The following is a 60,948-nucleotide window of genomic DNA, read 5'->3' as shown; positions in this document are numbered from 1 at the left end:
TTAGCTGCATTGCCCGGGATACCTTGCTGGGACAGTTGGTAGGAGAAGAAAGATCTTAAATTTCTCACTGAAACATGAAGCTAATTCCTTCATCACCTGCTGGAGGGTTTGACGATGATCCCACTCAGGGCATGTCTACACTGCAATTAAAAACCCACGGCTGGCCCATGCCAGCTGACTCGGGCTCATGGGCTTGGGTTGTGGGGCTGTTTAATTGCCGTGTAGACGTTCTGGCTTGGGCAGCAGCCCAAGCTCTGGGACTCTCCCCTCTTGCACGGTCCTAGAGCCCAGGCCCAGCCGAAGCCTGGATGTCTAAACTGCAATTAAAGAGCCCCACAGCCTGAGCCCTGGGAGCTCGAGTCAGCTGGCACGAGCCAGCCGCGGGGTTTTTAATTGCTATGTACGCATATGCTGAAACTGACACTGTGCTGCCTGGGAGCAAATGTCTCCACTGCCCACCTTGAGCAATGACCACCCTCCCCCGTCCTGTTATTCCAAAGGACATGGATATTAGTGCTTCCTCCTCCTCCTCTTCATTGTAGGTGTTGGGAGTAAATGGAAAACTTATGCTAAGTGCATCTCTCCCTATGGCTTGGAGTCTGGAGCTTGCCCCTTAGCAAGTGGAGCTTATGCCATGGATCCTAATGCTTGCATGGGACACTGGGCCCATGGGAACACAGAATATAGAGGAGTTGGTCTGGTCTGTTGAATACCAGCCCCATAGCTCTAGGGCATTGATCCTGCGCCTGTGAAGTCGATGGGAGCTTTGCCATTGACTTCAGTGGGTGCAGGATCAGGCTCTAGGGAGCAGAGCCGGGATTCCCCCAGCACTGGGTTGCTGCACCAGCCAATTCTGCTCAGCTGGGAGTGTTTTAGATTTGGACTAAAATTGACAACATGCCTCAGCAGCTGAAATGGAGGCATTTTTCCTGAGCGCAGCCTGTCCCACGGGTATCCTGTGAAACATTTCCCATATTTGAGAACTTGCTCCCCTATGAGCCAAGATCAAACAGAATATTAATGAATATCCATTTTGGTATCATTAATTCAAAGGTAACATTCATTTGCCGTGAAATCCTGCCCCTAGTGCAGCTAACAGGAATTTTGTCATCGGTTTCAGTGGAGCCAAGATTTCACCCAATATTGTTAAGACATTTGGGGGGGTTACAGCCCTGCAACAGGTGTAAACATAAGCTGCCACAAACAGGACCCGCCGACAGCAATTCCGGGCCTCAGGGCAGAACAGTCAGTGGGCCCCCACGCACGCACAAGCTGCACCCGCGCGGACATGGTCCACCTGACATTTGGGCTGTACTGCACCTGTGCTGGCTGGTGCCCAGTCAGCTGCCGGCTGCGCTGCTGGTGCCCAGCTGCTGGGCATGCTCTTCCAGAATGGCCAGGGCTTCCACATGCCCGCCTGGTAGGGTTGCCAACTGTCTAATCGCGCAAACCTGAAGATCCTTGCCCCGCCCCTTCCTTGCCCCTTCCCTGAGACCACGCTCCTTCTCCGAGGCCCCAGACCTGTATTCACTCCATCCCTCTCCCTCAGTCGCTCCCTCTCTCCCACCCTCACTGACTTTCACCAAGCAGGGGCAAAGGGTTGGGGTGCGGGAGGGAGTGAGGGGTGCAGGCTCTGGGAGGAAGTTTGGGTGCGGGGTTGGGTTCTGGGAGGGAGTTTGGGTGCGGGGTGCAGGCTCTGGGAGAGAGGTTGGGTGCGGGGTGCAGGCTCTGGGAGGGAGTTTGGGTGCGGGGTGCAGGCTCTGGGAGGGAGTTTGGGTGCAGGAGGCGGTGCGGGGTCGGGCTCTGGGAGGGAGTGCAGGCTGTAGGCTGGAGCAGGGGCTTGGGGTGCAGGAGGGGATCAGGGGGTCGGCGCTTACCTCAGGCGGCTCCCAAAAGCAACTGGCACACCTCTCTATCAGCGGCTCCTAGGTGGGGAGTCCAGGGGGTCTCCATGCGTTGCTGCACACAGGCACTGCTCCCCACAGCTCCCATTGGCCTCAGTTCCTGGCCAATGGGAGCTGCGGAGTCGGCATTCAGGGCAGGGGCAGTGCACAGAGATCCCCTCCCCAGGGGCTGCAGGGATGGGCTGGCTGCTTCTGCGAGCGGCATGGGGCAAGGGCGGGCAGGAAGCCTGACTTAGCCCCGCTGCGCTGTTGGCAGCGATGGCCAGGGGCCTCCGGGCCCTTTTAAATCATCCGGGCCCCTGGGCAATTGTCCCCTTTGCCCCCCCCATCAGTGGGCCTAGACACAAATCATCATCACAGAACCCCCCAGTGACCTAAATAAAGGGGATTGGCTATGGGAAGAGGGGCAAAAATGGGCTGGACATGGGAAGGGGGATGATAAAGAAGAAAAAACAGACAGTGTTGAAATTAAAAACACAGGTTGGACAAAGATGTCTGAAGGCATCTTTTAGGCACTGGGAGAGAGGAAAAGACACATTTCTGTGGGGAGAAACTTCTGACCGCCAGAGATTTCCACAGCAAATGCACAGTCTAACTGCTGATAGTGGGGTCCCTACATAGTAATGGAGTCTGAGCACTGAGATCAGGTGTTGTCCTCCTTTATTATTTCATGGCTCTGTGACAGGCTGGCCTTCCCCTTTAAGGGGTAGGAGGTCTTGGGCTAGTCAGCCCTATTAAATTAGCCTCTCACTGCTTAATACCATTGATCACCAAATACTCTGCCTGTGCTTAATTTGTGCCAGGGCTGAGCCCAAGCATCTCTATGCTTGGCAGCTCATAGCCCCGGCACCTCTGGGCTGGCTGTGGCAGTTATGAAAGTAAAACAATTGCTTTAGCCCAGCACCCCTTTCATTACAAGTTAAGTACTGACTCCTGCCCCACCTCCAAGAAGATGCAGGGGTGAAGGGCAATGCCCTGAAATGGCTCAGGTCCTTCTCAGACCCAGCCTAGAGGCTTGTCATGGGCAACTGTCTTCCACCTCCAAAGCCCTCATCTGCAGAGCTACAATCTTAAGAGTAAGGAAGCCCAGCAGTGAGGAGCCATAGGAGAGCAAAAGACGGGCAGAGGCCTGCGAAAGGCTCCGAGCAGAAAGGCCTTGGAATGGTTGCTTGGAACAGAGCAGGGAATAACCCAAAGGAGCCCCAGACAAGCTGAGGGGAGAGACGGAAAAGAGCCTGGGAAGGCAGTGAGTGGGAGAAGGGTGCTTGAAGTTGGAGGAGAGAAGACAGACCCCTTAGGAAGGAGGGGCTGGGCCCACTTTGGGACTGGCCTGGGACAGAGTTCATGTTTTGTTTGGTTTAGATTTGGATTCCCTTGAGAGGATGGACTTTTGGTAATAGTTTAGCTGGAGGGCCAAGTCACTGCAGCCAGTCACTGCAACATCTGGAGTAAGCTGAAGATTGTTGAGGGGAAACTGAGGCAGAGTGCTGCAATGCTGGGTCTTGCTATGAGGGAGTGCTCTGAGGTGGTGAGTCGTGTACAGGCACCCATCAGTATGCCAGGTGCTTCTCACATAAGACCAGTCCCTGCCCTAAAGAATGTACAGGATAAGGCCCCAGTCCTGCAAATTGCACAATACAGGGAGGAAGTCAGTGGGGCTCTGGAGAAGTCCACTGGTCTGCACTTACTGAACAACTTGCAGGATCAGGACTTAACTGGCAAACTTGACAGACAAGGGGAACATGGACTATCCCAGGAATGAGAGAAGCTGGGAGTGTCGTAGGCTATGGAAATATAGTTGTGTCTTCTTTCTCCCCTCTCCCACTCTCTGTGGGGCTCCCTCCATACTCTTTCTGAGCGATCTCATCTGCTCACACAACTTTACCAATCTTCTTTACACTCATGAATCAAAGATTTACCTTAATCCCCTGTCTCACCCTGCCTTTCTGACATCCTCTGGTTGCCTCATGGTCACCTCAGCTTAATGGGGCAAAACTGGGCTCCATGTCTTTCTGCCTAACCCCTTTCCCTTCCCTCTTTTCTTTGTCACTATGGATAGAGCACCACCATCCTCTCTGTAATCCAGGCCGGCAATGTGGGAGTCAGCTTCAGTTCCTCCCTGTCTCTTGCCCCATCCATCCAGGGTGTGTCCAAATCTTGACACGCCTTTCTTCAGAGCATCTCTAAGATGAGGCTTTCTCTCTGTGCAAACAACCCAAATCCTTGTCCAGGACCTCAGCATCTCCTGCCTTGATTATTGTAACCTCCTCTCCTGCCTTCCTGACACTCACATTGTCCCCACGTTAGTCCATTCAAAATGCAGCTGCTAAGCTCATCTTCCTTGCTGCCACTCTGACCTTTGTGCCACCTTTATTAATCCCTCCGCTGGCTCTCCCTTGCATCAGGTTTGAGCTTCTTCTCCTTACCTCCAAGGTCCTTCTCAACTTTGCCCCTCCCTCATTCCCTGATAGTCTCTTACTGCATATCCCCACCCCCTCCGATCTGCTAACTATGCCAGCTTTGACCATCTATTTTTCTGCCTCCTCCACAGCTGGCTTTGTGCTTTCTACCACATCAGATGCCTGCCATGAGGTGATAGATCACTACCTTCTCCTTCTTCCAGTTCACCTGCAGACCCACCTCTGCTGCGATGCCTACAATACACAGGCCTCCTCGCTGATCAGAATGGCAGTTGGGGATAGCGGACGTGTATCTGTTAAAAATGGTATGTGTTTTTCTTCCTTCCCCTCATATATCCCTCCTCTTTCTGAGTGTAGGCTCTTTGTGGCTCAGTATATCTGTGGATAGTGCCTAGCACAATGTGGGTGCTACCATATATAAATGAACACCAACTGTGCATCTTAGATTAGTCTTGGTGGCTCCACCTTTCTTTTTACTGTAAAGCACAGACTCAACTGCTTTTTGGTAGGCGCTGCGGCAGGAGTGCGTCTTTAGGAATGATCCGGATGAGGTGAGAGAGGAGGCTTGACAGGTATTTTTGGAAGAGGATTCCTGCAAGGAAAAGGCTGAAGGAGCAGGCCTTTAATATACCCATAGCCTGCACTGCTAAGCGCTTTAAGGGATGTCAGGGCTAGGATAGTCAATCCACTGCTTTATTGGCAGCTGACATGAAGATAATCTGATCAATGTAGCTCCAGCCAGCGAGTGAACAGGCTGCTGCTTTCTGAACGTGCTGCAAGGAGCGATGGAGAAGCCCTGCTGAGAGGGAGTGACAATAATTGAACCTCATGGCCAGGTGGGCACGTGTTGCTCTTGCAAGCTGATGACAAGATGCTGTAAATCAGGGCAAAGCCTGTGCAAACTGCACAACTGGGAAAACATAAAACACTTTGGTACCTTGCCCTCATGGTGCCTGGGGCTGACAGTGTCCTTGCAAACACCCAAAAAGCATGTCCAAAGCCTTGTGTGGTAAACGGTGCATTTCCCAGCTCCTGTCAATAATCAGGAGCCTGTGGAGCAGTTTGCACCCTCATATGCCTGCACCAGTGGGAGCAAACAGCATCTGTAGCTTTCTTTTGGAAAAATCCACAACATGGCAAATGATAAGGGAATCCTAGAGATTAGACCTGGAAAAGTCCTGTCCGATCACTTCCTAGTCTGTCCTCTGTGGCCAGTAGCAAGTCTCAAGGGTTGAGTCATTTTCCTCAGGGAAGCCCCTACCACATACTGGGGTACACTAAGTTCTGCAATCCTCACTGGCATCAGCAGGAACAGAGCAGAGGATCTTCGGCCCCAAAGACAGTCATTCCCCTGTTGCTGGAGCTAAAAGTGAATCCTCAGTAGCTTCTGTAGTAGTAGGGCTTATACCTTCCATGGGTCACAGTCAATAGAAGGCTATATGACTTCAGGCACTTGAGCAGGTTTAACATCCTGTCTAGTAAGGGTCCGTAGTGACCCAGGCAGACTAGCCAGTACATTACACACTCTCTTTGCATAAGAATGAGCTCTCCCCGGACATGCAGTGATGCACTGAGGGAAAAGACTTCAAGAGCAAATGTATTTGCACAGATATGCCTACTCTGCCTTGGAGCAGAGCATGATGGAGTTGCTTTGCCAAAATGACCAATTTGGGCTGGTTTTGGGTTATAAATCACTCTAGTATTTGAATGCAGGGGTAATGAAGTGTTGTTATCCTTATTTTATGAGCAAAGGTCAGCAGAACTATGCTTAGCATGCCCTGTTTGATGGGGTTACCCTAAACTGAACCTCACTTGCTAAGCAGGGGGAGGGGTGCCAAATCCCAATTAAGATGACAGTGGCTGGGTCAACTGTTTTTAGCTGGGGAGGTGGGGGGAGATGCTGTTGAAAGAGTTCTAGAGACCATTTGACCAGCTCCTTTCCAGTGTTTAAACGTTGAGCTAATTAGATTCAATTGAGAGTCTTTGTTTCTAGGTAGTGGCTCCTGGTGCTGTTCTCACTGCTGAGCAGGTCTAGAGGCTCAGTCTTAGACCTTGTGTGGGGATAATGTTTCAGCAAAAGAAAATACAGAAACTGCACTGACAGTGAGGTTCTCCACCGTCTGCTGATATCACTGAGAGCTGAAATCAGTCAGAGCTGAGTTAAGTGGTAGAACTTCAGAACGTGATCTTCAGTGAGTGGTGGTGGCCAGCAGTGGCAGAGAATGACAGCCAGAGCCATTCCTTGGGTACAGCGAATCGGGGCGACTGCCCCAGGCCCCGTGCTTTGGGGGCCCCCACGCTTTGATAAAATCGTGAGGAGGTAAGGCGAGTGGGGTGAGGAGGCAAATGGGGAGATGAGCAGCAGCGGGCAGGGAGGTGAGGAGGAGCCCCCTTCCAGAACCTCCCCCTCCCTCTCAGCGCCTTTTGCGGATTAGATGTTTTGGGGTGTCAGGGGGTGCTGGTGGGGAGGGGAGAGGAGCAAGGGCGCAGCGCTCTTGAGGGAAGGGGGTGGTACTGGGTGGGGAAGAGGTGGGGGCAGGAAGAGGCAAGGCGGGGCGGAGGTGGGGCATTGGGGGAAGGGGTGGAGTTGGGGGTGGGGTCTGGGCGGAGCTGGGGGGAGCGCCTCCCAGCACATTAGAAACTCAGCGCCTATGTCCCGGGCCCTGCACCTCCCTAGGGATGGCCCTGATGGCAGATGTCAGCAGAGAGACAGGGGCAGCTATGAGCCAGCTGCAGTGGTAGCAGCAGTAGAGGCATGGATCAACAACCCGTCGCCCCGCCCCCCGGGGTGGGAGATGAACTGCTGTGAACGAACCGCTGAACTCTGGGTCTTCACTAACCAAGGACAGCCAACTGTGAGCAGGGTGCAGCAGGGGGAGTGGGGTGTGGTGTGTTGAGGGACATTCGTTTGTCAGACTTTCACACCACAAGGTGAGAAACAGGCAAAGGACACTGCCCAACGCCCTGTGGGATGGGTGTTTGCCTGTGCTCACATGCTTTTAAATCACAGTTGTGGTGTTCTCCCAAATTAATGTTGGGTCCCCTTTTTAGCTTGTTAATAAAAGTTCTCTTTTGTTAAACACAGATTCAGTGCTTGCGAGTGAGGAAGTATTGCCTCTTAAAGATGCCCAGAGGTGGTGTTAAATTTTCCCAGATTACTGGGTGGGGCGGGGCCCGAGATGGTTCTATTTTGTATTGTAAAGAGGAACCCCTAGATATTGAACCCAGCCCTTGTTGCTGCCAACTCCACCTGGCAGAAGGGTTACATTTGTTTAGACAAAACTCATCCCTGAGCATACAGGAGTCACAGTTTAGACCAGCCATTGGGCACCAATTGTGACAATTCACAGAATTGCACAGTTGTCCTTTATCCTGCACGCCAGAGCTGCACCTCCCCAGTGGAGGCTCCTTGACTGGGATTTCTTTGACTTATTTTATAGCAAGCAGTGGCACTTTCTGCCTCCCTGTCTGCGGATGAATTTATCTGAGCAGCTACACTTGGGCAGCCTATAAACAACCCATGGACTGGCTTTGAGGGGAGGGGGACTCCTGTATTAAGATCCTCCAGGGTGAAGGAGTGGGTGACTTAATAAATAGGTCTGTTCCCTCTCTAGCCACTGTGATTCTGTGAACTCATTTCAGTAATGGGGCAGTGAGCAATTCTGCTTTACATTCTGGTACATTCCCAATAATTAAAGCCTGTTTATTCCTTATCTGAACTGATAATGAAGGTGAACATGACATTAGGCTGAATACTTCATCCTGGACCTCCTAGTATATTGCTTTGTCATCACTTTCCTTTTGAAGCTAAATTTTGTTGTCCCTTTAGGAAAGCTCTCCACCATGAGGAAAACAAATACATTTCCCACGTGTGTGCACAGATACTCACCTGGAATACTGGGTTCAGCTTTGGTCACCTTCTCTCAAAAAGGATACGGCAGAAATAAAAGGGGTTCAGATTAGAACAGAGGTACCCAAACAGTGGGATGCACCTCCTAGGGGAGGGCATGGAGGAATGTTCGGGGAGGCATGGCTGAGACCCAGGCCAGCTCCCATGGGAAAGCGGGTAGGGAGCGCCATCCAGCTCCACTCCCAGCCTCGGCCCTGGCTTCTGGCCCTGTGCCCAGGGTTCCACTCTCAGCCTCAACCCCATCCCCAGCTGTGGCCCCAGCCTCAGTGCCTGCTGGGAAGCAGGGGCTGAGTTGTGACTGGCTAAGCACTGACTCTTACTCTGGACAGATTGCAAGAGATCTGTCTCTCCCTAGATGCTTAAAATAAACTGAGGGCAGGTGTCATAAACATACAGCTAAGGGTAGCATAAAAATCCCTCCTTTACCTGTAAAGGGTTAATCAGTTCCATTAACGTAGTTGGCACCTGACCAGAAGAACCAATGGGGAAAGAAGATACTTTCAAATCTGGTGTGGGGAGGTTTGTGTGGTTTTTTGTGTGTGTGTGTTCTCTCTGGAGACAGAGAGAGAGAGACCAAGTAAATAATCTAGCTCCTACTGAATGATACATCTAAACTTACAGAAATAGTAAGTAATAGCAAGGAAATGCGTTAGAGTATCTTTTGTTTTAGCTTGTGAATTTTCCCTATGCTAAGAGGAAGGTTCATTCCTGGTTTTTTGTAACTTTAAAGTTTTTTGCCTAGAGGGGAATCCTCTATGTTTTAAATCTTATTACCCTGTAAAATTATCTTCCATCCTGATTTTACAGAAGTGTTTCTTTTACTTTTCCTTTATAATAAAAGTTCTGTTTTTAAGAATCTGATTGGGGTTTTTAGTGTCCTAAAAACCCAAGGGTCTGGTCTGTGCTCACCTTGTTTACTCTCAAGCCTCCCCAGGAAAGGGGGTAAAGGGCTTTGGGGGATATTTGGGGAAACAGGAACTCCAAGTGGTCCTTTTCCTAAATTTTTGTCTAACTCACTTGTGGTGGCAGCGATACCGTTCCAAGGACAAGGAAGAATTTGTGCCGTGGGAAAGTTTTTAACCTAAACTGGTAGAGATAAGCTTAGGGGGTCTTTCATGCGGGTCCCCACATCTGTACCCTAGAGTTCAGAATGGGGAGGGAAACTTGACAGCCGGTTAGGTGGTTTCAGGAGAAAAGTGATGCTGTTTGTAATGATGGATTTGATGCCTTGGTTGGCATTAGAAATGCATTCATGGGTTAAGGAGATCTAGATGGGATTATAAAGCATTTTTTACTTTTTTTTAAAAGTACTTTCCAGTTTGCATCTTCTCAGATGGCTCTAAAATAACCTCTTTGGTTGGTTGATTCTGGCAAAGTCCATCCAAACTATTATCTTTTGCCCTGCACACTTGAATTTTGGAGAACTGAAATACTTCCCTGTTTGCAAATGATTTTTATTCTGAGGTTGAGCCAGCTATTGATACAGCTACAATCCATAGCCACAAGAATGGGCTGAAAGTTCAAACAGCTCAGTAGACTTCATGCATTGCTTGCTGTTGCAGCTGAATATCTAAAGGAAAACAAACTCATTGGCTGACGCTCCTTAGAATAATCCCCCAACAATAGCCTCTGATTAGAAAAGAATTTCTGAGTTGGTCTGAAGGAAGCGTGGTACTACAGGGTCGCAGATGATATTATTGGCATCTGTCTAGCACTATTGTTATCCTGGGGGTTATAGAGAAACCTGAATCCATGTTGTGTCCTTATATGACCCTGGTTCCTTAGTGCGTCCTGTAGTGATTATATTTTTATCAGTTTGTCCCCGGGGGATCTTGCCTCCAGTCTTGTAAGAATCCTTCTGTTAATCCAACCCTCTCAAGGTATTCCAGTGGTTGAAGTGAGCAACAAGATTTCCGCTATGGATTTCACGGAGCACATCAGTGCTATTGGCAACAGTACTTGGTCCTTAGCCGGGAGAGGTGCTGTTCTCAATGTGCTACACTTACTGTAGAGATGGCACTTCCATTATAAGCCTCTGTTTCCAGTGGCTTATCTCTTTTGGAAAGATTACCCTTCGGGCTGCATTTTTCTCCTGCTTGTTCTCAGCCCAAAAGTGGTGTCTTGTGAAGTTGGATTAAAAATTGGCTTGGGTGGCTTTTGAGTTATTCAAAGAAGAGGAAAGTGTCTTCAGCACCACAGACGTTTTCCAGATGCTGCTTTTCCTCCCTGTCCTTGATACAGTAACTCCAGTGAGTTCCTTGCCAGCTCCATTTTCCTCACTGACGCTAAGTGCCTTAGTCCTGTTTGAAGCAATGTGGTTTAGAAATAACAGAATAATCTGACAGTAGCACCTGGAGCACGCTCACCATGTTACTGGCCTTTGCAAGGCACGAGCACCAGAGAATGCAGTGCTCTGAGCCTGTGAGAGCTGGGTGGGCTTGGTGAGTCTCCTGCCCCATGCTTGCGGGCGCTCAGTAGTGCTACGAGCACAGTCAGCACTGCTTCACTCTCCACAGGATCTTCCCCCGCATGACTCAGGGCCAGAGCCCCTCATGGGGGACTTAATGAAGAGCAGGACTGAGCCCTTAGTGTTGTTCCTTAAGTTCACAATGGCCTTGACAAGCCCTCGTGGAGCACTGCCTGGGGAGAGACTGCAGCCTTCTCTGTGCCCGTGAGTGTGACCTTGTGCCCTGACTGGTACCTTGTTTGTGGCTCCCTTTCCTGAGGGTGCCAAATAGCAACTCACTAAACAAGGCTCTAAGCCCAGTTGTCTTTGTTTGCAGTGAAGGAATGTACTAGTACCAGTGGTACAGAAATGGGGGGAAATGCTCAAGGACAGGTGAAATCACTCATCTCTTAGCCTACAGGAGTCCTCTGGACAGCACTGTTAGGCTGCCACAGAGTTTAGCTACTATTAACCTCCTATGAGGGGAAATAGTCATTTGTCCCTCAGCCTGAAACTGCATATCTGGCCCCCTGACATCTCAGCGTGTCCCAGTTATGTGTGCCAGAGAGTGGCTGAACCTCCTTCCACCCTTTTCCCTGGAATTCCCCCCCCCCCAAGCCTTTTCCCACAGTGGTTGTTGCCCAACAGTTATTCTCATGCCACTACTTTTCATCCCTCTTCTATCTAATCTGAGTGCTGAGTCCTTGGAGGGGGTTACTGGTCAGGGCATGTTGCTTCTGGAGCGCTGAGCTCTCTGCATTCCAGCCCCCTAACTGACAGAAAGCAACAGCAGAAAAAGCTGACTGAACTCAGTGGCCCTGATTTTGTCGCTCACACAGTAATTGCTGTGGCTCACATCCAGGCTAATGTACTGTACTTAGAATCACAGGGCTAGAAGGGTCCACAAGGGTTATCTAATCCAACCCCCTGCCAAGATGCAGGATTTGTTGTGTCTAAACCATCCAAGACAGGCTCCTTTTGAAAACCTAAAGGAATGAAGGAAAGTAGGAGACTAAATAAAATCCTACATACTTACCCATGTTCTAGACGGTGCGGTTGATCTAAGCAAAGGAGACAGATCTGGGTTGTTTAATCCTTGACTGAATCCTGGCACAGAGAGATGGTAGCCAGGCCTTGGGGTGGGGAAGAGTTAGGGAAGAGCTTGGTGAATGGTTTGAGAGGTGCAAGCTATGGGCTGCAGGGACTCAGTCTGTAACAGAGAAAATCAACGCTATCCCAGTGGGAAGGTACAAATCTACTCTTCTCCTCTCTCCCTGACTTTTTCCTCCTTTTATCCTGCCTTGTCCTCTCTTTTGCCTTCTGTTTTCTTTCTCTCTTCCCTTTCTCCCTTTCTGTCTATTTCTTCTGCTCTCCCAACCTCCTCCACAGGGAGAGAGCTCAGGATAACTTTGATTCACAGGATATCCACCAGGCTGAGCACAGTGGAACAGGTGTGGGGAAACCATGAAGGCCTGATGGGTCACAGGCCGCCAGAGTGAACATGAGACAGAGGCCATAGGCTTGAGGGTTGGGGAAGTTGGACTCTGGACATAGGCTTATTGTGATGGAACTGAGAGTATCTGAAGACTTGTAGGGGGAACTCTAAGTGGTTTACAATTTACCAAGTGTTGTGGTGGATTGTCCATCACTGACCATTTTTAAATCAAGATTGGATCTTTTTGAAAAGGTATGCTCTAGGAATCATTTTGGGGAAGTTCTCTGGACTGTGTTACATAGGAAGTCAGACTATATGGTTACAGTGGTCCCTTCTGGTCTTGGACTCTGTGGTGTTGGAGGGATTGTGGGTTCATTGGAAAGGAATCCAAGATCTTTCCATAGAGGATCAGGGATGGGGACTGCGATCTTGTCAGAAGAGATCGAGAATGGGATTGCAGAGTCCGGAAAACGGGTGTGGTTTGACACTTGTGGGTTGGGTGCTGGAAGAATGGCCTATCTATGGGTGTCTGGCCTCAGTTTATAGTTTTTGTCCCTCTAAAAGGCCCAGGATGCTCTGGGGAAGGCAGCCTCAGAGCCCATGTCATTTGAATTCACTGTCTGATCATCGTGGATTTGTGTGGCTCTTTTCTGCATTCCCTCCTGTCTGCCAATGATGATGATTATTGGTTGAGTGCTGCTGATGTGTTTGGTGCTGAACAGAACAGAGTTGAGATAGGTCTTGCCCCCAGGGACTTTGTCAAGCCAGGACCAAGATACCAACTTCCACTTATTCACAGGGTGCCAAAATTCTGTGCTGAATGGAAAACAATGAGCAGTACTTGTGCCATGAATCGTCCTCCAATGCTAATTGCTGTTACTTCAAACCCAAATACTGCCGGGATCGCTTGCCTCCCTGAGATGACTCATGTGGCTCAGACGTGACAGTTCAGCCTTTTCCTAGTTATTCAAGAGAATAATAATGCTTAAAATGTGTGGTGGGGGATGGGTTCCTATTCATGCTTGCTGAGCTGAATTTGCCTAAACTTTCCCCAAAACATTTCCCTGGGGTCTGACACCAGGCGTGAAATGTTTCCAGTTTTGAAAGTTAGAAGTCACTGGCTACGGGGGTTTGTGATGAGAACATGGTCTGAGTTTTACCTGTGGCAATGCTGGATGTCAAATTGAGGCTGAGAACTGGGCAGACACCGGACATGTGGGGTGACTATCTTGGGCATTTGCTCTCCTCCAGGGAATGATACTTTCAAAGCGAGAAGAAGAATGCACACTCTTCCTACCTAAAACACAAAGGGCTTTGTACAGAGGCCTGAAGGTGAAACATGCACCCCTTGTCAAGATGGGGACTTTGTGGGGCAGAATGCGGGCTCTGGGAGCACCCATGTAGCCCCCGTTGCCCTTGCTGTCAGCTGTGAAGTGATCAAGCTGAAGTGGGTAAGATCCCTGTGGAGCTCATGTAGCTGCCACTTGATAGCTTATTCCTCATCCTGCTGCTTGTCTTTCATCTCAGGCTTCACCAGTGTTGTAAAGCTTCATTTCCAGAGACTTGCCTCCTGCCAATAGCTGAGTTAGGAGCTCCCCAGGGCTCTGTCTCTCAGACTCTAAAGAAGATTTATTCAGCTATTAGACAGCGGGGGACCTGCTTTCAGGTAGGTGAGGGCAGATGCAGGTTGTCCCAGTCTCAGGTGGGATCAAACAAATTTGTGCACACAAGGAGCTGGACGGAGAGCACGTGCACAGGGGAGGGGAGTGCCTTTATCAGTGTGGAGAACTATCCCACTCAATAGTGCAGGTTAGGCCATGGTGTCCTGGGGCACCTCATGGCCAGGAAAATACCAACAAACTGGAGGGAATGCAGAAAAGAGCTGCACAAATTATTAAGGAATAGAGATACTGCAGAACAGATTACTTGAGGAATTGAAAGGATGCAGGTCACGAGTTCAAAGCCAGCTCAGGTAGACAGAAGCTTCCTCTTAGTCATCTTCTCTCCAAACACAGTAGTCTTTATGTTGCTAATTTCTTCATACTTTCCAGACCTCTAGGGGCCAGTCAGCACAAATCGAAGACTGCAGGGGTGCTGGATCAGGGCCCTCCATCACTTTCATTGCCCTTCTTGGGGCATCAGAAGTGAACAGGTTATTTCAGGTGAGGGCATACCATTGATTTATAGTCCCAGACAAAAATGACATTAAAATGGAGTGAAGGGGGAGAGTATCTATCTGTAATTTAGGGTCAAATATGTTAAAGGACTGTTGTAATTATCCCAACCCCAGACGTGTTAAACCCGGGAAATTCACAGTTAAGGTTAAACTTAAAAGAAATCCAAACATGTTAAGGTACAGAAATGCACAATGAGGACATCCAACCAATCTTGACTCTCCCTGCTATAGGCTCTTCCAGCTTCTCATATAGTTAAAGCTCACTGCAATCCTCTGCATGGGTACACGGAAATAATTTTTTTTATTTAATGGTCATTTTTTCCCTAGTTATTCTTCATCATTTAAGTTTCTCCTTCAGCAGAAATTTCAACTCTGCCCTGCAGAGATGTCCTGGAAATGCCACATGATTATGATTAAGGCATGTCAGTGTTTGTGGAGCCAGATTAGAACAAACTGATTATTTTTTTAAAATCATATTTGGGTTTAGTTTTGTTTTCCTGGTTTCCCCCCCTTCATGGAGTCACTACACTTCTGTTTTTTTCCTAATTATATATATATATTTTTTACATAAACACTAAATAAGAAACCCAAAGAGAATGTTGCCATGTAATATTTCTAACGATTTGAAGATATGAAGTACCAACCATGCACCATTTAATAAATGTTAACTTTATGGCCAGATTCACTTGTGCATTCTGGCTCCTTTACCCCACTTTGGAACAGCAGAAAGCAGCCAGAGAATGCAGGCCAGCTAGAATGGGTTTACTGCTGCTTCTGCTAGAGCAGTGCAAAACAGCCAGCATGTACACTGCGGGTTTCCCCTTCCCTCTTGTCGTCCAAATTCCCCTTGTCTGTTGCACTCCCTACGTTCACACGCCCACTCTGACATTCCCACTACTACTGGCACTTCCCTACACTTTCCTGTGTGCATATCTATGCGCACATATCCCGGAGTGTGCACACGCGCACACACAAACACCATTTTCCTCTTCCCTTCTGTACGTCCCCTATATTCCCCTTGTCAAGGATCCATAGGATTTGTCCTATGCCCCAGCTTTTAAACAGTCCCTTGGAGGAACCCCTTCAGTGTGCCAGGCTCCTAAGTGGTCCCACTCTCCTTAAGGGTAGGCTATGAGACCTCAACATCTCCAAGGCTGAGCCTCTGGGCTCCAGCACTCATGTTTCACACCATGAGTTCTATTCAGCGAGTCGAATTGAGACAGACTCCTGTTCAGAGACTTGCACCTCAGCAAGTATTTGCAATGATACCAGGCAGCCTTTTTAAAACCGAGTAAGGTATGTTAGTGAACCGGAATACAGCATCTGGAAGTCGTTGGTTAGCATAGAGAAGCAAAGGTGAAGACAGTTCAGACTGGCCAGTCTCCTGGCTCTACCCAGACAAGCTGCCATAGAATCAATTTTGGCTCTGTCTCTCTCTCTTAGTCCCAGGTGAGTGCTCTTGTGTCTCTCCCAAAGACCAGCTCTTCTCCCAGCACCTTTCACCTCTTGGTCCATTGTCTTCCTCCAGCAGACTTATGCCGAGTTCATATGTTCCGCCTGCCGGAGTTTCCCGTGAGTCAGTTGTTCAGTCTTTGGGATTCTGTCTGTCTTTCTGGATCCTCCATTGAGATGGGTAGGTTTCAGCCAATCCCCTCCTGTCTAGATGTGGTGCTATGGGTGGCCTTTGAAAGATATTTAAGATTGATGGTCTTTGTGTGCTGTTGTTGTTTTTCATAATTGAATATTTATCTGCCACAAAAACTTGCTCCTTTTCATCTCCCATTGTTCTTGATGGGACTGAAGCCACAGCAGCCCTCAGGAAGACAGTGGCCCCCTATGCTGTGTGGTAGCAGAGGCACTTCGTCTCATTGACAATGAGAGAGAGCCTTCTCAAAATGGCGGCTGTGGCTTCAGTCCCATAGAACAATGGGAGATAGGGGTGTGTTTTGAAAGGAGGCAGTTCTTTGTGGAATTCTCTGTAGGAAAACATTGTATCCTTCAGCCTCTGCAGGAGGAGACATTTTTCATTATGAAGAATAATTGGGTGAAATGACCATTAATCCCCAAAGAGAAATATTGAAAGGTAGCATATATACAAGATTTTAGTTAGTTTTAACTACAGTTAGTTTGAGCAGGCTATGTTGTTGAGAATATTGGTGGCAAAATAAATTCTGACACTGGGTACTACATGTCAACTCAACCCTCCTACCTACGGAATCATTGCTGATGCCTCCATAAGAATGGCAATGTAATATTTTTGCTGCTATTCTCTATCCCTTTCTCAGTACAACCTACCACCATGTATGCTCTTTTGGCCATTCCTGTGCATTAAACAGATTGGTTTCACTATGTTGTCCACAATGACACGCAGGTCTTTTTTCCCCTGAATGGTTACAGTTAATCTAGAATTCACTGGAGTATACAAATAGTTCAGATTATTCCTCCCAGTGTGCATCACCTTGCAATTGTCCATACTGAATTCCATCTCCCATCATACTGCTCAAATAACTGTAATTAGTTCCTCTGATGTTCCCTACAGTCTTCTCTGCACTTGACTAACCCGGTGATTTTTTTTTTTTAATCCGCTTCAAATATTGACTTCAACATTCCTCCACCCACTCCCCAATCTATAATAAATAGATACATAAAATCTGGCCACTTATTTTGATGCCTAAGTAGATGCTGAGCTCTTTAGCAAATCAGGCTCTTTCTGATGTGGTCTGGGCTCAGCTTAATACAGCTGCCTGAGTCTGGACTTTTAGAGATGTTTGTGCTTTTCCCAAAAGCATTTACATCCTCTTGAGTCTGATGTCATTCCTCTTCCTTTTATCTTTTTTCTTTCCTAGCCTAATCAGCTGCCTTGAGGACATCCTGTAGCAGAATCCTCATCTGAAAAACCCTCCAGTTATTCTGGACCCTTGTTTGGTGGGGGGTTTTTTTGTGTATTTTTTTTACTGGCACTAAACCCTTGATCTGAAATAACCACTTGTTACTGTTTGCTGAGAGTTCAGGTTTCTCATTTAACGTGATCAGGTTTTTGGCTGCCAGTAATGAAATGTTAACAGATTTGTCCTGGCATAGTTATTTGTTGCTTTGTCTGTTAGATGAAGAATGCAAAGCACAGGACGTAGTGGCAATGGTGCTTCTAACATCTGACGTACCATTTACCATCTCCTTCCAATGCAGAGTAACCCCAGAACAAAAGCATGACTTTTTATTCATGTAGTTCGTCCATAGTAAGTTTGTTTTTAAACAGAGGCATTGTTTGAGTGGTCTAATGGCTACACTGTGATATGTCCACTGGTATATAACAGTGGTTTTCAAACTACTACTTTTTTTTTTTCTGGCAACCCAGTTGAAGAAAATTGATGCCCACGACCCAGTGGAGCTGGGGATGAGGGGTTTGGGGGAAGGGGGCTCAGCGCTGGGGCAGATGGTTGGGGTGCCAGGGTGAAGGCTGCAGGGTGGGGCTGGGGGCGGGGTTAGGGTGCAGGAGTGGGCTTGGTTTGGTGGGGGGCTCAGGGCTGGGGCAGGGGGTTGGGGTGTGGAAGGGGATCAGGGCTCTGGGGTGGAACTGGGGATGCGGGGTTTGCGGTGCAGGAGGGGACTCTGGGTTTGGGGGAGCTCAGGGCTGGGGCAGAGGCTTGGGGTGCGGGAGGGGGTCAGGGCTCTGGGCTGGGGGTGAAGGCTCTGGAGTGGGACCTGGATGACTGGTTTGGGGTGCAGAAGGGGCTCCGGGTTTGGGGGGGCTCAGGGCTGGGTCAGGGAGTAGGGGTGCAAGGTTGAGGGGTGCAGGGTTGAGGGGGGCTTACCTCAGGGGGCTCCTGGTCAGCAGCGCAGCAGGGGTGTTAAGGCCGGCTTCCTGCCTGTCCTGGCACCCCAGACCGTGCGGCACCTTGGGAGCAGCCAGCAGCAGGTCCAGCTCCTGGGCCCAGAGGCCTGCCAACGGGAGTGCCGGTGCTTGGGGCAGGGGCAGCCCGCAGAGCCCCGTGGCGCCCCACCCCCACCAAGGAGCCGGACCTGCTGCTGGCCACTTCCAGGGGGCGCAGCACGGTGTCAGAACACATAGGGACTAGCCTGCCTTAGCCGGGCAGCCCCGCTAATGGGACTTTTAACGGCCCGGTCGGCGGTGCTGACCAGAGCTGCTGCGATTACTGGTTCTGTGGATGAAGGGAAAGCAGTGGATGTATTGTTTCTTGACTTTAGCAAAGCTTTTGACACGGTCTCCCACAGTATTCTTGTCAGCAAGTTAAGGAAGTATGGGCTGGATGAATGCACTATAAGGTGGGTAGAAAGTTGGCTAGATTGTCGGGCTGAACGGGTAGTGATCAATGGCTCCATGTCTAGTTGGCAGCCGGTGTCAAGTGGAGTGCCCCAGGGGTCGGTCCTGGGGCCGGTTCTGTTCAATATCTTCATAAATGATCTGGAGGATGGTGTGGATTGCACTCTCAGCAAATTTGCGGATGATACTAAACTGGGAGGAGTGGTAGATACGCTGGAGGGGAGGGATAGGATACAGAAGGACCTAGACAAATTGGAGGATTGGGCCAAAAGAAATCTGATGAGGTTCAATAAGGATAAGTGCAGGGTCCTGCACTTAGGACGGAAGAATCCAATGCACCGCTACAGACTAGGGACCGAATGGCTAGGCAGCAGTTCTGCGGAAAAGGACCTAGGGGTGACAGTGGACGACAAGCTGGATATGAGTCAGCAGTGTGCCCTTGTTGCCAAAAAGGCCAATGGCATTTTGGGATGTATAAGTAGGGGCATAGCGAGCAGATCGAGGGACGTGATCGTTCCCCTCTATTCGACATTGGTGAGGCCTCATCTGGAGTACTGTGTCCAGTTTTGGGCCCCACACTACAAGAAGGATGTGGATAAATTGGAGAGAGTCCAGCGAAGGGCAACAAAAATGATTAGGGGTCTAGAACACATGACTTATGAGGAGAGGCTGAGGGAGCTGGGATTGTTTAGTCTACAGAAGAGAAGAATGAGGGGGGATTTGATAGCTGCTTTCAACTACCTGAAAGGGGGTTCCAAAGAGGATGGCTCTAGACTGTTCTCAATGGTAGCAGATGACAGAACGAGGAGTAATGGTCTCAAGTTGCAGTGGGGGAGGTTTAGATTGGATATTAGGAAAAACTTTTTCACTAAGAGGGTGGTGAAACACTGGAATGCGTTACCTAGGGAGGTGGTAGAATCTCCTTCCTTAGAGGTTTTTAAGGTCAGGCTTGACAAAGCCCTGGCTGGGATGATTTAACTGGGACTTGGTCCTGCTTCGAGCAGGGGATTGGACTAGATGACCTTCTGAGGTCCCTTCCAACCCTGATATTCTATGATTCTATGACCCAGTGCCTTACATTCTGTGACCCAGTACTGGGTTGTGACCCACAGTTTGAAAACTACTGGTATATAATATAATGAGATCTCATTTCCTCTAACTGCATGCGTCCTTGCCAGAGGTCTCCTTGCCACTCAAGCTGAGATCAGGGACCACTTATTCCTTTTTTTTTTTTTTTTTGCTAATGGGCCCATTTCATTCATCCCATTAGACGTATAAATATCCACAGTGAGGCTCAGCAGAGCAAGAGACTTTGCACATTATTGCTTCAATCCTTTCTGAATTCCTCTTTTGTTCCTTGTATGAAAAATGTTTCTGTATTGTATGTGGTTCCTCCCCTCCTCCCCCTTCCCCCCCCCGCTCCCCCCCGACTTTTATTAGGTCATCCAGTCCTTCTGCATGTAGCAACCTGAGTGACTGGACCACAAGTTTCCATGTGCTTTTCCCCTTTTCTCTTAAAGCTGCACACTGGCCTGCATTCATAAAAGTTATCAGATCATCATGGTGCTAAGCTATTTTTACACACCCTCTCACACACACGACTCCAGCAGAGAGACATCCTGGGTCAGAGTCTTTGATTCAGGATGTTAATGTCATCTTATCGTCATCAAAGCAGGGGACACAGAGCTGCAGCTCTGCTGCTAAGTAGTATCTGTAGAAGTTTGGGAGGGCTAATCCCCCACCCTGTCTGGGTAATTACAGTGCCTGCATTTTAATCCGGTGATTGCGTGTGGCCCATATGAAGGGCAGAGCGGCTCCATTGAATTGACAAAAGCAGCTTGTGGGGATTTTGATGGGGCTGCTGTGGCAGAGACTATTATACTTTGGTAATATTGCTGTTTTGATTACCCATCCATCTAGTCCTTTCGGCGTGCGTTTCAGCAGCTTATCATAATGTAAATTCAAACTGGTTTGACAGGAATTAGCAAGCTGTATATCAAGGTATTTCATCTGGCTGGCGACCTTTTCTTTGGGGCTCTCCGGTGATTTGGGCAGTGGGGTTTTGCTGAGACGTACAGTAAGAGCTCACTTTTATGGTAATTTACTGTCAGACCCCAGAGTCCTTTAAACTTCTGTTTTCTGGAAAAGGTTTGCAAGAGCTCTTCCCAAGACCTTGCCATATAAGCCAACGGGTAGTTCTAGTATAACAAGGCTTTGTCCCTTACAGGCCCTCTCTGTTTACCTTTAATCAGTACATGTTGCCTGAACCTTGCTGCAAGTGGCTTGATAACCAAGGCAAACAGGAGTGTGGGCACCCTGTCTCCAGCCATGTGCCAGCTGAAACTGTGCCCATAGATTCTAGCTGCTCCTGGTGACGTGTAATCAGGATCATTATCTAGGATTTTCACTGAGCTAACATATTTGGCACCAAACCTCGTTGCTCCTAGGGCTGCAAAAGGAGAGTCCCATCACCTTCTCCTTGTTTTATTGTTACCCTGCATTTTGGTTCAGCCAACTATAGGTTGGATGTCTGCCACCAATTCTGAATTTGGATCCAGGTTTGGATTACAAACCCCAAGCCCCAAATCCAGGGGTGTCTGTATGCAGGGGTTTGCTTTGAGCCCATCTGAGGTTTGCTCTTAAGAATCCTCTACCGACGCTGCCTGGTGCTGGGTGGGATCTGGCCATGGGGAACCATTCTATTTGGGGGTATTGCTTTGTTATTAGTAGCAACTCTGGGCTCTGGCGAGATTCCCTAGAAGGTAGCCATGTGCTGTGGGAATGAATGTGCATAAGGCTGGCTCACACCCTTTCTATTGGCGATGGAGGAGATGAGCTATCAGGCCTTAAATGAGCTGACAGTCGGTCAGAGTTGGACTCCTGTGTCAGACGCAGAAATCACAGATGGGGAGTTCAGGGGCTGTGTTGCTCTTGTTATCCAGCTCAATCCAATGGCTCACCTCCATGCTATTCCTGTGAAATGATCTCACTGCTGTGGCTAGAAAGAGAGGGTATGTCTGACTGGGAGAATAATACAAAGATAGAAACTTTTCTGCTCACACTTTGGAGACTTGTTTCTGGGTATGTCTACACTGCAACTAGACACCTGCAGCTGACCTGCACCAGCTGACTCAGGCTTGTGGGGCTTTGGCTAAGGGGCTGTTTAACTGTGGTGTAGACATTTGGGCTCAGGCTGCAGCCTGAGCTCTAGGACCCTGCGAGGTTTGAGGGTCCTAGGGCTGTCAGGGACATGACAAGGGAAAGGTGAGAGTGCAGCATGAAAGATGTTCGGGGATGCTGGAGCATAGTATGGGCGAGGCTTGAGGAGGTTTGAGTGGGTTGTGGTCATAGCAGAGATGCAGTTTGAGAGTGTGAGGGAAGCAGTAGAGGGAAGCTGTTTGGGGAAGCAGTTTAGGGGTATTGGGAGAGGCCTGGAGAGCTGTTGGGGAGAGGAGTTGTGGTGGGCTTGGGGGAGTGGGGAAGGAGTTGGCAGGTTGGGGCGCTGTATGAGCTCTTTGGAGTGCAGGTTGAGAGTGGATAAGGGTTATGGGAGTAGGTAGGCTATTGAGGCTTGGCTCGGCTCCAATCTCACTTCATGATGGTGTAGATCAGGATTAACCCAATTGAACTCACACAGGTTTTACCCTGGTGGAAGTCTAGTGAAGGAGATCTGAATCAGGCCCTTTAGTTTTAATTCTATACAAACTCTGTGCTTTAAGAAAGAAATCCCACGTAAAGGAGAAGCTCAACTTTTCCATCCCACAAAAATAAACAGCCAAGCTCTGGCTCCAGGATTCCCAGGTGGATTGAGCCAGCCCTGTCCCACTGGAGCAGAGAGCACACTGGCTGTCCCAGTGAGAGACAGTGCCAGAGCTGGGCCTCCTTGACCTTTAGCACCGGCACAGAGCGACCCAGTTTGTCTTTTTCTTGAAATTCTGCTGTGCAGCCCTGCCTCTTTTCTTCCCAGGGTGTTTGCGGGAGCAGCAGTGCCAAGGGAAAGGCAGCAAAAAGAAAGAGAATGAAAAAGGCAGCATTTCTGAGCCTTAGCTGAATTAGCAGGACAAACCTTGTGGGAAGGAGCAGTAATCGGGCAATGTGCAGCTCTCCTTCGGGAATGTTTGCAGCTGATCACACCGCAGCTGGAGTGCTAGAGTGAGTGAACGCTGGGCTCTCTTGACACAAATGGGAAGTAGGGTTTTGCTGCAGCTAGAGGGCTGTGCTGATGCACATCTCCAGTGCTGTGTCTGGCTATGCTGATACACATTTCCAGTGCTGTCTCCGGCTGCGCTGAGGCGCGGTCCCCAGTGCTATACCTGGTGCTGTCACTGACTACCTAAGGCTTCCAAGCAAAGCAGCTCAGGAATCCACCCTGAAAGGAGGAGGCTGGAATCATTCCAGGTAAAGGGCTGTTCCTAGCCAGCATCATGCCTGGATCAGGTTTACTTCAGCTACCTTCTCTCCAACTTAGTGGGTGAGGCACTCTTCATCACTCAGGTAAGGAGCATCCCTGGACTTTTCTTATTCAGGGTACTGTCCTGCTTTGATCAGACAATAGCAGCCAGGGCAGGATTAACAGATAGTTATTTCTGGGAGGGGCAGGGGCTGGTTAGGATTTAGCAAAAGATTTTGACCCCCAGTATTTCACAGAAATTGCAGAGCCACTTCAGGTGGGTCTGAAAATCTGAGGTGGCCACAGAGAGAAGGGCTCTGTGGACTTTCCCTTACAACTCAGCCCTCTGCTAAAGTTTGGGGATCAGTAATTAGACAGTGTGGCTAAAGAGAACGAATAGTCAAACCATGCATGATAGATGCTAGTCATGTCGCTCAAGGCATCACTGGAAGATGCTGAGGTGCCTGGAAGATGTATAAAAAGCTAAATAGAATAGAATAGGCAATTAGTCAGTTTGGTTAATTGTGCCAATAACAATACCTTCTACTTGTATGCATGTAACCACCTTTTCAATCCAGGTTTGCAAAATCCTATTCGCTCTTGGGCAGTGTCTGTGGGAAAGGAGCTGTGTGTTTGCAGTTTCAAAGGGCTAGTGTGGAAGGAAAGTGCCTTTGGTATCTGACCAGTACCTGGCTTGTAATTCATTCTCCTAGGCTGCTCCAGGTTTTATAGAAGCCCCTGCTATTCTACACAGCCCCCCTTTACAAAGCTGCTTGCTTAGCTTCCGAAAACCAGATTCCCTCTGAATGAGCGCAGCATCTGCCACCAGAAACTTCTCCCCCAAAGGAACCTGAAGGGAAAGTGATGATGCTATCTAAATAATACAGATAATAAGTGCAGGCAGGTGTGAGGCTGGCTGAGACTCGCACAGGAAAATCCACTTTGCCTCAAGAGGATAATAGATGGCTACTTCCCAACTCAGCAGCAGGAGGAATTAGCCCATCAAAAAGGGTGTTGATATATTTATCTAGCAAAAGTTTGCAGTGTAATGGAAATAGTTGGCAAATTGCAGCATTTGGAAGCTAAACGCTCTTCATTCTGATTCCCTGCCTCTCCACCAGAGGCAGGGAGTAAACAGGCTACTGGAGAGCAAGTACGTTGCTGCAGCTCCCATTTGGGATCCTCATTCTGTTCAGCACAGGTCCCTGCTTTGGCCGATAGGAGAGCTCTCTGTGGGGCTGTGTGTGTAGGAGTGTCTTCATGTAAGCACTACAGTGGTGCAGCCACACCAATGCAGCGTTTTAAGTGTAGACCTGTGCTTACTTTGCTATTTTTCTAACCCCAAGTGACAGCTTCTTTTGTGGCTTTTGCATGGGACTAGCAAACAGAAGATAGGGATTCAAGTTCCATCTCTGCCACTGACTTGCTATGTGATCTTGGGCAAGTCATGAAAAGGTCTCCATGCATCAGTTTCCCCATCTGTAAAATGGGGATAATACTGACTCACCTCATAAGGGGGAAGAAGAGTGGGTGAGGATTTTTATTTATTATGTATTGAGGGAGAGGCAGAGAGACCCTGAGCCAGTACAATATATGCATAACATTAAGGAAGTGGTCCCCAAACTTTTTCACTTGTGCCCCCACTTACCTGGTCCGTGCCTCCCAGGGAGCTTCAGTGGGGAGCAGGAATCAGGAGCGGAGCCATGGCCAGGAACAGGGCCGCGGTCAGGGCCGGGACCAGAGCTGCAGCTGGGGCTGTGACCAGGAATGGGGCCATTGGCCGCAGAGCTGGGGGCAGAGTGGGTTTGGGTGGTGCTCCCTCCTTGCCCCCCAGGGGCTGGGCCAGGGCCTGCCATGCCCCCCAAATGTTCCTCCGTGCCCTCTTAGGGGGGTGTACCCCACAGTTTGGAGACCACTGCGTTAAGCACATGAGTAGTATCCATTGATTTATATGGGGCTACTTACATGCTGAGGGTTATGCACCTGTTTAAGTGCTTTGCTGGATTCAGGCCCAAGCATCCAAAAGATACTAGATGCTTTACAGAAGTCTGAGACCCAGTCTCCCTGTGCCAAAGCACTTCGGGCATCAGGAGGGGGACAAAGGGAAGAAATCTCAGTGGCATTTCTCCCCAGTTGTTCCTTCAGGGAGTTTGCACCCCCTCCCCCCACCCAAGTCTAGGGGGCTGCACCACAAACCTGCTTACTCCCCAGGATCTTCACAGATCCCAGAGGATGTTGGTACAGGGGAGCTTGGAGAAGTCTGAAGGCGGGGTTTGTGCCTCTGCAGCAGTTCTTTGGTAGTTTTGGCTCCAACAGAGCTACACTACTAGGGCTTCGCCTGGAACTCCACTTAAAGGGGAATCCCATCATGGGGTGGGATGTTACCTTGGTGCCCTGAGCTCTGCTGGGCTGGGAGCGGGAGGATGCATTTCCCCACCTCCTTGTATGCACCCCTCAACTGTGGAGTGTCCTCTAGTGACCAGAGGAACAGGATGCTGTCATGGAGGCAGCTGGGCCCCTTCTACTTGGGAGGGCAAGAGCCAGGCATGGAGGTTTCATCCAGACACAGCTCAAGGGAGCATGATCAGGCCCTTAACTGACTGACTATCATGAATAAGGCAGCAATTCTTTCACAGAGGTCGCGGAAGTCACAGAATCTGTAACTTCTGCAGCAGCTAGTGCGGCTGACTTCAGGGCCACCCCAGCAGCTGGCCTCGGGGCCTGCTGCTTGGGGGCCCCGCAGCCATCCGCACCAGCCGCTGCTGGAGTGACCTGAGCCAGCTGCTCCGGTGGTCCCTGAGGCCAGCCGCACCGGCTGCTGCTTGGGAGGCCCAGGACCAGCTGGCTTCAGGAAACGTCTGAGCAGCAGTCCTGGGAGCCTCCCCTCAGGAGCCAGCTGCACCAGCCACTGCTTGGGCGGCTGGCTTCAGGGACCGTGCAAGCAGCAGTCCTAGGGGCGGCCCGGGGGAGCATCTGAGCAGTGGTCCTGGGGGCTGCCATGGGGCTAGCCGCACCGACCGCTGCTCGGGTGGGCCTAGGCAGCTGGCTTCAGTGACTGCTGGAAGAGCAGCCGATGTGGCTGGCTTTGGGGAGTGCCCGAGCAGCAGTGGTCCCTAGGCAGCTGGAGCAGCAGTCCCACGACACCCGGAGGCCATCTGGAGAGCAGCCCTCGGGAGCAGCGGGGCCCCAGAAGTAGAGATTTAGTCAGGGGTCTTTTTGATAAAAGTCACGGACAGGTCATGGGCTGTGAATTTTTATTTATTGCCCGTGACCTGTCTGTGGCTTTCACCAAAAATATGCATGACTAAATCTTAGCCTTATTCATGAAGCACTAGGTGCCTTTAGACTTGTGAGTGCTCAGTAGGATAGATACCCCACTGAGGACAGAGAAGTGTGCTTATGTAGCTCCTCCTTAGTATCATCTGTGAACATCATTAACCTCCCCATTCCAGATCACTAATAAAGATGCTAAATGAGATACTAGCCCTACAGCCCATTTCCACCTTGCTGTTTGTCTTTACCCTTGGCAGGTTCTTAGTCCATGTGGCTGCATCAGACCCAAGCCAGGCTGAACTGGTTTTTCAGGTCAGATTATATGGCACACATTATAAAATTTCAGTGATTGCTTATTTTTAAAGCACTGAAAAGTGTGTAGCACTTCATGAAACATGTACAGGCCCAGCCCCTGCCTCCAAGACCTGCCGATCTAAATCTAGATGGGACATGACAAGGAGGGAAGAGAAACAAACCAGCTGGCGGGGTAAATTCTAGCTCCAGTAGACCTAACCATGCTAGCTCAATCAGACCTAGTGTGTGTACATCTCCTTGGGTGGAAATTACGCCCCCCCCCCCCCCCCCCGCCCATCTCAGAGGGGGTCAGACCTCAAAAGGAGAAGGGAAGGACAAAGACATTTACAACACTGTTCAGCAAGGCACGGTACAGCTTGATGACTCCCTTAAAAAATCCTTACATGCCATCATCTGCCTCCTCGCCATCACACCGGCTCTCCCCCGACACACAACTCCATCGCCGAGTACAATCCCTGCAGCTGCCAGCAAATGCAGGAGGTGAGGGAAGGAGAGGGAGCGCCTTTGGGTGGGATCTTTTTGCCTAGAGTGACCTGTGCCTGGGGCTGGAAATGAACAGGGTCGAGGAAGGGCTTGGGGGAATATTGAATCCCTTTTCCCCTCCCTGGCTACAGTTGCTCCTGACTTCAGACTGAGTTTGGGAGAATCAGTGCTAAAAGTCTGGGGCAGGGTGTCTATCATCTGGGAATCGTGGCTTTGGTAAGACAGTGCCTCAAGTGTGCCCCCCAGCAACTGAACTTGGTTTTTAATTTGAATTTACTTCTCTTTTGTTGCTGGGTCCATGACCCCTATGCAGTACCACCCGCCCCCCCCCAACACACACACTTTAAGCACTGGGAGGAATGCTGGGCTTTACACAGTCACTCCAGCACTGTGACAGGTTTCAGAGTAACAGCCGTGTATTGCAAAAAGAAAAGGAGTACTTGTGGCACCTTAGAGACTAACCAATTTATTTGAGCATAAGCTTTTGTGAGCTACAGCTCACTTCATCGGATGCATACTGTGGAAAGTGTAGAAGATCTTTTATACATAAAGCACGAAAAAATACCTCCCCCCACCCCACTCTCCTGCTGGCAATAGCTTATCTAAAGTGATCACTCTCCTTACAATGTGCGGGGGGGGGAGGGATGAGAAAACCTGGATTTGTGCTGGAAATGGCCCAACTTGATTATCATACACATTGTAAGGAGAGTGATCACTTTAGATAAGCTATTGCCAGCAGGAGAGTAGGGTGGGGGGAGGTATTTTTTCGTGCTTTGTGTGTATAAAAGATCTTCTACACTTTCCACAGTATGCATCCGATGAAGTGAGCTGTAGCTCACGAAAGCTTATGCTCAAATAAATTGGTTAGTCTCTAAGGTGCCACAAGTACTCCTTTTCTTCCAGCACTGTGGTTTCTCTGAACAGAGCTGAGTGCCAGTCCAAGCCCAGACACGTTGGAGGAGATTTTCAAAGGGGCATTGGATGCACAACTGCTGTCGATGTTCAAGGAGATCTGGCGGGCCTTCTGTGACTTTGAAAATTTCCCCCATCATCTTATCTTTAAACAATTCATTGGCCGTGCAGTGGGTTTTTATAGACTGGCTCACGTGGCCTTTCTACTAAGGTTAGATGTTCTCTGGGTAGGGCTTTCTTCTCCCTCCCAGCCATATGGCAAGAGTCTTTGTGACTATAAGTCGTAAGACTCTACATTGTTGAAGTTCTCATTCTTCCCTCTTCCCATGGGCGTTGCAAGGAGAGGAAGAGTAGTTTAAAAGCCTGAAGCAGATGTTATTTCTCCTGTCATTCTTGAAAACATAATAAGTTCCTTCACTCCAGCAGCTCCCTCCAATTTGGAGGCAAACTTTCTTAAAGACAGAGGGCAAATCTCCGTCTGACGAGTCCAGGTGGAAACATCAAGACACTAAAAACAAGGCTAAAAAAATCTCAGATAGTAGCTATTAAGCTGGGTAATGAGACAGGCCTCACACTTTGTATCAGACAGGGAATTTTTTTACCTGAACTTGAATGGAATGATTCATTTCTTCACTATACCAGCTTATTGCATCTTTGAGAAATACATCTGAGTTTGAAAAACTGAAATAGGAAAGTGCAGCATTCAAAATACAGCTTAGTTCTTTAAAGTGATAGCAGATACTTAACACTAGAAGTAAAACCTAGCGAGTAAGGGCTTTAAATACATTAGCAGTAGCACCCACGAGCCCACATCAGGATCAGGGCCCCATTGCGCTGAGTATGGAAGGCAAAGACAGTAATAGTCTCTGCCCTGAAGATCTTACAATCTAATTTGAAACAAGACAGGATCATGAGTATAACAAACACTAGGAAGGCAGAAATACCAGCAATGCCTGACAGCCCCACCTTTATGAAGCTGTGACAGGTTCCCCCCAGGGTGCCACCTGGAACTGAGGTACCATTAAACCCTCTGACCTACCAGCCTGGGCTCTCTTTCACACTGTACTGCTGTGACAAGCTGCAAAGCCCTCCAGCCTGCACTTTCACCAGCATTCACACAGATAGGGACACACCCAGCTGTAGTTACATGCAGGCTCTCTAACCACCAGCTTCCCAGCCTAGGACCTCAGAGCAATACTGTCCTGCCCTGGTCAAATCTGGCCAGTATACAGGTTTAATACCTAGTCTGCCTCTCCCTCAATGTGCAGAGAACAATGCACATTTGTGGTAACCAAGCAGAGATTTTCCCCAAACACTCCAGTCAAAGCTCACTGGTTTAGATTAAAACAAAAACAAGTTTATTAACTACAAAAGATAGATTTTAAGTGATAGCAAACAGATCAATGCAGATTACCTAGTAAATAAAGAAAAAATGCAAACTAAACTTAATATACTAAATAAACTGGGTAAGAATAACAGATTCTGACCCTAACTGATGGTACAGGGAGACTTGTAGATTCTTCAGGCACAAGCGGCACTTGCTTTGCAGCTTGGATTCCCCAGGTGTTTCATACACAGGCTAGAAATCCCATGAGCCTGGGTCCAGCACTTCCCCCAGTTCAGTCTTTGTTCCTCAGGTGTTTCCAGGAGTCTTCTTGTGTTGGGAGTGAAGAGCCACAGATGATGTCACTCCCTGCCTTGTATAGCTTTAGCATAGGGCGGGAACCCTTTGTTTCAAAACCTGGTTCCCAGACGAGTTTGTGGAAAAATACTGACATCCCAAGATGGAGTCCAGAATCATGTGCCCTGGTCACATGTCTTTGTAGAGTCTTAGCAGCCATTACTTAGTGTTGGTCTGGAGTGTTCTCAGGAAGGATCACCAGATGGGAGATAAGCTTCTCCTAAGGCCTGTTGTTTTCCCTAATCATAGAATATCAGGGTTGGAAGGGAGCTCAGGAGGTCATCTAGTTCAACCCCCTGCTCAAAGCAGGACCAATCCCCAACTAAATCATCCCAGCCAGGGCTTTATCAAGCCTGACCTTAAAAACCTCAAAGGAAGGAGATTCCACCATTTCCGTAGGTAACACATTCCAGTTCTTTACCACCCTCCTAATGAAAAAAAGTTTTTCCTAATATCCAATCTAAACCTCCTCCACTGCAACTTGAGACCATTACTCCTTGTTCTGTCATCTGCTACCACTGAGAACAGTCTAGAGCCATCCTCTTTGGAACCCCCTTTCAGGTAGTTGAAAGCAGCAGTACTCCAGATGAGGCCTCACCAATGTCGAATAGAGGGGAACGATCGCAGACCGAGGGATCTGCCCCTACTTATACAGTCTAAATGCCGTTAGCCTTCTTGACAACAAGGGCATGCTGTTGACTCATATCCAGCTTCTCGTCCACCGTAACCCCTAGGTCCTTTTCTGCAGAACTGCTGCCTAGCCATTTGGTCCCTAGTCTGTAGCAATGCATGGAATTCTTCCGTCCTAAGTGCAGGACTCTGCACTTGTCTTTGTTGAACCTCATCAGATTTCTTTTGGCCCAATTCTCTAATTTGTCTAGGTCCCTCTGTATCCCATCCCTACCCTCCAGCATATCTACTACTCCTCCCAGTTTAGTGTCCTCTGCAAAGTTGCCGAGGGTGAAGTCCACACCATCCTCCAGATCATTAATGAAGATAGTGAACGAAACCGGCCCCAGGACTGACTCTTGGGGCATTCCGCTTGATACCAGCTGCCAACTAGACATGGAGCCATTGATCACTACCCGTTAAGCCCAATGATCTAGTCAGCTTTCTATCCACCTTATCGTCCATTCATCCAGCCTATACTTCTTTAACTTGCTGGCAAGAATACTGTGGGAGACTGTATCAAAAGCTTTGTCTCATTGCCCTGAATAGGCCCTTCCCAACCAGCCATCTAGACTGAAAGCATCTTGTCTAGTGGGGGTTACCCAGGTGTAACTACATTTGAAGTACAGATACGTAGTCAGTATTTATAACTTCAGATACAAAAATGATATGTATACAAATAGGATAATCATATTCAGCAAATCATAACTTTTCCAATGACACCTCACATGACTTATCTTTTACAAAATGCATCATAATTATGCCACAACCATATTATAATATTACTATGACGAATATGGGGTACAGTGTCACAGAAGCCATCAATGGTTGGTAGAAATAGATCTTGAGGAGGGAATCTGCAGCGGGTTGCTTTGCAGGTCAGCTCAGGGCGTTCCAGGCATCAGGGGCGGTGTGGAAGAAGGCACAGAGATGTTTGGGAGAGAAGTAGACCAGGGGGCTGGTGAGGCTGGTTTCTAGCCGAAGAGAGAAGAGTGGATAAGGAAGGTGGGGCAGAGTGGTAAAGGTCCTGGAAGGTGAGGGCAAAAAACTGGAATTGATGTGATGGAAAACAGGGAGCCAGTGGATGAATCCAAAGAGGGAGGTTGCCATAGGGCAGGAAGACTATCTTGGCAGAGATCTTGGCACTGCTAAAGCTCTCCATGAGACCAGATGCATATTGTTGTACAGCAGACATGAGCAACTGCAGAAAAGCATGGTGGAGAATTCAGAAACATAACCACTAGCACATGAAATCCGCCATAGGCACATTATAGTGCACAAGTCTGTGCATGTTCAAGCAGCAGCTGATCTCTCTTGTCTCATCCTTAGCATCCAAAGCCTGACAGAGCTCCAAGAAAGGCAGAGCTAGTTTTATGGAATGACAAAAATCTGATCGCATTATACTTCTGACCCCAGCCAGGTCCCCTGGGTGGGGAATAGTGGGTGAGTGAGAGAGAGTGCCATCTCATTGTTGGAAAGCATTCATAGCCACTGGATCCCATAAGTCTGTTAAGTTTGATTCCCAGAAGCTGTACATGCTTGAAATTTCAAGCAGATTTTCTTGGGGAATAGATGACACTCTCTCTTTCACCTTCTCTACTGGTGTTTGTTTGCCAGCCAGCCTATATATGGCAACTCTGGCATGATTTTCTTGGTGAGATTCAGAAGTGAGCATGGGGAACTCAAAAGCATGCAGCCTGCACTCCTGTTACTCTGTTTCTGTGCTGTGAAGTCTGAGGATGGCTGCAAGTTGCTGTAGAAGTTACAGTTCCCTTTTTCATGGCCCAGACACTCTGGTCTGGCACTTTATTGCTGAGATGGACTGTCAGAGTCCTGACAGCTAGCACCATGTCAGATACACAAGTGTCTCCCAAACTTCTCTCATGGGTTAATTCCTCAAAGGGCTTGAGAATTTGAATGACAGCCTCCGGCAGACCCTACTGTGCTGAAGTCAATGTCTTGACCTTCACCTCCTCTGAGCAGAGCATTAGCAGCAGCCAGTTGTTCCGCTCCAAATTAAAAAAAAAAAAAAAAAATCAGTTGCGCCTGACATGATTTGCTCTTTATAACCCCCCACACCCCCCTCCGCCAATGTTGCTTACTGCTCACATTGCCCTCTAGGGGTCGAGACTTTTCTTTCTACTCCTGGTTCCATTATTTGATTAGGGATTGAAGGCAGAGTTATGGGGAGTGAGGCTGCTCTAGTGTAAATTCAGTGTAGCTGCACAAAAGTCAATGGAATTACACTAGTATCACAATCTGAACCATTAAAGCTCTTGACCAGGCCCTCATCATTTGCTGCCTTCATTTCTAGAACCTCTTGCTCTCCAGCCTCCCTGACACCCCCTTGCAGACCTTGGCTCCATTCAGGATGCTGCTCCTAAGGTCATCTTCTTGGCCCTTGCCCTCTGCTGGCTCGGCTTTCTCCACCACATCATATTCAAGCTTCTTATCCTCCCCTGTAAGGCCCTGCACAGCTCTGCTTGTCCCTACTTACCTGCATTTGTATCTTGGTGTGCTGCCTTCCCCATCCACCAGTGAAACCAGTTTCCACTGTCCATTTGGCCACTTCTCCCACAAGCACCATTGTGCCTCCTTCCATGTCTCCTCACTGTGCATAGGACACCCTCCCTGAACTGATCCAGAAGGCCACTACTCTCTCCTCCTCAAGCCCCACTCCTACCACCATATCCCCACAGGAAATCACCAATGGATAATGGCAGGTGTAGAATGTCCTGGTGCCCAGTTAATTTATAAAAAAGACATAAATAAATAAAGAGACCACACTGACTGGAAACATGCTAATATGCACCTATAGCCTGTGTACCCATGTGTTCCTCTTCCATTGGTACCCTCGTCCTCCCTCGCCCTTCCTTTTGATTGGTTGATACACTAAATTGTTGTCGCTGTTGCATTTTGCCTGAAACTAAACCAGGAGTGGGCAAACTATGGCCCAGGGTCTGCATCCGGCCCTCCAGACATTTTAATCCGGCCCTCGAGCTCACACTGGGGAGTGGGGTCCAGGGCTTGCCCTGCTCCGGTGCTCCAGCTGGGGAGCAGAGTCAGGGACTTGCCCCACTCCGTGTAGCTCCTGGAAGCAGGGGCATGTCCCTCCTCTGGCTCCTACGCATAGAGGCAGCCAGGGGGCTCCTCACATTGCACCTGCTCCAAGAGCTGCCCCTGCAGCTCCCATTGGCCAGGAACCACGGCCAATGGAAGTTGTGGGGTGGTGCCTGAGGACAGGGCAGCACGCAGAACCCCCTGGCTGCCCCTGTGCATAGGAGCCAGAGAGCGGACATGCCACTGCTTCTGGGAGCCGCTTGAGGTAAGCGCTGCCCAGAGTCTGCACCCCTGACCTCCTCCCGTCCCCCACCCTCTGCTCCCATCCCCCAACCCTCTGCTCCCGTCCTCTGAACCCCTCAGTCTCAGCCCAGAGCACCCTCCTGCACCCCCAACCCCTCATCCCCAGCCCCACCCCAGAGCCCGCACCCCCAGCCAGAGCCCCCCCCGCACACCTGCCCCAGTCCGAAGTCCCCTTCCGCACCCTGAACTTCTCATTTCTGGCCCCACCCCAGAGCCCACACCCCCAGAGAGAGCCCTCATCCCCTCCCGCACCCCAATCTTGTGAGCATTCATGGCCCGCCATACGTGGCTACTGTAATTTATAATAACTAGTGTGAGCAAGACCAGAATCCATGTAATTGCTGGATTCACACTCCACTTTTTCTGAAGATCAGTCCCACTTTTGTCTTTCTCCAATCTTCTAGGACCTTTTCAGTTTGTACCTTCCTAGCTGGAAGTGGCAATTGTAAGTGTAGCCGAATCATTGGCTAATTGCCATACGAGCCTGCAGTGCATGGCACTCAGATGTGTTGATTTGTAAATAGAATGGACACATACTGCAAAAATAAAGGTAAATTCAAGTGGCTCCATCCCAGAGGTAGATGAAAGGATCCCTGTATGTAGTCTGTATATCAGTTTGTTACATTTGTAAAATGCTTTGTGATCCTTCTAGATGAAAAGCCCTAAAGAAATGTCAGATCATTATGACAACAAACAACAACAAGATTGAGCGCTGGGAACTTTCATTGTTAACAAGGAAGGCAGCCAGCAAGGAAGCACTCATAGTAGCTAGGATGGATTTCCACTATCCACTGATACCACTGGATCAAGTCGAGAGAGCTAGGAGTCAGAGGTCCCTCTCATTGATTCTCAGCCTTTCCAGACTACCGCTTTCAAGAGTGTGATTTGTCTTGCGCACCCAACTTTCACCTCTCTTAAAAACTATTTGCTTACTTCATCAGATCTAAAAATACAAAAGGGTCACAGCACACTAGTACTGAAACACTGCTTACTCTCATTTTGACCATATAATTATAAAATAAATCAGTTAGAATATAAATGTTGTACTGACATTTCAGTGTGGTACTTGAGCCTGTTTTTCACTCGTAAGCCTTGTCTAAAGCCAAAGCCCTGGCTCAATCATGTAATGTAGCTTCACGGGACCTGGGCAGTTCCCCTGGCTTGCCACCCACTAACGCCAACCCTGCACTTGCAATCCTCTAACCCCATCCCATGACCAATGTTCCCTCTAATTTTTTCCATCCGTGTGTGGAATGAATTTTGTTGTTATGGGCAGCACCAATATAGAGGTAATGCTGAGATCTGGGAGCCATTGTGACTTCATCAGATAATGTGGGAAGTCATGGGAAAACTTCCATGTGAAGAAAGATTAGTACTACACCTCTACCCTGATATAACGCTGTCCTCGGGAGCCAAAAAATCTTACCACGTTATAGGTGAAACCATGTTATATTGAAATTGCTTTGATCCACTGGCGCATGCAGCCCTGCCCCCCCGGAGCACTGCTTTACCGCGTTGCATCCAAATTCGTGTTATATCTGGTCACGTTATATTAGGATAGAGGTGTATTTAGATTAGAGAGTGCATAGGTAAGAAAGGATATAATAGAATTGCATAAAATAACGAATGGGATAGAGAAGGTAAATTGGGAGCTCCTGTTTTACCCTCTCTTAATACAGGAACAAGATGGCATTCAATAAAAACGAAAAGCAACACATCTAAAACTGATAAGAGGAAACATTTTAAAATAATTAACAATTGATTTGTGGAACTCATGGCCACTATATATAAACAAGAGTTTATAAGCATTCATAAAAGGATTACATGTTTATATGAATAAAAATACCCATCACCTGAGCGAGCAGTGCTCTAGGGGGAGACCCTGCTGCTACCTATGGCAGGTGGGAGACAAATATAAACAATTACTTTCATTTCTGCAGCTCCCTCCCTCTGCCCTTCCCAGGATTCTAGTGCCCTCTCCTCCCTGTTCCTGTCCTCAGAGCAACTACTGACCAATCCTGCACCTCCCTTTCCCCGCTCTCAACTGCGGCACCCTCCCCTTTGTCCCCTTCTCCATCGGAATCCATGATGAGTGGCTGATTGTAACTCGGCTCACTGCCTGGGCTAAGGCTAAACTAAGCACAGTAAACTGAGTGCAGTGCAGACCAGTGCCCTAAGCCTAAAGATCTAGCAAGGAGAAAAGGAAAGGACCTTTCTATAGCAGCCCCTTCTCTCACAGAGACAAGAAATACTCTCTCCCCACCCCCAGCATCAGAAAGACATCCCCAAAAGTGTGAGTAGGTGCCTCTTATAGGCCTGAGGAACAGTGTGTGTGAATGGATATGTGGGTGTGTGGGGAAATGAGTGTGAACAGATGTGTGGGAGAGAGAATAAGATACACCAAAATATACAGTCAGCAGAAAGGGAAAAAAGGAGGGAAGGAAGTATAAACACAAATGATACATAATAGCTTTATTAATATTAATGTAATGTATTTTTATTAATATTGGTTTATTGCTTTGGATTCTCATTAACTAAAGGCTTCATATCCCATTAGTTTCCTGAACCATCCAGTCCACACAACACCCACCCCCCTTCAAAAAACCCCAAACCCAACATAGTTAATGGAGGAGTAATAATAAAACTACTAATAATTTGCACCTGTTCCTTCTGAGGCCATCAGATAAGTTTATACATTTGAATTAATTCAGCCACACAATAACTATTTTGAAGCAAGTAATTATCAGCTCCTTTTTACAAATGGAGAAATTGTACTGATGCTATTATTTCTCTCATAGTAGCTTTATGACAAAGTAGTCTGGTCCCCAAGTGCACAGGGTAAGAGCACAGAGGTCAAGTAACTTTTTCCTCAATGAAAGAAACAATGTATTTCTTTAAAAGTATTAGCTATTTTTAAAAGTTATTTTACATTTCAGTTCAATTGTACTAAAGTAAGAAAAATAATGTCATTTTCTATTGTCTGGTTGTAGGAGGAGCAGCAGGTTTCAAAGCTGATAAATAATGTAAACTCCAAGATCAGATCAGATTTTAATATAAATTGCAATGTTTAATAATAAATTGTGTACAGTGCTGCCGAGGGAGCCCTCTCTCCCCGCCACAGCCCTGGGGCTGGGAGAGAGGCATCTTTTCCCCCCATAGCCCTGCACACCCCAACCTCTCCCAAGCCCCCATCACCAACCCTCACCTCATCTCACCGCCCCCACCCACCTTACACATCCTCCACGCTCACCTGTGTTCGCGCCTACAGGGCTGGTGCACGGTCCTTGATGGCCCTCTGTGTGGCCATGCAGGTGTGCAGCTTAGAGGGAACATAGCCCATGACCCCCCTGTGGGCCGCAACCACCAGGTTGAGAGACACTCATCTAGATGAGTTGAGTACCCTCTGGAAGATCTCTGAATACCCCAGGGATACATGTACCTCTGGCTGAGAACCACTCTCAACTATCCATGCCCAGTGCTCAATTGAGAATCAACTCTTTACCTTCTGATAAATGCACTGTCCTCTGTAGAGTGACTGAGACATCTAGTGGCCAGATAGAAAAGTAGCGGGTCCATGGATTTCATAGGAAAATCTATTTTTTGTATGCTGATGCTGCACATTATGTGCTGGGCGCTGCCTACACATTCAAAGAGGCTCCCGGCCCCAAGGAGCTCACATTCCAGGAGTACAGGCAACGTAGAAATGGTGGGGAGAGCAGGAGACAATTGAAATGAGGGCCTCTTTTATATACATTGGTAAACCCACATGTAGCATGTTAACTTACCCAGCATGTTCCAAGCCCCCTTGTCTAAGCGCACCCTAACCCAATCCCTGCGAGAGCATATTTGCGTTGGTACGTTTTAATGGAACTTGGAGGGAGGTGTGGGAATGTAAGGAATCCTGATGGAGCTTCCTCCCTGTGATGCTGCTTCTCAGGCAGCTGCCGGACTAGTGCCACTGAAGGGATTGGGGGGCTGATGTTCTGGCTCTCACCATCAGGAGCCATGCTTCAGCCTTAAGTAGTGTGACAAAGCTCTGTCCTTGCCTCCATGGGTCCCAAGTTTCCTGGCAGATTTCGCTAGCCTCAGAGGCTCACTGTGACCTTCCACGTAACCCTTGTCTCTCTAGAGACAAGGGTCACAGTCTACTGAGCCATTTTCATCATAAGCCAGCAGGGGAGGTGAGGAGAAGTTATCCTTCCTTGCACAGTCTCTGTTGTCTCCCAGTCTCAGTGATTAATCAGGGGGCAAAGTGGGGGGGAGCCTGGGCCCACCCTCTACTCCGGGCTCAAGCCCAGGGACCCTAATAGTATCAGCTATGGTAGCTGACATTTTAGAAACATGACGTGTACAATTCCCTGGGCTACTTCTCCCACAGCAGCCCTCACTTCCTCAAGCTCCACTTCACCCTTACCTCAGGGCCTCCTTCCTTGTGCCTGATATGGTGTGTACTACTCAGTCTCTCCAACAGCACAACTTCCTCCCACAGCTCCTGACATGCACACCCACCTGACTAACTGGGAGGCTTTTAACTAGTTTCAGCCAGCCCCTGATTGGCTTCAGGTGTCCCAATCAACCTAGCAGTCTCCCTGTCTTCTGGAAAGTTCTTAATTGGCCCCAGGTGTTAAATGACCTGGAGCAGCTGCCATTTCACTTATCTTGGTACCAGGGATTTGTTTAGCCTGGAGCTAATATATCTATCTCCCACTACTTTTCTATAGCCATCTGGCCTTGCCCCGTTACAGTAGTTTGGAGGAAATGTTTCTGCAGAGAAACATTTATCTAAGTGAGAATGAAGATTTGATTTGCATCTGGAAATTGACCAATATGACTAGCGAATCCCTGCAGCACACAGTATCCCAATTCTCAAAGCAATTTAGTCTCTGTCAGCTCTGGAAGCCCATCACTGAGGCAGCTGACTCTACCCCTATTTGGAGGGCATAACCAACGCCATATTCACTCCTTTCCAGCTCTATCAAACAAGTTGCTTCACAGCTGTGCATTAGCTGCTCTTCATCACAGACACCCTGTATCATGCCCATTAGCCAGGTCCACAATCTGCGTCACCTTCTCCCCCTATATCCTGGCGGTCACTAAATCCTTCCCTTATAATAGCTCTAAAATCCCACTTGCTAGAACCCTTGTACACACCTGGCTCAGAGGTTGCTTGGATTCCACTTCCCTCTCCATGGGTCTCCCGCAGACCCCATCCCTTCCATATGCTGCTCTGACCAGTTTTCTCCTTTGCTGCTCTGATGACATCTCCTTCCACCTCACATCCCTTCCCTGGCTTCCTCTCCTTTTGCATCAAGTTCAAGCTTCTCGCTCTCTTCTTCAAGGCCGTACGTAATCTCACCACTGCCTACATCACTGCATTCACTTCTGCCTTCCCCTCCCCCACCAGACCCTACTCTTAGCCTATTGCTCTCACTTTAAGGTTCCTTTTGTCTCTTGCTCACACTTGACCTGGCTCCTTTTCTCATGCTGCCTCCTCCACTTGGGACAGCTTTCCACACACCCATGTGACTGAATGGCTGGTCTCTGCTCCTTCTGATCCCTCCTGTAAACCATTTCTTTTGCTCACCCTTCCAACCATCCCTGGTATCCTCTTCCCCTATTAGCTCCCGGAGGCAGGGATGTCTCCTCCTTGTGTGTCAGGCAGGAGCAGGGCCTCCTCTTATCTCTGGAAAGCATCAAGCACAATTATGATCATGTGTACTTACGGGCTGGAACTCCGTAAGTAACAATAATAACGTCTCCGTTGCCTTCTCTGTGCAGCCATTGCTGTCATGTCAAGTGCTGCACAACATGGTTTGATTTGGAGTCTGCCTATCATTCTGCCTGGAGGCCAAGGCAGGTGAGACTATTTGTATGCGACTTTCCCTGTAACTGGAGCAGGAGCTCCTCTCCCTGCAGCTGCTGTGCTGTGCTGTTTATCTCCTGGCTTCCCTGATTGCTCCTCTCTGGCTGCAGTGCCCGGTACTGCTCTCTGAATGTGCCAGCATGGCTCAGTTGGGAGCACTCTTGCATGTCAGCCAGAAGGTCCCGTGGCTTAAAGTCTCACATCAGGATGTTCTAACCTCCTCTTGGGGGCATCTGGGGAGATGTAATCCAGACGTAATCTAACAGTGAGGCAGGACTGAATGTTTACCTGACAGAACAACTAAATTGTGATTGATTATTGGAAAAGCTACTTATTTTACCATTAACCCAGCTTGTTACACCCAGCATCTGTGCCAAGTGTCAAATTAGAATCAAGGACTGTCCACAGAGAGGACTATTCAGTGACTGTAACGATATTGCACTGGGGAGGATAAACGTGCCAGTCCAGTCTTGAGAGCTGGGGGCTTTGGAGCTGGGAGACATCAGTCACACTGTGAGCGAGACCCAGATTTATCCTGGGACTACCTAGACCAGAATCTGGCCCTGTTTGTTTTTCTCCTTAGCTCAGTTCATATCCATTGTCTCCAATGCGGCACTTGTTTTGATGATCTCTTGGCGTAAGGCACACTGATCAGTTTTGTGTTCTGCCACAGCCTGGAGCAATGGGCAGGAGAGGCTGAGACTGGGGGTGCAGAGGCCTCACTCTCTGGAGTGACTATGAGTGTGCAGCTGTAGGGAGAGAGCAGCCACGTAATTATGGAGAGACAGCATCCATGGGTACCGAGGTGATATCCCAGCCTGACTGCAGGTACGGTCCGTCTCTGTCAATCTGATAGACTCTCTTCTCCAGATGCATCTCTGTGTCTGAGCTCTGTTTGTGTGTATGTATCTTCCCTAACCACCCAATGACACCTGCTGTTATCCGCTCTCAGTATTATGCAGACTAATCCTGTGGGGTGAATAGTGCCACATTCCATCCAAGTGAGTTTATAATGAGGATGGAGTGTGCCTTGCTCTCAGCCAATTTTGTCTGTTCACTGCTTCTTCGCTTTGATCTGCCCGTTTCATTCTCTCTCTCCAAAGTCTGATGATGGCCCCAATTGCATTAAACTCACTGAAGAACCCAAGGAAGTCCAGTCTGGTTTGGAGTTTACTGCATCATTTGCTGGTCTCTGTCTCTTCCGGAGTCAGGGTTGGGGGGGACGACTGTATATCTTCCTTTTTGCCTGTGATTCCCTGCATCATCCACACATTCTCAGGAGCATGGTAGGTGCTGTGCAAACATATATGAAACACAGTCCCTGCCCCAAAGAACTTACTTTGTTCACTGCACACAAGCACGTGTACGCACACACACTCACATGCTATATTTGTGCAATGCTGTGACCTTGGTGCCTTTAAGAAATTAGAATGATCTCTAACCCTTCAACAACTGTGTCTTTCTTCCCCCCCCCCCCCCACCTTCCCTGCCCCAGCTGTCTCTGTGATATTAGAGGGCTGTTCAGAGGACATGCTAACCCTGTTGTATTAAAGCAGGAAGCATATTCCTTGCTTGCATTACAATATAACTGAGCACAGCATCTATAGGGCTCTGACACAATATCCCTCAATGCTCCACTTCCACATAAAGCTACAGCTGCAACCTAATAATGAGACTGTTCCTGTGACTGCACTTCAGGATAACTTTGCATATTTATGAGACCTGTGGTGGAAAGGTCTCGCTTCTCATTTCTCTCCTTATCCTGGAGCCCTTGTTATCCAGCTTTCTCCCTAGACAGGGAGAAATGCAGTTTGCTGGGATTTTTCTGTAGCTGTTCCACAAAAGAGAGATTCCTGACCGCGATCCTCCCTGTGCAGAGTTGGCCATCTCCTTAATACAGCAATTCCCATACTCCTCCCTGCTGCAACCACAGTCTTATGGGATGGCTCAGGGCAGATGTACTTAGGTTTCCTCTGTTGGCCCTTTGATCCCCTACAATCAACACTGCAATATCCTTTTTTTTTCTCTTTATAACACCATCTCTGGGAGCCAAGCCCCTGGGGTGTTGAAGGGCAGCAAGGAAAAGAGTGTTGGGGGTCTTGTATCACAGAGAACATTATAACAGAGGGATCTCTGTAACACAGAGTTACAGAAATTAGCGAGGGAAAAGACCCTGGGTGCCTCATGTCCACCCGCTGTCAATGCAGGATTGTTCTCTATGTAGCTTAGTGCTTTGTCCAGCATAGCTTTAAAAGTCCCAAGTGGCTGGCCTTCATCATTTCCCATGGGAGAGAATTCTGCAACCACTACCGCTTGCTCTTGGGGAGGCTTTCTTAGTATTTAACTTACATTTTCCCATCTGTTCCTTGATTACTCCCAATTTTACTCCCTTGAGCCACCCTGAGTAATTCATCGCCCTTCCGGATATTTACACCCTTCAGCTGTTTGCAGACTGTTACCATGTCCCTCTGTGTTGTCCCAACAAGACAGATTTTGCTCTTGCAGTCTTTCCTTGTAAATCTGTCCATCCAGCCCCATCTTCTCTGAACTTTTTCCAGTTCATCAGTTTCTTTTTAGTTATAAGGTTCCCAAACTCACATAATCCAGGTCCACTTGCGGTAGAGTTGTATAAAGAGTAACAATCACCTTTGGGCTTTGTTATTTGATGCCTCACAGTGGCCTGTTTTGCTGCCATATTTCACTGCCGGTCTAACTTGCTGCCCACTATCACCACTAAATCTCTTTTAGCCTTTTTCTTTTAGTTCCGTTTCATTTTATCTCATACTTATGTTTTCAATTTCCCCCAGGACCCTTTGCATTATTTCTTTACTCACCAATATTCACAATGCTTCCCAGTGTAGTACTGTGTGCAAATTTCATTAATGTGCAGTTCATTCCTTCTTCCAGATCATTTAATGAAGATCTTAAATACGACTGGATGTAACATTGAAACATGCAATATCCACTAAACGCTGCCCTGCAACCCCGTACGGGGCCATTTATCAGCACGCTTTGCTCATGGTCCTTCAGGCAGTTTTCTGTCCAGTTCAGTGACTATTTCCCACTTTGAATGAACTTTGGCAGAAAAAAAGGTAATGAGACAAGTTGTCAAATGTTTTACTAAAAATGCAAGTTTGTCTGCCAAGATCTTTTCTTCACAAACTCCATGGTTGGATCATTATCCTGTAGATGTCGTGTGATTTTTCATATTATTTATTCCATTATTTTATTAGCAATAGAATTTAAATTTACAGGAAAGTAATTGGCAGGATCACTTTCTTTCCTTTTCCAACCGTCCATTACAAACCCAGTTCTCTGTAACTTCCTTGAATTAACTGTCAGTGCTATAATTTGTTAGATCATTCCCTCAATATTTTTAAAATGCACATCATCCAGATTGTTTCACTTCTCTATTGAAAATTTCCCATATATGCCTGCATCGACCTTTATTAATTTATTTTTACTAAGTCTTCCTTAACTGTTAATGGTTCAAATAGAAATTTGTAGTAGGATGGGAAAATTAAGAATCTGGGGCATGCCATTGGTCTTATTTCGGTTGTTGGGTTTAGTGTGTCGGTGCTTCTGGGTGGCGTTGGTGGGCTATGACATACCGGAGGTTAGACTATGATCTCAATGACTCTCTTGGTGGGGAGAGGCATGAAAGATTTGTGAAGTAAGACGGGTAGGCCTTTAACAACACAAGGTGGTGCTGAAGGATTTGAGGGGGAGGGGTAACTTAGAGAGAGAGAATTATTTCATCTTCCTGAAGGGGGGTGTCAAGGTTCCTTTCCCACTCTGAACTCTAGGGTACAGATGTGGGGACCTGCGTGAAAAACCCCCTAAGCTTATTTTTACCAGCTTAGGTTAAAACTTCCCTAAGGTACAAACTATTTTACCTTTTGTCCCTGGACCTTATTGCTGCCACCACCAAGCATCTAACAAAAATAACAGGGAAAGAGCCCACTTGGAAACGTCTTTCCCCGCAAAATCCCCCCAAGCTCTACACCCCCTTTCCTGGGGAAGGCTTGATAAAAATCCTCACCAATTTGCATAGGTGAACACAGACCCAAACCCTTGGATCTTAAGAACAATGAAAAAGCAATCAGGTTCTTAAAAGAAGAATTTTAATTAAAGAAAAAGTAAAAGAATCCCCTCTGTAGAATCAGGATGGTAAATACCTTACAGGGTAACCAGATTCAAAACATAGAGAATCCCTCTAGGCAAAACCTTAAGTTACAAAAAGACACAAAAACAGGAATATACATTCCATTCAGCACAACTTATTTTATCAGCCATTTAAACAAAACAGAATCTAACGCATATCTAACTAGATTGCTTATTAACTCTTTACAGGAGTTCTGACTTGCATTCCTGCTCTGGTCCCGGCAAAAGCAACACACAGACAGAGAGAACCCTTTGTTTCCCCCCCGCCTCCAGCTTTGAAAGTATCTTGTCTCCTCATTGGTCATTTTGGTCAGGTGCCAGCAAGGTTGTCTTAGCTTCTTAACCCTTTACAGGTGAAAGAGTTTTTCCTCTGGCCAGGAGGGATTTAAAGGTGTTTACCCTTCCCTTTATATTTATGACAGGGGGGCTCAACTTCCAAAAGTTTGGGAAATGCTGCCCTAAGGGAAGGGGTGGAAGTTCATTGATAGGGACATTTTGAAGCCAGATACAATACTAGGAATTGTACAGTAGGGGAGAAGCTGGGATTGGCCCTGGGGACAAGCACATGGGAGCTAACTGGGCTTTTGATCCTCAGGAGTCTTTAATTCAACTTCTTTATTTAAATTTTTGTCTGGAGGACAGATAAAACTAAGGTGATATGCTTTAGATCAGAATGAGTGGCATACCCCAGGGAGCCCTACACCAGGCAGATGACTCTGCCTATAATATATAACATACTGCAGAGAAAGAAATTACTAATATGTCTAAAGAGAAATGACATTTTGGGCTGCAAGGCAGCAGGGTGTCCCATTGAGGTCTGTTCAGGAGACAGATGCATGCTAAAGAACTGCTGTAAAAACACAGTGTCTAGTGTTAGAATTAGAGGTGGCCAAATAACGGAGTTTGTACCCCAGGGAAAGTCTGATATTCTAACATTTGTTTTCCTGCTAAATCAGAAGGAAAAGTCAAAATATCAGCCATTTTCACAGAACAAAAGGTTCCAAAATATTTTGATTTGAAAATGTTAAAATGGGCGATTGTTAATTAAAATGAAATGATTCATCGTTTCCAAATGAATACATTTTTATTTGAATTGACATTTTAAAAAAAAGATTCTTTTTATGTCATTTAAGCAAATGTCTGTTCAAAACCAAATGTTTGTTTTGTTTATATTTTGCTGATGGAAAGTCAGACAATTTTGTCAAAATCAAAATCTTCTTCTGGCAAATTTTGATTTTGACAATCACATGTTCTGGTGGGAAATTGTTTGGTGCAAAAAAAAAAAGGAAAGATGGTGCAGTAGTTAGGATGCTATTTGGGGCTGTCGGAGACCCGGGTTCAATTGCTGCTCTGTCACAAACATCCTGCCTGACCCTAGGGAAGTCACTTAGGGCTGTCCTACGCTACAGAGTTAGGTCTGTTTAACTACATCTCTCAGGGCCATGTCACACCCTGTGTCGTATAATTAAGCCGACCTAAGCCCCAGTGTAGACACAGCTAGGTCGATGGAAGAATTCTTCCATTAGTCTAACTACCGCCTCTCAGAGAGGTGTATTTACTACACTGATGAAGGAACCCCTTCCATTGCTATAGTAAGTGTCTACACTGCAGTGATGCAGCTGAACCATAGTAGTGTGTCTAATGGAGACATACCCCTAGGCTGGGTAGGTCTACACTTGGAGCTGGGGGTGTGATTCACGGCTCGAGGAGACATACTTGTGCTAGCTCTCATAGAGCCAGCAGCTAAAAACAGAATATAGCCATGGCTGTGGGACAGGCTAGCCACCAAGTACGTACCTCTCTGAGATTCTAGGCAGGGACTCGGGGTAGCCACAGCTGCATTCTGTTCATAACAGGCTAGCTCAGTGAGAGTCAGCGTAAGTGTCTCCATGAGATGGGAATCATGCCCCCAGCTCAAAGTGTAGCCATACCCTTTTTTCTCTGTGCCTCAGTTCCCCGTCTGTATAATGGGAACAATAACACTTCCCCACCCCACAGCGGTGCTGGGAGGACAAATACATTAAAGATTGTGAGATTCTCAGATACTGCAGTGATGGGGACCTTCAACAGATAGATACGTGCAGCTGTGGGTGTAGAGCAGGCCTCAGCATCTCAATCCCTCTCTCCCTTACTGTGCTTTGTATAGTGTATGGAGAGGCAGTCCCCCCAAGAGAACACTAAGACGGTACCAGTAATTAAAATATCCTCACAGCAACCTTCCATCTTCCCTGAATTTATACTCGGTCCCTCACCAGCCCAAGCCCAGGCATTAAAAAGCACTATGAAAGCTCAACTATGTTTAGAAACCATTAGCTGCTGAACCTGTAATGCATGAAGGGCTGTAATTTACTGTGTGTCCTGCTAGGTTTGGATGTCAGAAAGGCCCCTCAAGTGGATGCCAGCTGTGCATCTACTGCAATGCCATCTGGTATTCTCTACCGCAATATAAATTATGAGCCACCAGAGAGGATGCAACAGGCATTCCTATCTGACTGTATGGTCCCTTCTGAATGTGCATTGTAGAAACAGCAAATCCTCCACTCATTCCAGCCTGATGTTATCAGATCATCTCATCGCATTCTTAGCTCACTATCAGCTTGTGACAGATGAACAGCTCCTCAATTATCTGAGACAGTGTTCAAGCCATGGAATAGGGGTCCTAGATTCTTATTCTCTCTAGTGCAGCCAGATAGTGCCATTTTGCACTGGCAAGTGTCCTGCAGTCATCTCTGCTGTGATCAGTAGATGTTACTATGAGTGGTTCCCCTGAATCCGCAGCCTTGCCTTGTTGATATTATACACTTACTCCTTCTACTCTCTTTTATTCCTCAGGGTTACCCTCCCGTTAGCTCCTCCACGCCATTTTCAGCATAATGGAAAGTCTGAGTGAGCTTCAGAACCCACTGCTGGCCAAGAGCAGCAGGCATCTTCACGGTAGCTACTCCTACCATCAGCATCACCCTAGTCATTGCTGCCAGGGGAAACTTTACATCTTTCAAAACACTGGCAGTGCCAGGACTCACCAGCTGCTGGATGCCAGTTCTCTGCAGCTGGCTGTTGAAGCATTGTATGGTCCCAACTTCATCCTGGTGAAGGATGAGACCAGTCTCAAGGCCAAGGACAACAAGGGGGAGAGCTGCGAGATGACCTTCATGGAAAACAAAGAGGCCCCCTCTGAGGCTGCAGATGGGCGAGAAAAACAAGCGCCATGCCAGATGGAGAGTGACATCAGAATCCAAACAGTGTCCTATGAGGTGGAGGAGGAAGAATTCCAGGAGTATGAGGTGAGCCACTTCTAGGAGAAACAGCAACAAGCTGCTCCCCGATGAATATGTCCAACTGCCCTTGGGTGTAGATGGTGCACAAATGGCACTGAAGGTGTTAAATTTCTACCATCCCTTTTGTGTCTGAACTCAGCATCACCACAGAGTGTCCCAGTTGCTTCTGTTGGTGTCCAACAGGGTTATTTTTGGTGGGATTCTTTGAAAATTTAATCTCACACTGAAATCAAAGTGGAGCTGGGATTAAAGCATCCGGGAGGACTCAATCACTTATTATAATGTGATCTCATTTCAGTTGCATATTGCAGTCCCATTGGTTGAAATGTTATCCTAGTATTGTGAGTTTCTCTTACATTTGCCCTTCCCCACCCACCCCTCTTCTCTCCAGCTCTGGCTTATTACAGAGCGAATGTTACTATTTCTGTCAGCTAAATAGCTGCAGAGCAGCAGCACTGCAGTGAAGGCATTGTTATATTTTTAGGGTTGGAAAGTAATCTGGGGCACCGTGGATTGACCGGAAATTCAGCCAAGAGAATGAGCTGTCTCAGGGGTTGTGTCCTTTGAAATAGGCCTTTTTTAATGCAATGGCTAAGTGCAGATGAATGATGAGGTCACACTTTGTGTGACAGCCACATGTGGTGTACATGCTGCTCTGTCACAAGGCACATTGGTATCTTGATTGGCTGCTCAGAGGGGACCTCATTGACCCATGGGGTGAGGAAGCTGCCATTTTATCCCTCTCCATTCCCCTCCCCTATAGCAATCTTGTCTCGTCACCGTCCTTCCAGTCCCATCTTGACACCCTCTGTGCCACACCCAATCTCCTGTCTCCCACACATTCTCCCTACATGCTCCCCACAGTTTCCTGTTGTTGATCCATGCCTCATATTTTCCCTCCCAGTCCTTTGATAGTCTCTTATCATTCAATTCTCCCACTCTGCTACCCACAGTACTCTGCATCCCCTGTCTCTCTCATGCTCTCTGTATTACTCTGCACCTCCTTAATCACCTTCCTGGCACTCCTTAGCGTCTGACTCTGCCCCCACATTCCCCTCGGTCTCCCTCCTGCACCCCACTTTCCCTAGAACTCCCTCAATTTCCCTTCCTGCTCATCTTTCTCAGTAATCTTCTATGCCTCCATGCACCCTCCAGCTTCCTGTCTCTTTACTCTCTTCTGTGTGTACCCAGCATTTCCCTCTCTCTTCAAAATTTCTGATACAGTTTCCTAGCCCCAGAGCTCAGGAGGTGGCCAATTTTCCTGATATCAGCCTGACTTAGGCTCAGTTGAGAACAATGGGAGATGGTGGCCATCTTCATTAGGGGCAGCCTCACTTTCCAGTGCAAAGCAGTGGTGGCCATCTTGACTATGGCTGTGGCATTACAGAAAATAATGGAAAATTCTGAATAAGGGCAGGTGGGAGGGTACACAGATCCCATACAGATCAATAAGGGGTTAATAAGAGCCTGTGGACTTAATCAGCCCCACCCTGCTATACCCGTAGTAGGTGTCAAAAATAGAGGGAGGGGTTAAAAGGACAAAAGCCCAGCACAGTAGTGGCTGACCAGGAGACGGGATAGACCTCTTGTGCTAGCTCCTTGAAAGAAGGGCTGGCTGGGGCCTGGGCTTGTCCAGAGATTGCCTGAATGATGGCCTGGCTAAGGCCAGGGAATATTCAGAGACTGTCAGAGACCAAAGCCTCCCTGGGGGCAGAAGGGTCTGGTGTGGGACTCTAATATTCGCTTTGTTGCCTGTGACTAATGCATCTTTTCCTTTAGGACCTGAGAGATGGAGTTTGTTGTCCTGTCTGATCTTGCTTAAGGTCTTAAGGTCAGAGTACGACCAGGGTAGCCAATGGTCCTTTGTCTCCCACACCCCACCCCTCAAGGGAACAGACACTTCCAGTAAACCTAGGTTGATTTGACCCTACCAGAGTCCATGTAATAATTCGTCATGAAATTTGAAGCAACTCAGTCATAGTTTGATACCAACTTGTGGATAGTTCCACAAGTTTGATACCAACCATCATGAGAAGCTTAAAATATAAATATATCATGAGTCTTGCAATAAAATAATGACTGGCAAATCTGTGCTATGGCTATTTATATTGACGTGTCCTGTGTTCACTAAGGATTTACCATGCAATATAGAAGCCAAAAACAATACACAAGATTCACAAAGGCAGGACTCTTTTGGAGTGGATTCCACTAACCCTGCTATTGTTGGCATCTGCTGTTTATCTCCAAATCCATTTCTTTGGACCATGGCAATATGCCTCTTCCAGACTGAAGCAGGCCCTTGCCCATTTCCATGGGTTTAGACCACTAAAACGTGCCCCCTCCAAACTTGGGCCAAAGGGTACCCAAGATAGGGAGAAAAGTATGAGACACTGAGTGGCATGCACATTGAAAAGAGGAACAGGGGTTCTCATGAGATTAGGATAGGCTCAAATCCAAGCCCTTTCCCTTACTTTCAAACCCAGTCTGGCAGTCTCAAACCCACTTAGTCCTAATGAGAATGAGGCACTTTGCTAAAGCCAACACAGCCCATTATGCCAAAGTCCAAGATGTTTAGGTATAAAAATAATTTCCAGGGAAATCCCAAATCTCCACCAAGTTTGCTGAAGACTCAACCTGGGAAGAAAATCAGAATCCATTTCAATCCCCAAATTTTCTCATTACATTTCTTTCTCCTCAAACCAGCTTGAGAGGATACAGTGTTTTAGAAACTCACTCTCTGACTGTTCGGGTCAGAAGAGTTAGAGAATATATGAAAGGGATGGGAAAGAAAAGGAGGTGAGACTGAAATACGGAGAGTGAAGGGGGTGGGGGTGGGAAGCACTGCTTAGATACAAAGAGATAAGTGCCCTAGAAATACCATCGGTGGGCAGACTGGCAGGGGCAGCTCTGACTCAGGGAAAGCCCTTAGTAATAGGACACAGAGCATTTTGTGTCAAGAGCTCCGAGTGGCCAGAGTTTGGTAGTGACCAAAAGTTTTTTCCACCAGCGGCTGTGTGGTGGTCTGCAGGCCATGAGATCCTGCATCTCAGCCCCATTCCCATCACACCTTCCCCCACACAGCAGGCCTGGATGGGCCATAATGACTGCACCCCTTTTTTATCCCTGTGGCAGATCCCTCCAGCGCAGGCTGGCGTCAGATTGGTGGGAGGAGGGGAGGAAGCCCTTGTGTCAGTGTTTGCAGCCCCCGGCCTGGTTTTAACAGGCTGGCTTCATGACATGTTTCAGGGTCACGTAAGTGTCAGACATGCCAGCGTGTCCCTCTGAGGGGTGAATGGGGTGCACTCGCACTGCTCTTCCCAGGCTCTCTCTGCCTGGGCTCTCTCCAGGCCTGACGGCCCCGCGCTGATCAGCAGCACTGAACTCGTTTGTTTTCCAGAGTGACTCCTCGAGTGACAGTGAGAGTGAGGATCATTTCCTGATGCTCCCCCCACGAGACCACCTGGGCCTGGCCATTTTTTCAATGCTCTGCTGCTTCTGGCCCCTGGGGATTGCTGCCTTCTACTTCTCCCATAGGGTGAGGAATCCCATCTGCTGATGTCTCCTTTTCTGTGCTGCACATGCTGGGTTAGGTAATGGCTTTAATGCAGGGACCCTGCAAGCGAGAAGAACCCTTGAGTCAGAGGCCTGGCACCATTCCGGTCAGTGAGACACACATTTCTGTCACTCCCATGGGTCCTGTTTCCAACCCTCACTGACCTGTAGCTCTGTGTGCTGGGGCAAAGCAAGTCATGCTCCAGGGTGTGGAGTGCTCTGGGCACCCTTCATCCTCACCCAACAGCAGAATTACGTGGTTCCATTGCATCCAGGGCTCTCCTTGATCATGTGGGGGAACTAGAGGACTTGCCCTTCAGTGCAGAGACTAGATACTATGGGCCAGAGTCTCTGCCCCACGCTTTGTGCCATTCTGGCGGAGCAAAAGGACCTGAAACTGACTATAACTTGCCAAACGAGAATTTCTCCAGCACAGGCGAATCTTTGGCTGGGGTGGAGCTGTGCTGTAGTCAGTTCCTACATTGCCCTGCTCTGTGCTTCAACAATCCCCAGAGGGTGGATGGTCTCCTGGGTGACTTTTACCATCTGGTGTAGCTTGGAGCTGCCCCCAGGCTACTCCAAACTGTTCCAGAGTCAGCAATGGATCTGCTTGAGAATCCAGCTGCCTTGGAGACTGGGCAGAGCAGAGACTCTGCCCTCTGTTTCTCGTTACAGGGGTCCCTCCATTCATTATGTCTGTAGTAATGGCCTCTGATGTTGTCAAATAAAGCCAGTTTCCCCTCTATACAATAGGGATAATAACACCTCTCTTTGCCGACCGGCTGGTTAAACCTTGAGTCAATATTACTGTCCTGTTTAAAGCTGGGGAAGGATTGACAGCTCTCCCCATTAAAACAAGACTCCATTTTGATCTTCCCAGATCACACAAGGGGCTTGATTCTCCTCACACTTGTGTGTAAATCAGGTGTAACTCGGCAGTGTAAAGCTGACACAAATAAGAAGAGAATCTGGGCCTTGGCCTGTATTAGCTCATACTGGTTGCTGCTCTAGTCAGGGCATGGGCCAGATTCTGTTCTCAGTTACATGGATGTAGATCCAGAGTAATTCACTCGGAGTCGATGGAGTTGTGCCTGATTTTTACTGGATGATACCAAGATCCAAGTTTTTCTCACAGTCTTAAGAAGTTAAATGGAGACAGCAGAAATAATAATAAAATAAGTTATAATGCACCTAGCTGAGTATAATATGAAAGGAACAACCTAGCACAGCATCTGTGAGGCAAAGTGGGGTCTTTAACCTGCTGGAGTTCTTTGAAGAGGAGCTCTTGTGGTTGTTTGTTTATCTAATGTAATTGCTGTACATGGTGCTTGGTTATTACTTGGATTGTTTGTTAGTTCTTCAGGGCAGGGACTGTCTCTGTGTTTGTTTAACAACTGAGAACACAGGAAGCAGAGCGGGGTGTCACTGTAAGCAACCCTGAATCTGTGCAGTGGTGGCCCAGAGAGCAAATGAGATGCCTGGATATTGAAAGGGGAATAGAGAAGAATGTAACAATGCCATAGCATAGAGTGGTGTGCGTCCTCACCTTGAATACTGCATTCAGTACAGGGCACTTCAACTTAAAGAGGAGGTGCAATAGGAGAAACAGGAAAAAGTAACAGCAATTAAAAAATGACTAGGAACACAGGTACTGCCAGATCAATGGTCCAGGCTGTCTGCTGCTGTTTCCCTGCCTGTACCCAGAACCAGCTGCCAAGGTGTAAATTCCCATAACAATCAATTATGGAATAATCTGCCTCTGGGGGAAGATTCTTCCTCACTCCTATCAGTCAGTGATTGGTTTATCCTAGCTAATGTATCTGCAGTATTCTTGTTGTTCATATACATGTTGACTCCACTATGTCCTAATAACATGTGGCAGTGAGTTCCACAGGTTATTTATCCATTGTGGAAAAAATGTATTTCCTTTTAAATGTGTTGCCTTTTAATTTCAGTAAATGTCCCTGTGCTCTGGGATTTTGAGAAAGTGTAAAGGGCAGCGCACCATTTACACCCTTTATCCTATTCACTATTTTGTGAATATTTTCATTTTATGAAAATGATCAGAGGCCTGGAAAGACCCTTTTAACCTCTCCCCCATGAAAGTATTTCTAGGCCTCTGATCATTTTCATCCCTCCCCTTCAAACTCTTTCTATAACTGCCATATTCTTTTTGAAATGATGTGGCCAGAACAAAACACCAGAGGAGGGCAACCCGCCAATATATGTAATGACATTATACTGTTTCTGTATTCTTCTTTATCCCTTTTTTAGTACAATGTAACCAGAAATAATTTACATATTCCTGATTAGTCAACATACTGAAGACTATTAGTACAATATAGCTAGTGTCCCTGCATGTGCAATGGTGATGTCATGCCAGAAGGAAGTTCTATTGCACTTACATTTCGAGACCACAAGTGCACGAAGTGACATATTCAGAAGTCCAAACACAACCAGTTCAAAGACTGATCCATCTACAAATGTATGGCTATCTGTAGCTACTCACCAAGAAATATTGTGCTGGGAAGAGCTGGTGCAATTATCCCTGTACTGTGAGAGTGGAGTTTAAGAATATCAGCTGCACACATGTACTTCAAACTTCTTAACCCTCAAACCTACCTTTTAAAGGAAAGCTGTATCAAAGTAAAGTTGCACAGAAGGGAAGAGGGGGATAAAGGTTGGGAGTCAGTGCTGTTCCCTGGTGTAAGTGAACAGTCAATCCTCTTCCCCAGAGGGGTTAGATGATGTTAATAGTCACTTACACATTGTCTTCTCTTTCCAGACCAGTAAGGCTGTCTCCAAGGGGGACTTCCATATGGCAAGTTCGGCCTCCCGGAGGGCCCTCTTCTTTGCTGCGCTCTCCATCACCATCGGCACAGGGGTCTATATTGGTGTGATTGTAGCACTGATTGCTTATCTATCCAAAAGTGGCCACGTATAGCAGAGACCTTGATGCCAAAGCTCAGCACTCTACACCCAAAGGCCAGTGCTAGTGGAATTCACGCTTTTGTGTGGAGCATAGGACAGAATGCTTGCAAGGGCCACTGAGCAGCTCCATGAGTGGAGGGATCGAGGCTTGGATGCGCTGTACAGGCTGTTTCCCTTTTACTTGAACAATAGACTCCATTCTCCTTTGCACCTTGGACAACTGGCTAACAACATCCCACTAGTAAAGAATTCAGCACAGGCTGAAAGTCCTGGATTCTGAGGCTAGGAGGAGCATGTTTCACTTAAGGAAGAATGTTGAAGAGATATTTTTAGTTCATCTGCAAGGCCTGGTGCAGCCACTTATAGTTTTCAAAACAACATGTTCACATTCTAGTCCTGCACTGTGAATCCCACCACCTAGTGTATCACAGACCTAGTCTGATTTTGAGGCATATGGGGAAGAGGGCAGTGGGCAATTAATTCATTGGCTGCTCTTCCTTTTAGGAGAGAGGGCTCATAGGCTGATTGCAAGAGAGATTGCTCAGGGGTCCTGTTGTGGGGAGAACACTTCAGTTTTAGGGCCATAGGCTGGCAACTGCCCCTTTAATTGCCACAAACTAGGAGGACACAGTGCAGCCCTGAATAAAGAGGGAGCTCTGGGACTCAGTCTTCAGAACCTCAGCTAACAGCTCTACCACCAGGCTTTACCCTAGTCTCATTTACCAATCCGTGGCTCAGCCCTTGGTGATTCAGACCTAGCTCTTGAGTCATACATCCATTCTGAACAAGACGATGGAAGGTCATTTGGGTTGGTAATTGTGGGTCATCATTTCGTGTGTAGAAGCTGGTTGGGAAAAGCCTCACAATTCTTGGGCATTATCGTCGTCACAGTAGCACCTAGTGGCCCAACTGAGATGGGGATGCTGTTGTGCTAGGTTCTGTAAAGACACAGTGTAAGAGCTCCGGCTCCAAAGAACTTAGTCTCAGGAGACAAAACAGACAAAGGCTGTGTGAGAAACGGAGGCACTGAGCGCTGACATGATTTACCCAAGGTCATTGAGGTCAGGGGCCTCAGGGGCCATAGAACCCTAGGCCGGAGCGCTAGCCCCTAGGTTAGGTACCTCACCTTTAGCTTTATCAGTGAGCAATGAAACACTCCAGGTACTGCCATTTAGGGCAACACCCAGAAGAAAAGATCTTGTTCTGCCCCAATGCATCTACTTCCAGGTAAATAACAACCCCCTCGCCAGAATTGGCCTGATCCCATTCATGCTGGTCACAGACAAATAAGGAGGTAAACAAAAAACCCTCTTAACTCAGCTTTGTGTATAACCTCCAGCCAAAAATACTCTTTGTTACTGAACAGAAGCTAGAGAATGAGAAAATATATGTTCCAGGTTTGGAGACTAAATGACAAGCAGTGGAGCCAAAACCCCAGGTGGAGGGTGGGAAGAGGTGTCTGTGCAGGGCTCTGTGCTGGACGGGACCCACGTTGGAAATGCCAGTGCCCCTTAGCCCTGCTTACAGCCTATTGCTTATGTGTATAGTGCCAACAACACGCTAGGTGCTTCACAGATGGATGTGGAGGCAAGGTCTTTTCCCCAAAGAGCTTACCGTAAAGAGACACTTTCTGCTTCAACCTGAGCTCCACTCCGGCCCTCAGAACCCACATCTTAAACCCTCCTCACCTTGGGCAGTCCTCCCCGCACTTCTTTCCTTGCCTCCCCATGCCTCACCCTGATGGGGCCTAGGCAGGCTCCCAACTCACCCCTCCCCTCCATGGGGTTTCTGTGCACACTATAGCATGTTTTGTAAGAGACTCAGCATGTTCCTTGATCCATGTATTGTTCATATGTACATTACATTCTAAAGCAGCATGTTTATATCTGAAATTTCTATTGTACTTGAGCCATAAAAGAAGGAAACATACAAGAGAAGAGACCTGTTCAGAAGCTTCTCTGAAGGTCCCATTATATTTTATAACATGAAAGAGTTAATAAAAGAGACGGAAACAGGAATGTATCCTTGATGAGTTGGATGTGGACAGAATGGGGGGGGGGGGGCACACTGTGCAAATGGCACAATGCTATTTAGATCAGTAAAACCCCAGGATCCTTGTGAGGGAGTCTGGAGGATGTAATCCAGGCAGTGGCTGGGCAACACAATGGAAGATTATAGTTAATTTAGATCACTGCAAAGAAATACACTTTGGGGAAAAGAACCTAAACTTAGAGCCTGTGAATTCATAGTAGCTTCTTAGGGGAAAGATTCAGGAGTCCCCATGGAGTTCAGTTTGCCCAGTGCCCAGTAGATATTTAAAAAGCAAAGATGCTCAAAAGAGAGAGAAAAAATATAATGATCTTGAATAACAGTGAACCTTTCTGTGGAGTTACTAACAGGTCCCCTGGAGAGGATGGAAAAGGTCAGAGAAGCCAACAAAAATGATTCAAGGCCTGGCAGGACTTGAATAAAAGAGATGAGAGTTAGAGCAGTTCCAAGGTTTTCGGTTCCTTTTTTACCATTAGGTAAAATCTTACCAATTTGACCTATTCATAACTCAAGGAGTAGGGTCACTTGAATCATAGTGAAAGAAAGTAAATGGGAAACAAAAAGAGGGAAATGGGCATCTAGTTAACGTGGGGGAGTCAGTGCCCCATGGGTCATCATGCCAGAAATCATGGCTGGATTTAAAGAGAGGATAATTTGATGGCCAATAATCACTTCTGAAGCTGTGCAAACTAAAAGAAGTATAATGAAATCTCAGCCCATCAGCTAGCACCCAGGGATGTAATAAGGACTCCCCCTCCCGGCCATAGCAAGGCACAAGTGACCAGCAGCATTATGGGTGGGAGGGTCCCATCAGCTACTGTCCAGTAGATAGAAGCAATAGTCTAAGGGTCTGATGTGTTACATGATTTGTACTGCATTGGTGCCTAGAGGCCTCACCAGAGATTGGGACCTTACATTGTATACCAGCATATAGTACAAGACAGTCCCTGGCCCAAAGAGCTTACCATCTAAATAGGCCCAGGGAACACACTTCCATGCATCCCTTACAGCAGGAGCTGGAATACTGGGCACAGGATTGACCAGTGGCCTGATCCAGGACATCAGGAGCCAGGATCCTAGGGTACATGATACTGCAAATCTGATGTGGTTGCAGCATAGAGGGGGCAGTATCTGGATGAAAATCTGGGAAAGTGTCTGCTGGTCAAAGGGTGAGGACAAGAAGGTAGAATTTGATGAAGTAGAAAATGGGGAGCCAGTAGAGAGATTCAAGGGCAACATTTACCTCCCTGACTGAGGCATCATAAAGCTTAATTAAAAGGTATGTTTCTCACATGCTTTGACACTGTTGTCTGGTGTGAAGTGCGATGCTTTCCGACTTGCCCACGAGCAATCCCAGAAGATTGAATAGCGTTACAACCAGGAAATGTAAAGCAGCACCAGCTATCTCTGCATGCTCAGGGCCGTGTCTCCCAGTCCCATGACATTCTTTCCTCACAACAAGTGAAAAGTGACCAACCAGATCCTTGCTGTTTTCTCCAAAAACTCTCTGAAAGCTGAGTCTGGAAGCAGATACAACCTGGCCTCATCTTAATCAGGGTTATCCAAGATTAAATTAACCAACTAATGTCTTCACCTGGAGACACAGCCTTTCATAACTGCTGCCTCTCTCAAGCTGGGGGTTTCTTTTCAATTGATGTTCTTGGTTGGGTTATATTGGTCTCCGGTGTTGAGTCCCCCTGAGTTACCATGCCTTGGATTCACACTTTCTACTAATGACTGCTCCAATGGCCACAACATCTACTAGTCACAACTACAGGGCTAGTCGCTTGCGGAATGCAATCACAGTCAGGGGAGTCTGTTCCCAGACTGCTATGAAATACACAGCTAACGCTGCTCCCTGCCCGCGCTCTCCTCTCACACAACAGTCTGCATGTGCTGAGATGCTGCCTGCAGGCTGGCAATGCTAAGTGTGTACCCTTCTGTCTGAGCCACTGGGCTCCCCTCTTGGGCTCGCTCACAGGCTGCTCTTGTGTAGGAGTGACTGTGGTGCAGCACAAAGGAACGAAAGCTGGGAATCTTTGGCCAGAGGAAGGCCCCACGCTGCGGCTGGTGTCATTGTTAATTGATGTGACTGACACCCTGGGTGCCTGCGGCTCCCTGCAGACACAGCTAAACCCTGGCTTTGAGGCACTGGCATTACTGCCCCTGGACATCCCAGACCGCAGGTACCAGATGCTGCTTCACTCTGTCTTGTTTAAGCAAATCTGCATTTTATACTAACAGCTTCCCAAGGCCCCACATGAGCCTCTGTCTCAGTGATGCCTACTGTAAGGGGACTTTTGGCCCATTACTGAAGCCTTTTACAAAATCTTAGATCCCTTTTCCCCTCCCCTCTTTGTTGGGAAGTCATTGAGTTAGACTGGAAGTTCTCTGGGGCAGGGATCTATCAGACAGATCACATGTCTGAAGCTCTCATATTAATAAGCTATCTACATTAGCAGCCCAAGGATGTAACCCCCAAGAGTCACACGCCCTGTGCAGTCTGGCAGGGAAGAAGCCTAAGAAGAGAGCTAGCATGATGAAAGGGACGTGGGTATCTAACCTAGACAGATGTACTTGCTTCCTGACCCTTACCTGACAGTGCTGTCACTACATCCATGAGGTTTGGAGTAAAAAGCAATCCCTGGCTTTTGCCCCCTGTTAGGCAGAAATAGGACCAGCTGCCTGTTCTCTCCTTAGGAAGCTCAGATCTGGTGGGCAGTTATAAAATGTGCATAGATTTAAGAGGATAATTCTCCTTGTTGGGCCTGAAAGTCTCCCTGGGGCTCAGACCTTCCATCAGCTCTTTGCTCCCATAACCTGGGGCCCATCAGTCTGGTGCTTCTTGTCGCTAGCTGCATTGAAGTTTCTTTTGTTTGTCCTTTTTTGCTCAAAGTGAAAAATGTGCCGTCTCCCCACTTTTATTTCCCTTCATCTCACTTTGTAATTTCAAGTCAAACTCATCCTGGCAGGTTTTAATCTTAGGAAGTGCTTCCCTCCTGAGACGGTCCTGGCTGATGGAGTGCTCTTTTATCAGAGCCGGGCTACGCTTTGTACCCTGCTGCCTATTAGGATGCAGTGAAACAGAACGTTATAAAAGGAAAATGCACTGGTTTGTCCAACACAGATCTAAGTTACTGACACATCTGAGCCAAGTCTGTCAACACATGCTTCCTTTTTTCATGCGCCTTTCCCCCTTGGCGAATGATTTGAGACGGAGAGAAGCAGAAGCTGCCTCTGGATGCTGGGCTTTGTAGTAGTTACAAAGGGTGCAGGGGCTGGTTCTGCGCTTGATCTATTTCAGTTCTCCTTCCCGTTCTCTGAAGCGCATCGGGAGGAGGAAGCAGGGAGCACAAGGAGAGGGGCTAGTGCAGAATATTCAGGACAGAATACACTGGCTTCTACCAAATGAACCTTAATGAATGGGATTCCTGGAAACTGAAGATCTCTATCCCCAAACCAGGAACACTGGGGGCAGCAGCAGTGTGTTCTTCCCTGTTCGCACCACCTTGGCTCAAGTGCCTCCCCGCTGTCCTGCAGAGACCTCTTCTAGGGCGGGGAGCAGGAGTGCGGACTCCAGAGGTCCACTATCCTTTGGTCTCTCAGCTGAGAGCCAGCAAACGGGCAAGGTCGGTGACAACTATGATGAAGCCATCTGCCACTAGACCCTCACACCCATTACCCATAACCACTGAACAGTGGCCAGATGATTAGGAATTTGAATCACTACAGACCTGGGCCATATTCAGAGTGGTGACCTATCAGGTTCTGTAGCAAGGGGAATCCACGTGGTTTAGTGATTAACGCAGGGGACTGGGAGGGAGGAGGCTGGGTTTTATTCCCAGAACTGACATTGACTTACTGTGCAGCCTAGTGCAAGTCAGCTACCAACAACCAAAAGTTCAGAAGTGGTGACTGATTTTGGGTGTCCAGTGTGAGACACCTGGGGCCTGATTTTTCACAGGCACTGAGCACCAGCAGCCCCCGTTGGCTTCAGTTGGATTGTGGGGGCAAAGCACTTCAAAAAAAACCCGTCTCAAGATGTCTGAAATAGGGCACTCAAAATCAGGGGCCATTTTTCACAATGCTGGCCTTACCCACTCCATCTGTCAGGGTTGTCATGGACAATAATGGGAACACGAACACTGCCCCAGGCGTGTAAAGTGCATGGAGAAAAAGTGTTATCTAAAAGCAGGGTATTCATGATTTGTTACTGTCTTATTCCCAGTCCCCTAAATCATCCAGGCCCCTGATGGATGAGAAATTGTCATCTAAAAGTGAAAAACTCTGTCTCCTACTCCTTGCACCAGTCTGGCCCCCCGACCTGTGGCTGGATTGGCACCACTGCCCTCGAGCTGAAAGACGCTAGCTCACCCTTCCCTGAGTCACTCCAGACCCTCAGCAAACATGCTGTCCTCATTTCAGAAAGAGTGACACAGAAATAGAACAGGAACGATGCTTTCTCCTCCCTTGACGGCACAATCAATATTTTCCTTTCACAGCAATTCAGAGAGGAACTGTCTAATTATCTGAGGCAGAGTGAATTTTCTATTCCTGCAGCAAAAAAAAAGGATCTCAGAAATATACTCACCTGCCCCCTTCCATTCCGGTTCCTCCCCCCTCGCCCACAGCCTGCAGCTGGGAGAGACTGTGAAGGCTCTGCCTATGGCAGTGCCATCTCTCTAGGGGCTGGAGGAAAGGGATTTACTCACAGAGAAGCCAATTAAGGGCCATCATTCAGGCATCAGCTGCTGTAAAACCAGGATACTCATTATTGCTCCTCTCCCCTGTGACACCTGCCATGATCTCCCCGTATAAAGATCTCCAGCAGCAGCATGCACCAGAGCACAACAGTTAGGGCTGCCCAAACAGACACGAGCTCAGCCAGCTCCATTGGGCAAGGCAGAAAGAGGCCATGCAGCAACACCTCCCACAGGAGAGTCCCACCAGCCTCTCACCATGCGAGTAATAGACTGCACCTGTGTCCAGTGGGTGATGCAAGCAGGCAGAGAAGAGCTGCCCAGCTAGCTCAGCCAGCAGCAGGAGGAACCCCAGGGCACCGCTGTCCACCCCTCAGAGACCACATGGGGCAGGAGCTGCCCCTTCCAGCAGTGGAAATCAGGCCCCAGCAGCTGGGAGTGAACCTGCAACCAGCAAGGCAATTGCTCCCATGCCCCTTGGCTTTAGAAAATGTCTGCTGCCTGGAGGAGCTAAGCAGGGAGAAGTGGCGGTGAGCCCTGGGACGGGAGCACTGCCAGGAACTGCCCTGCCCTGGGACAAATGGGCCAGCTGTGATGCTTGTGGATCAGGTCCACAGATGCCAACTTTGGTGACTCTATTGCAGCTTGCGATATGTAGTGTCTGTCGTAACACCCCCGCTCCTGGAATCAGAGATGTACAAGGAAACCTCAGCTTTCCTTTGAGAAGTAGATTTCTAGCCCTTGCGGTTGTG

At 48.0% G+C, this 60,948-nt stretch overlaps 1 protein-coding gene across 7 annotated transcripts; it reads left to right on the top strand.

The window, feature by feature from the left end:
* Positions 1–4,480: 4,480 nt before the first annotated feature.
* On the top strand, positions 4,481–55,465 carry SYNDIG1L (synapse differentiation inducing 1 like). 7 transcript variants are annotated; one of them, XM_043549482.1, is made up of 6 exons: positions 22,568–23,067; positions 40,196–40,350; positions 42,430–42,614; positions 46,519–46,970; positions 50,362–50,499; positions 53,302–55,465. In XM_043549482.1, the coding sequence occupies exons 4-6, from the start codon at positions 46,560–46,562 to the stop codon at positions 53,458–53,460; spliced, it is 708 nt and encodes a 235-aa protein (XP_043405417.1). In that variant the 5' UTR covers positions 22,568–23,067; positions 40,196–40,350; positions 42,430–42,614; positions 46,519–46,559; the 3' UTR covers positions 53,461–55,465. The 7 variants fall into 7 exon arrangements, with proteins under 7 accessions (XP_043405423.1, XP_043405419.1, XP_043405421.1 ...); XM_043549483.1 differs by lacking the exon at positions 42,430–42,614; XM_043549485.1 differs by lacking the exons at positions 22,568–23,067; positions 40,196–40,350; positions 42,430–42,614 and adding exons at positions 39,424–39,516; positions 40,626–40,808.
* The last annotated feature ends 5,483 nt before the right edge of the window (positions 55,466–60,948 follow it).

Source organism: Chelonia mydas, chromosome 6 (assembly GCF_015237465.2).
Source record: "Chelonia mydas isolate rCheMyd1 chromosome 6, rCheMyd1.pri.v2, whole genome shotgun sequence".
NCBI lineage: Eukaryota > Metazoa > Chordata > Testudines > Cheloniidae > Chelonia > Chelonia mydas.
Note: the sequence above shows the minus strand (reverse complement) of the source record. Positions and strands in the feature narration are given on the sequence as shown.

Excerpts from the sequence above, each read along its gene's own strand:
- SYNDIG1L (XM_043549488.1), top strand. The coding sequence starts at position 46,560 with ATGGAAAGTCTGAGTGAGCTTCAGAACCCACTGCTGGCCAAGAGCAGC. Across the intron at positions 46,971-50,361 it reads AAGAATTCCAGGAGTATGAG|AGTGACTCCTCGAGTGACAG; the intron begins GTGAGCCACTTC and ends TTTGTTTTCCAG. Across the intron at positions 50,500-53,301 it reads CCTTCTACTTCTCCCATAGG|ACCAGTAAGGCTGTCTCCAA; the intron begins GTGAGGAATCCC and ends TTCTCTTTCCAG.